This window comes from Lepus europaeus, chromosome 2 (assembly GCF_033115175.1).
Source record: "Lepus europaeus isolate LE1 chromosome 2, mLepTim1.pri, whole genome shotgun sequence".
Lineage (NCBI taxonomy): Eukaryota > Metazoa > Chordata > Mammalia > Lagomorpha > Leporidae > Lepus > Lepus europaeus.
In genome coordinates this window covers 29,883,100-29,955,188 of record NC_084828.1, presented here as the reverse complement: position 1 = coordinate 29,955,188, position 72,089 = coordinate 29,883,100, and the positions used below count along the sequence as shown (strand labels likewise).

General features: G+C 38.8%; 1 protein-coding gene across 1 annotated transcript; it reads right to left on the bottom strand.

Annotated features, from left to right (window-relative positions):
• Positions 1–46,998: 46,998 nt before the first annotated feature.
• On the bottom strand, positions 46,999–47,490 carry LOC133747532 (S-phase kinase-associated protein 1-like). The gene has a single exon (XM_062175847.1). The coding sequence runs from the start codon at positions 47,488–47,490 to the stop codon at positions 46,999–47,001; it is 492 nt and encodes a 163-aa protein (XP_062031831.1).
• Between the last annotated feature and the right edge of the window lie 24,599 nt (positions 47,491–72,089).

The window sequence follows — 72,089 nt, the reverse complement described above, 5'->3', positions numbered from 1 at the left end:
CAAAAATATTATTAAAACAATATTACACTGCAGAACAGAGAAGCATATCACTAAATAGAATACAGAAATCAGAAATAAAACCATGCATATGTAGTAAATTGATATGTGGTGAAAGGAAACCACAGAACAAAGGAATAAGACAAGTTTAATGTAGATGAATTTAGGAAAACTGGCATACTTGAATGAGAAAATAAAACTTAACCCATGCTTTGTGTCACATACAAAGAAAAACTGACAATTTCTCTTTTTTTTTTTTTTTTTTTTTACAGGCACAGTGGACAGTGAGAGAGAGACAGAGAGAAAGGTCTTCCTTTGCCGTTGGTTCACCCTCCAATGGCCGCCGCGGTAGCGTGCTGCGGCCGGCGCACCGCGCTGATCCGATGGCAGGAGCCAGGTGCTTCTCCTGGTCTCCCATGGGGTGCAGGACCCAAGCACTTGGGCCATCCTCCACTGCACTCCCTGGCCACAGCAGAGAGCTGGCCTGGAAGAGGGGCAACCGGGACAGGATCGGTGCCCCGACCGGGACTAGAACCCGGTGTGCTGGCGCCGCAAGGCGGAGGATTAGCCTAGTGAGCCGCAGCGCCGGCCGAAAAACTGACAATTTCTGAGTCCAGTGTTAAAGATAAGATTATAGGCCCTATTAAAAAATGTATAACATCTTTGTGATCTATGGCTGAAGAGAGACTTATAGAAGCACAAATAACAAAAATATGCTTTGCCTGCACTGAAATTTAAATATTTTATTTGAAAAAAGGGCACTTTAGATCATGATAAACACAAGACTGGGAAAGATATTTGAAATATCAATAACTAATAGCTAAAACACACCAAAAGCTCCAGAAAAACCAATAAAAATGATAGAAAAACAAATAAAAATCATAGATAGGCCAGTACACAAACAACTCACAGAAAGAGACACTCATATATTGAGATGTTCAAAATCATAATAATCAGAAAAATAAACATCAAAGAGACAATGATGTACCACTTCACAAAAATCAAAATAGCAAAAGTGAGAAACCACATGTATCCTCAAGAAGGCAAGGAGGTAGGAACCCTCATGGTCACCTCACAGGAATTTCTAGTCTAGCGGATTCATATCACCTTTAGAGTAGAGCCAGACAATTCCACTCATATCCCAGTACATCTTTTCACTAAAAGAGTGCTCTGAGTCAACTGATCATTTCTTCTTTGTTAATGCTCCACTTTCTATAATACTCATAATGATCAGCTTCTTTTTATTAATGAATTATTACTTCACCTCTTATAAAACAGTCATTGAATTTTTATAATCTTATTCTACAAATTATTTGAACTGCCTCTTCAACATAGCTTGGCATACCATCGTCCCAGTTCTCAAAAGAATAAGTAATCCCATACCCTCTTTCTACATTCTTGACAAGGCATACTTTTATTACTTATATTATAATATACAGTCTCATATTTAGAATAACTTCTATATGAGTTATTCTGCAATCTCTCACCAGGATGTTCTTAAGTATAAATTTAGATTTTATGTTTCTTCAAGTTTTAGATTCTATTATAACCTGTTGCTTCAATGACCACACTCATGTCAGTGATTTCCTGTTATTTGTAGTAGCATAGCATATGCATGACTTCTCACATTGCTGTAGTATTAAAACTCTCTTTGTTTTGAAGGCTGAAGGTGGTATCAAAATCTAGGCATGTATGCTGAACACAGGTAACGTTAAGGTGTTCAACACAAGAAGAATATAACTATTATGTTTTCTAAAACTTTCATCATGTGCATTTGTGTTTTACAATTAAATTGACAATTATGGAAGATAAGAAGACATTGCCTAGAAATCTGATAATCCAATGATATCAATATACATATATATTTTGCCTTACTGACTTTTATGGTATAGAACAATAAAATAGTAAAATATTTATAAAAAGATATTTTGCTTGTTTGTAATTGTCCATGATATATTTTAATGGTACATATTGTAATCTCTCTACCAAAATTAAATATTTAAATTATTGCTTTCTTTGATTAATGTACTTTATTTAAAAAGAAAACTTAATTTTTCAACTTCACTCTCCATTGACTCTATTTCTATCTTGACATCTGTAGAATCTTCAAGGGCATGCTCTCATTAATGTCTGCCACACATTTACCTCTTCCTCATTTTTAGAAATTAAGAAATATATACGTGAATAATGTCAGGCATGCTTTTGGCACCTCCACAGTTTGAAGCTTACAAATGGAGTTCAAGATAACGAACTGCCAGAGACTGCAGGGAAAACAGATAGCAAACAGTGCATGTGCCAAACCAAGTTGTTTGCCATCAGTCATATTGACATAATGTGCATACACTGAGAGAGACGTAGCAGCATCTTGCTAAATAATTCCAGGAAAGGGGGGCAAACAGTTAATGGAACAATTAGTGGGGTATTTATTCACCTATTTAAGAATGATTACAAAATGACTTCTTTGAAGGTCTTACTGGCGTTGGCTTATTTGCCCTCGAGTTTTTAGGACACCTGGAGAATTAAGTATAGACATTTTAACTATTGAGTGTTGATAACCAGACCAGGGTTATGTTTTTCTTCAGTGACTTCTGCGGTAACCTTGAAACAATACCAAGATAACAAACTGATAACTGGCATATATTCATATAATAAAAATAATTTTTACCCACAAGACATTTTATAATAAAAATATTTTACCTTTAATTTAAAGAAATCTATCCACATTCTCTTTTGCTTTTTTGTCAATAAATCTAAACATATTAGCTAACTTAAAAGACTCTTACAATTAAGAAAAAGTTGAGGATTAGCCTGTTAAGGGCAGGCCTATAAATGGCTGATCTGTACAGTGATCTGCCCTCAAGGAGACCCAACAGGCCAGTCCACTGCAGTGGCTTTCAATGTGGTAAGCCTGGGCTTCAGCAGAAGTCAGCTTGTGAAGAGCCCTGGCAGCTCTGCCAAGAGTTGGATCACTGGAAATGGACCTGCCCTGGAGTCGAAGGATGCCCAGGTCAGAGCCACAGATCTTATTGGCTCTAAGCTGAAAAGCCCTTCACTCAGCCCAACTTCCAAAGTGACCACTGCAGCTGAGGGGACAGCCAAGTAGGGTCAGCAACATTGAAGGCAGAACTGTAAATTTCCTGTTAGAGATGCCACCTGCCTTTACCTGGCCAGCTCTCCTCCCAGGCCAGCCAAGTAATGAAAGTCAACAGAGTGCCTTCCCCTAGGAGGTTCACACCTCCCTTAGGATATACCCCAAGTGAAGAGATAGATAGGTCTGGGCCTCTTAACTTACAAGGCCTAAAGCCCAACAGATTATTATCAAGCCACTTCTATCAGGTTCTACTTGCCTCTAAATCAGAAAACTTAATTGTAGCTTAGACAGCACCTTTCTTAGTTCCTCTAATAATGACTCTGTCCTTTGTTCTAGGCCCTGTCTAGTGCACTTGGGCCTCATTCCTCTGTAATCATAACCTCTACTCTACCACCAATGGCTCTACTCCCAACCTGTGTGTACTGATGGTCCTCTTCTCCACTTAATGCTATATAATTGTTCAGACCTGGTTAATGCCTCTCTTAGGATCATTGGTTACTATCCTCACCCTTTCTTTTATGACCTTGTCTAAATATGATCAGAGTTGGCAAACTTGGAAGGCTTCTATAGCCTTGGCAACTCATGACATGAGCCTAGGATGGTTACTGGCGCCATAAACTAGAGTGTCAATTTGTTGGGTTAACAACAGGAGTCACTGTGCACTTGCTCCTCATGTGGGATCTCCCTCCTTAATGTGCTGTACATTTTGATTTAATGCTATAACTAGTTCTCAAACAGTATGTTTCACTTTGTGTTTCTATGTGGGTGCAAACTGTTGAAATCTTTATACTAAATTGATCTTCTGTATATAAAGAGAATTGCAAATGAATCTTGATGTGAATGGAAGGAGAGAGGGAGCGGGAGAGGGGAGGGTTGTGGGTGGGAGGGAAGTTATGGGAGGGGGAAGCCATTGTAATCCATAAACTGTACACTGGAAATTTATATTCATTAAATAAAAGTTAAAAAAAAGAAAAAAAGAAAAGAAAAAGTTGAAAGCAATATTCTCCTGTATCTTAATTTGAGGAAAAAATGTTCATGTCAAAGGCCTAGCTTGGTTATGAGAAACAGTTCTGATAGAATTTTGGGACTTGCCTGTTGTTGCAGAACAGTGTCTACATCATAAGACCAATTAAACTTCTATTATTTGATGCAATTGGCCCTACATGGTATGGAATGCAAGCTTAGAGTCAACAAAAACACACAGGAAAAGTTATGTCATCACGTGATAAAATGAAATTTCATCAGAAAATAATGTCTATCATGGCTTGAATTTCCTCCATTGAATTTCCAAGCTGATTGCTAAAACACTCAAATGAGAGTAGTAGTCATTTCACAAAGGAGTTAAGATGCCTTAACTCCACATCAGGGTGCCTGGATTCAATTCGGAGCTCCTGCTCTTTATTCCAGTTTCCCACCAACACAGGCCCCAGGAGGCAGAAGGAACTACTCAAATAATTGGGTTGTTGCTTCCATTCTGGAGTATCTGGATTGCATTCCTTCCTCCTGGCTCTGTACCAGGCCCAGCCCTGGCTTTAATGGGCAGTATTTGAGAAGTGAACTGGAAGATAAGAGCTCTCTCTCTGCCAGTCAGTCAGTTTCTAGCTCCCTATCTCTGTGTCTCCTGTTCTCAAATAAATACTTAAAATTCTAACAAAATAAAATACCAGACTGACCTGTTTAAAATCAAACAGCTCAAAAATATATCTAGATGTTTTGTGCACTGCAAACATGTAGAAAACTGTAATAACCGTATATTCATTTTTAACTATTTTTAGAGCCTTCTGTGTTCACAGCAATGTGACATTTTCCCTGCCTATTCCTATTCTCTTTTCAAGAAAAAAAATCAGGGTCCAGCACTGTGGCATAGCGAATTACGCCTTCATTTGCAGCACCGGCATCCCATATGGGTGCCAGTTTGAGTCCTGGCTGCTCCACTTCTGATCTGGCTCCCTGCTAATGCACCTGAGAAAGCAGCAGAGAACAGCCCAAGTGCACCCACATGGGAGACCTAGAAGAAGCTCCTGGATCCTGGCTTCAGCTTGGAACAGCCTTGGTTGTTGCAGTCAACTGTGGAGTAACCAGAGGATGGAAGATCTGAGTGTGTGTGTGTGTATGTGTGTGTAACTCTGCCTTTCAAATAAATAAAATAAATCTTAAAGAAAAAGAAAAAAAGCATACAATAGATTAAAATCTAACTATTTCTTTTTTTTCAAATCTAAAAATGTCTGTTCTATTCTTATGCATTTTTTATATTCTATATTAACAACTACATAAAGATGTACCACTCAGAACAAAATCTTGTTTCTTGCAACAAAATGGATGCAACTGGCAACCATCATGCTTAGTGAAATAAGCCAGTCCCAGAAAGACAAATATCATATGCTTTCTCTGATATGTAGTAGTTAATGTGGAATGCAAGCATGGGTTTTAAAGGAACCATTGGAAATGCGAACAAAGTGTCAGTGACCTATTACATGATACCTAATGATTAAACATACATAAAATTGAAGTCTTAGAGTTGAGACAACAAAATATTTGAATAAATCACAGCCCTAAATCTTCTAGATATGAAAAATACCAAAAAAGATCATTTGGAAGTAGGGAGAAAAATTATATAACATAGGGTTAAGAAGTGTTATGCAGATAATCTTTTTTTAAAATTTTTTTAAGCAAGACTCTGTGACAAAAAACATCCCACATGAAGGACCACTGTGCAACCACATTGGAAAGAAGGGGCCATCGAAGAAGGATGCACTTTTCTCTGAAGGGAGGAGAAAATTTCCACTTTGCTTATGGCCTTGTTCAAATATTGACAGAGTCTGTGGTCACAAAAGGCTTTCATAGCCTTGGCAGCTCATGGCAAGAGCCTCAGGTAATCACTGACATTACAAATAAGTGTTAATTGTTAGATGAACAGCAGAAATCATTATGCACTTACTCCCCATGTAGGACCTCTGTCCTTAATGAGTTGTACCGTGAGAATTAACTGCAGAACTTATTCTCAAACTGTACTTTTTATGTTGTGTGTGTGCATGCAAATTATTGAAATCTGTACTTAGCATAGAGTTGGTCCTCTGTATATAAAGTTAAACTAAAAATGAACCATAATGAAGAAGGGGATGGAAGAGGGAATAGGAAGTGGGGAATTGGGGTGGGAGGGCGGGTATGGGAGAAAGAACCACTATATTCCTAAAGTTGTACCCAGGAAAATCTAACTATTTCTAATTATCATATAAAATCAGCTTTATCAAATACTTTCAATTCTTTATAATTATAAACATTACTTAGCAAGTAATTGGACACACTATCCTATTAACTTGGCCTGGTGCCTTTGGTTCTGTGTACACACTAGTGTTTCAAAAACTTCTTGTATCAGTATGATACATTGCTACGGGAATCTCTATACTGGGTCTCATTAGTGCCAGGGTTTTCATTGGCAATAGCACAACCAAAATCATATAACAATCATTCTTGTTAAGAGTCAACTTTTGCTTCCATCACAATGATCTTTTACTCAATTGATACACATAGAAATCACTGCTTTGAAATATATATTTCTAGAAATAATGAGGATTTTTTTGGTGTACAAATAATACAATTTTATTTTTCACAGGTTTAGAGGAAAGCCCAAGTTGAAGGTGCCCAGTTGATATGATATCCAGTGAGATTCCTCTTCCTGGGCCATAGCTGACTGACTTCACACTGTCCAGTGGATGGATGGGGCAAGGGAGCTCCTAGACCTCTTTTTTTAACCTTTATTTAATGCATATAAATTTCCAAAGTACAGTTTATGGATTACAATGGCTTCCCCCTCCCATAACTTCCCTCCCACCCACAACCCTCCCCTCTCCCGCTCCCTCTCCCCTTCCATTCACATCAAGATTCATTTGCAATTCTCTTTATATACAGAAGATCAGTTTAGTATATATTAAGTAAAGATTTCAACAGTTTGCACCCACACAGAAACACAAAGTGTAAAGTACTGTTTGAGTACTAGCTATAGCATTAAATAACAGTGTACAGCATATTAAGGACAAAGATCCTACATGAGGAGTAAGCGCACAGTGACTTAACAAACTGACACTCTTGTTTATGGCATCAGTAATCTCCCTAGGCTCTTGTCATGAGTTGCCAAAGCTATAGAAGCCTTTTGAGTTCACCAACTCTTATTATATTTAGACAAGGTCATAGTCAAAGTGGAAGTTCTCTCCTCCTTTCAGAGAAAGGTACCTCCTTCTTTGATGACCTGTTTTTTACACTGGGATGTCACTCACAGAGATCTTTCATTTAGGTCATTTTTTTTTTGCCAGAGTGTCTTGGCTTTCCATGCCTAAAATACTCTCATGGGCTTTTCAGCCAGATTTGAATGCCTTAAGGGCTGATTCTGAGGCCAGAGTGCTGTTTAGGACATCCACCATTCTATGAGTCTGCTGTGTATCCCGCTTCCCATGCTGGATTGTTCTCTCCCTTTTTTGTTCTATCGGTTAGTATTTGCAGACACTAGTCTTGTTTATGTGATCCCTTCGATTCTTAGTCTTATCAATATAATGAGGATTTTTTTAAAGATTAAATTATTTGGATGACAGAGCAACAGAGAGGGAGAGAGAGAGGGAGCGAAGGAGGGAGGAAGGAAAGAAGGAAGAGGAAAAGATTTACTCTCTCAAATTCCCAAAACAGCCAAGGTTGGCCAAGCTGAACTCAATTTCCCATGTGGATGGCAGGGACCCAATTACTTCACCCATGATCTTCTGCCTTCCCCAGCATATTAGCAGGAAGCTGGATCAGAAGTAGAGGGGCCAGGACTTAAACTGGCAAACCAATACTGAAAGCAGGTGTCCCAAGCCACTATGCAACAACCACCACTCCAAGAGAGTATTTTAAAACTTCGATTTATATCTAAAAGAAATAGCAAGAGAACAAAATTGTGTTATCTGAAGAATTTGGAAAATAACATTCTAATAGGATTCTTTGTTTCTTTGTTCTTTCCCTAAAACCACAATCCACTTATTATAATTTCCTGTCTGTGAACAGACATATGTGAACCTATGCATGTATATGTACACACTCAGATAGTTCAATTAATCACTTCTCACTGGGACCTGAGATGATTTGCTTCTACATAACATCTGTGGTACTTAACACAATTACATGACATGTTTTTATTTATTTGTTTGTTTGCTTTGCCTTGATTTTCTTCCACATCAACAAAAATTATGATAGCAACTATTTATAACATTCTAGGAATGCATTTCAAAAATGAACAAATAGATAGGGGCTGGCATTGTGGAGTAGTGGGTAAAGCCAACTTCTGCAATGTTGGCATCCCATATGTGTGCTGGTTAAAGTCCCAACTGCTCCACTTAAATTCAGCTCCCTGCTAACACGCCTGGGAAAGCAGCAGAGGATGGCCCAATAATTGGGCCTCTGCATACACATGGGAGACATGGATGAAGCTCTGGGCTCCTGGATTCAGCTTGACACAGCCCTGCCATTGTAGCCACTTGGGGAGCAATCCAGCAGATGCTTCAATCTCTCCCTCTCTCTCTCTGTAACTTTGCCTTTCAAATAAAATAAATCTTTAAAATAAATGAATAATCAAATAAACCCAAAAAAGTAACAAATTTGATCCTTCTCAAAATCAATTCCTTATTATTGAGAGATGAGGGAAAAATTCCTCTTTGATAGAGCCAAAATGATCACCACCTATTTTTTTTACATTTCTTTTTTTTAACCTTTTATTTAATGAATATAAATTTCCAAAGTACAGATTATGGATTACAATGGCTTCCCCCCCCCATAACTTCCCTCCCACCCGCAACCCTCCCCCTTCCCGATCCCTCTCCCCTTCCATTCACATCAAGATTCATTTTCAATTCTCTTTATATACAGAAGATCAGTTTAGTATATATAAAGATTTCAACAGTTTGTCCCCACATAGCAACACAAAGTGAAAAAATACTGTTGGAGTACTAGTTATAGCATTAAATAACAGTGTACAGCACATTAATGACAGAGATCCTACATGATATTTTTTTAAAAATTGATTAATTTTCTATTAATTTAAAATTTAACACCAATTTTTTTTATTTTCAATTATCTTTATATACAGAAGATCGATTCAGTATATACTATGTAAAGATTTCATCAGTTTGCACCCACACAGAAACACAAAGTGTAAAAATACTGTTTCAGTACTAGCTATATCATTACTTCACATTGGACAACCCATTAAGGACAGATCCCACATGGGACGTAAGTACACAGTGACTCTTGATGTTGATTTAACAATTTAACACTCTTGTTTATGGCGTCAGTAATCTCCCTAGGCTCTAGTTATGGGTTGCTAAGGCTATGGAAGCCTTTAGGGTTCGCCGACTTCGAACTTATTCTGACAGGGTCATAGTCAAAGTGGAAGTTCTCTCCTCCCTTCAGAGAAAGGTACCTCCTACCTTGATGGCCCCGTTCTTTCCACTGGGATCACACTCGCTGAGATCCTTCATTTAGGTCTTCTTCTTCTTCTTTTTTTTTCCAGGGTGTCTTGGCTTTCCATGCCTAAAATACTCTCATAGGCTCTTCAGCCAGATCTGCATGCATTAAGGGCTGATTCTGAGGCCAGAGTGCTATTTAGGACATCTACCATTCTATGAGTCTGCTGTGTATCCCGCTTCCCATGATGGATCCTTTTCTCCCTTTTTGATTCTATCAGTTAGTATTAGCAGACACTAGTCTTATTTGTGTGATGCCTTTGACTCTTAAATCTATCGGTGTGATCAATTGTGAACTGAAATTGATCACCTGGACTAGTGAGATGGCATTGGTACATGCCACCTTGATGGGATTGTATTGGAATCCCCTGCACGATTCTAACTCCATCATTCGGGGCAAGTCTGATTTTGCACGTCCCCAGTTGTACATCTCCTCCCTCTCTTTTTCTCATTCTTATATTTAACTGGGATCACTTTTCAGTTAAGTTTTAAACACCTAAGAATAATTGTGTGTTAATTACAGAGTTCAAGCATTAGTACTAGAAAAAAAATACTAAAATGGATAAAGTATTACATTGTACATCAACAGTCAGCACAAGATCTGATCAAGTCACTGTTTCTCATAGTGTCCATTTCACTTCAACAGGTTTCCCCTTTGGTGCTCAGTTAGTTGTCGCCGATCAGGGAAAACAAATGATATTTGTCTCTTTGGGACTGACTTAATTCACTCAGCATGATGTTTTCCAGATTCCTCCATCTTGTTGCAAATGACTGGGTTTCATTGTTTCTTACTGCTGTATAGTATTCCATAGAGTACATGTCCCATATTTTCTTTATCCAGTCTACTGTTGATGGGCATTTGGGTTGGTTCCAGGTCTTAGCTATTGTGAATTGAGCTGCAATAAACATTCATGTGCAGACGGCTTTTTTGTTTGCCAATTTAATTTCCTTTGGGTAAATTCCAAGGAGTGGGATGGCTGGGTTGTATGGTAGGGTTATATTCAGGTTTCTGAGGAATCTCCAGACTGACTTCCATAGTGGCTTAACCAGTTTGCATTCCCACCAACAGTGGGTTAGTGTCCCTTTTTCCCCACATCCTCTCCAGCATCTATTGTTGGTAGATTTCTGAATGTGAGCCATTCTCACCGGGGTGAGGTGAAACCTCATTGTGGTTTTGATTTGCATTTCCCTGATTGCTAGTGATCTTGAACTTTTTTTCATGTGTCTGTTGGCCATTTGGATTTCCTCTTTTGAAAAATGTCTGTTGAGGTCTTTGGCCCATCTCTTAAGTGGGTTGTTTGTTTTGATGTTGTGGAGTTTCTTGATTTCTTTGTAGATTCTGGTTATCAACCCTTTATCTGTTGCGTAGTTTGCAAATATTTTTCCCATTCTGTGGGTTTCCTATTCACTTTCCTGATTGTTTCTTCTGCAGTACAGAAACTTCTCAATTTGATGCAATTCCAATAGTTAATATTGGCTTTGACTGCCTGTGCTGCTGGGGTATTTTCCAAGTAGTCTTTGCCTGTACCTATATCTTGCAGTGTTTCTCTAATGCTCTCTAATAATTTGATGGTGTCGGGTTGTAGATTTAAGTCTTTAATCCATGTTGAGTGAATTTTTATGTATGGTGAAAGGTAGGGATCTTGCTTCATGATTCTGCGTGTGGAAATCCAGTTTTCCCAGCACCATTTATTGAATAGACTGTCCTTACACCAGGGATTGGTTTTGGATCCTTGATCAAATAAGAGTTGGCTGTAGATGTTTGGGTTGATTTCTGGTGTTTCTATTCTGTTCCATTGGTCTATCCATCTGTTTCTGTACCAGTACTATCCTGTTTTGATAACTACTGCCCAGTAATATGTCCTGAGATCTGGTATTGTGATGCCTCCTGCTTTGTTTTTGTTCTACAAGATTGCTTTAGCCATTCGAGGTCTCCTGTGTCTCTATATGAATTTCAGCATCATTTTTTCCAGATCTGAGAAGAATGCCTTTGGTATTTTGATTGGTATTGCATTGAAGCCTCCAGCTTTGTTTTTGGTGTACAAAATTGCTTTCGCTATTCGAGATCCCCTGCATCTCCATGTGAATTTCAGAATCATTTTTTTTCTAGATCTGAGAAGAATGTCTTTGGTATCTTGATTGGTATCTCATTGATCTTTATATTGCTTTTGGGAAAATGGACATTTTGATGATATTGATTCTTCCAATCCATGAGCATGGAAGATTTTTCCATTTTTTGGTATCCTCTTCTATTTCTTTCTTTCAGGTTTTGTAATTTTCATTGTACAGATCTTTAATGTCCTTGGTTAAGTTTATTCCAAGGTATTTGATTGTTTTTGTAGCTATTGTGAATGGGATTGTTCTTAGAAGTTCTTCCTCAGCTGTGGCATTGCCTGTGTATACAAAGGCTACTGATTTTTGTGCACTGATTTTATATCCTGCTACTTTGCCAAACTCTTCGATGAGTTCCAATAGTCTCTTAGTAGAGTTCTTTGGGTCCCCTAAATAAAGAATCATATCATCTGCAAAGAGGGATAGTTTGAGTTCTTCCTTCCCAATTTGTATCCCTTCAATTTCTTTTTCTTGCCTAATAGCTCTAGCTAAGACTTCCAGAACTATATTGAAGAGCAGTGGTGAGAGTGGGCATCCCTGTCTGGTACCAGATCTCAGTGGAAATGCTTCTAACTTTTCCCCGTTCAATAGGATACTGGCTGTGGGTTTTTCATAAATTGCTTTGATTGTATTGAGGAATGTTTTTCCATACCCAGTTTGCTTACGGTTTTCATCATGAAAGGGTGTTGTATTTTATCAAATGCTTTCTCTGCATCTATTGAGAGAATCATATGGTTTTTCTTCTGCAGTCTGTTAATGTGGTGTATCATGTTGATTGTTTTGCGAACATTGAACCATCCCTGCATACCAGGGATAAATCCCACTTGGTCTGGGTGGATGATCTTTCTGATGTGTTGTTGCATTCTATTGGCCAGAATTCTATTGAGGATTTTTGCATCTATGTTCATCAGGGATATTGATCTGTAATTCTCTTTCAATGCCGCATCTTTTTTCTGGCTTAGGAATTAAGGTGATGCTGGCTTCATAGAAAGAATTTGGGAGGATTCCCTCTTTTTCGATTGCTCTGATAGTTTGAGGAGAATTGGAGTTAATTCTTCTTTAAATATCTGGTAGAATTCTGCAGTGAATACATCTGGTCCTGGGCTTTTCTTTGTTGGGAGGGCCTTTATTACTGTTTCAATTTCTGTCTCAGTTATGGGTCTGTTATGGTTTTCTATGTCTTCCTGGTTCAATTTAGGTAGGTTGTATGTGTCCAGGAATCTGTTCATTTCTGATAGATTTCCCTGTTTGCTGGCATACAAGTCATTGTAGTAATTTCTGATGATTCTTTTTATTTCTGTGGTGTCTGTTGTTACGTTTCCTTTTTCATCTCTGATTATATTGATTTGGGTCTTTTCTCTTCTTTTTTTAGTTAGTTGGGCCAATGGGGTGTCAATTTTGTTTATTTTTTTCAAAAAACCAGCTCCTCATTTGGCTGATTTTTTGTAATTTTTTTTTATTTATTCCTGTTGATTTCTTCTCTGATTTTAATTATTTCTCTTCTCCTACTAGCTTTGGGTCTGGAGCTGCAGGGTCTTAGTCCACCCATAGAGGATGGACTGGGTCCGAGGATAGGTAAGTGCACCGCTCGCCCTTTCCCCAGCCTCCGGATTCCAGAGACAATCAGACGCAGCGGGGAGCCAAGTCTAGTAGCAAGGACTCTTTACTTTGTGCATAATAGCACCTTTTATAGCACAAAACTGCAGAGTCATTGGGGCAGGGCTAAGGACCAACCAATCACTTAAAAAATCACCTTACGGGGGGATTTCTATAGGACTAGCCCTATGTCTATACACTTGTTACTAGTTTTGTTACCTCCCCTGATGTTGCGCAGCCAATTAGTTTTAGTAGTAAACAACTTTGGATTCCGCCCATCTTACTTCATCTGGGCACCATCTTACTTGGCTCCGCACGACTACGTTCCGCGCAGCTCGGGCGGGGGCACCCAGGGGCAGCTGCGCATGCGGAGCCCCCCAGGCCTGGCCTGGCTGCGCCATGGCCACGCTCATGCCCACAGTTTGCTGCTGATTTTCTAGATCCTTGAGATGAATTGAAAGCTCATCTACTTGGTGCCTTTCCAATTTCTTGATTTAGGCACCTATTGATATAAACTTTCCTCTTAACACTGCTTTTGTTGTATCCCATAGGTTTTGGCATGATATGGTGTTATCCTCATTTACTTCCAGAAAATTTTTGATTTCTCTTTTAATTCTTCTATGACCCAGTGTTCATTCAGGAGCATGTTGTTCAATCTCCATGTGTTTGCACGTGCTCTAGGGATTCCCGAGTTGCTAATTTCCAATTTCATTCCTTTGTGGTCTGAGAAGCTGCATGGTATGATTCTAATTCTTTTGAATTTGCTGAGACTTGCTTTATGGCCTAGTATGTGGTCAATCCTAGAGAAGGTTGCATGTACTGCTGAGAAGAATGTAAATGCTTTCTGTGTAGGATGAAAAGTTCTGTAGATATATGTTAAGTCCATTTGATCTATAGTGTCATTTAAATCTACTGTCTCCTTGTTGATCATCTGTCCTGTTGATCTGTCTATCTCTGAGAGTGGAGTATTGAAGTCCCCCTGTACTATTGTATTGGGGGGTCTAAGTCTCCCTTTAATTCCCTTAACAAGTCTTTTAAATAAACCGGTGCCCTGTAATTAGGTGCATATACATTGATAATCATTATATCTTCCTGTTGAATGGATCCCTTAATCATTATATAGTGCCCCTCTTTGTCTCTCCTAATAGTTTTTGTGGTAAAATTTATGTTATCTGATATTAAGATAGCTACGCCCGCTCTTTTTTTATTTCTGTTGGCATGGTATATATTTTTCCAGCCTTTCACTTTCAGTCTGTGTGCATCTTTGTTAGAAAGATGTGTTTCTTGTAAGCAGCAAATAGATGGGTTTTGTTCCTTAACCCAATCAGCCAATTGCTGTCTTTTAACTGGATTATTCAGGCCTTTAACATTTAATGTGACTATCAATAAGTAGTAACTTTGCCCTACCATTTTTTAGTTTCCTGTGATCTTTTGCTGTGAGGTTTCCTTCCATTACCTTCTTTCATATTGATTACCATGTTTCTGTGTTTCTGTGTGTAACAGATCTTTAAGTATCTTTTGCAGGGCTGGAAGAGTGGCGACGAATTATTTCAATTTCTGTTTACTGTGAAAGATCTTTCTTTCACCTTCATACACAAATGAGAGCTTTGCAGGATATAATATTCTGGGCTGGCAGTTTTTCTCTCTTAGTACCTGGGCTATATCTCGCCATTCCCTCCTCGCTTGTAGGGTTTCTGATGAGAAGTCAGCTGTGAGTCTAATTAGGGATCCTCTGAGAGTCGTCTGACGTTTCTCTTGCACATTTTAAGATCTTTTCTTTATGTTTCACTGTGGTGAGTTTAATTACAATGTGTCGTGGTGAGGATCTCTTTTGGTCATGTTTATTAGGAGTTCTATGAGCTTCTTGTACTAAGATGTCTCTGTCCTTCTCCAAACCTGGGAAATTTTCTGCTAGTATCTCACTATAAAGGCCTTCTAATCCTTTCTCCCTCTCCATGCCTTCAGGAACTCCTAGAACCCGAATGTTAGGTTTTTAATAGTATCCTGTAGATTCCCGACAATATTTTTTAGATTTCTAATTTCTCTTCTTTTCTTTGGTTTGCCTGTTTCCTTTCCTGTTCTCTGTCTTCTAAGCCCGTTATTCTCTCTTCTGCTTCACCCATTCTGTTTTTAAGGCTCTCTAATATGTTTGTCATTTGATCTATTGAATTCTTCGTTTCATTATGGTTTCTTGTCACTATCACAGTTTCATGTTCTACTAGTTGTTTCATTTCATTTTGATTCCTCCTTAATATTTCATTTTCCTGAGAGAGATTTTCTATCTTGTCCGTCAAGGATTTCTGTAGTTCAAGAATTTGTTTTTGAGAGCTTCTTAATGATCTTACCAATTTTTTGAGATCCGCTTCTTGTATTTCTTCTATCTCATCATCTTCATAATCTTGAATTGGGGTGTCTTGTTCATTTGGGGGCATCATAGTGTCTTCCTTGCTCTTGTTACCTCGGTTTCTACGTTTGTTTGGCATCTTGGAGGTGTTCTTTGTTTCCTTCGCTGCGGTGTTTTATCTCATTATACTATACTCTATAGTATGTGACTGCCTGCTTTTGATGGATCCTTAGAGGCTTTGCTGGATGTGGCCAAAGAGCTCTGTTTGGTTCTTCAGGGTTAAGAGTGTGCCCAAAGTGACTCACCCAGATTGTTCTCTGGCTTGCTCTCTTGCTCTCTCTTTCTCTCTCTCTCTCTCTTTTTTTTTTTTTTTTTTTTAGACTCTGTTGGGAATAAATTCCACACAGCTCATTGGGTTGCCTACATTATGGAGTTTGTTTCACATATGTAAAATGGTGCCTGCTCTTTGTAAGGTCAGTGGCGAGAGAGGCTAGTGACCCTGCCGGTTCCCCCTATTTATTCACTTTTGTTTTTCTCTCCTCCAGTCAGCCTGGTACACTTTCCCCCCGTGTGACTTCAGACCACACTCTAACCTTCCCAGCCAATGTCTGGGGTTACCTCTCCTTCCAGCGCCGGGGCTCAAATTCTGCAGCTGGGCTTCTGTGGCTGGGCTCACTGGGTTCCCAGCTCCTGTGGCTCCTCTCTCGAGGCTCCGGTCCTGTGGCGCGGCGCGGCGCGGCAGGGGGCCACCTTGCTCTCCCCGTAGGTCTTCTGTGTCACATCCACTAGATCCAGAAGAGTTTCCTCTGCAGTTTTTTTTTTTTTCTGAGTCTTTTCCTGGGGGTAGAGTAACTCCACTTTTGTTAAACTATCTTTTCCTGAACTGCTGGTGCACGCTTTCACTCTTCTGCCATCTTGGCTCCCTAGCTTACATTTCCCACCACCTATTTTTTGTAGTTTGCAAATTGTTTTCCAGTGAAAGAAGAAATTTACAAACCTCAGAAATCTGTAAACACAGAACAAAATATTGGCAAAAACAATTCTTTGAAAATATTTTGTATATTGTTTTATAATTTGTATGCCATCTTTTGAAAATTACTTAAGCATTGGCTGGTACCACGGCTCACTTGACCTGCGGTGCCAGCACCCCGAGTTCTAGTCCCGGTTGGGGCACTGGATTCTGTCCTGGTTGCTCCTCTTCCAGTCCAGCTCTCTGCTGTGGTCCAGAAGGACAGTGGAGGATGGCCCAAGTGCTTGGGCCCTGCATCCACATGGGAGACCAAGAGGTGGCACCCAGCTCCTAGCTTCAGATCGGTGCAGCACGCCGGCCATAGTGGCCGTTTAGGGGGTGAACCAATGGAAAGGAAGACCTTTCTCTCTGTCTCTCTCTCTCTCACTGTCTAACTCTGCCTTAAAAAAAAAAAAAGAAAATCACTTAAGCACCATAGAAATTACAATTTTATATTTCAAACTTGTTTTCATTATCTCTAGTAGTACAGTTTCAAACTAGTAATTATTTATAGGACTGATGCCACCAGTAAAAGAGGAATGTGTCAAACAGAAGTTTGTTTCTTAGGTAAGTTAAGCTGAAGTAATAAATAGATTCTTAATTTTAACAGCTGAAGCCATCAAAGCTTATTTCTCAGTCACCGTGTGCTCTTGGTTGGTGCAGGTGCTTTCTCACACTGTGATTTAGGGAGCCGGATTCTTGTCACATTGAGACTCCACTGTCCTCTTTAAGGCTTCAACATCACTACCAGGCTCCAAGAGTACAAGAGAAGCACCACTTCTTCTTAAAAGCCTTACCTAGAAACTGGACAGTTTACTTCTGCCATGTTTCAGAACTGTTTATAATGACACATCTACCTTTAAGTAGGACTGAGAGACAAAGTTTTTTGCTGCAAACTGCCATCATTCTGTATGCATAAATTTGGGGGGGGGAGGAATAGTTAGCTGCCTTTGCCACAATTATATTCATGTAAGCACAAAAGTATTCAACCAAAGAACACAATTTTGGGATAATGAAGAGTAAAACACTACTAAAAGCCATAAAAGTCTCTGGAAAATATGTATCAGCAGATCCATATGGCACAGTTGTTTTACTTTGCTATTTCTTAACTTATTTAAAATTACTGATATGTTCACCAAGGCATCAATTTATTCACTTTGGTGTCTGACCAAACAAGACAATGGCAGGCATACATTTAACGATATGACAATGTGTCTCGGAATCATTCAGTTCCCTAATCATGTTTTCAAAAACATATCTACAAGCAGCAAATACAAATGTACATCTGTTCCCTGGCTCTTTGTATTTGCATAGGAAATGCCAAAGGATGCCTAGGATCCTGACAATGTGAACACTGACATTAAAAACTAAGATAGAACACCAATGAATTCTCACAAGTTTATCTATTTCTTATAGACAATAACTGTATCTCTGTCTGCAACAACTCACTCCAGAGGAATTTTCCAAAAGTTAAATTCTGTAACAGCACTTATGCAACAAGCTGTTCACTCAAAACCACTAAGTCCTATCTAAATACATCTTCTTCTCCTTGAAATAGGAAACTTGCTAGTCTTTAAGTATCTTATTAAATGATGCACTCACTTATTAATCAAATAGAATCATACCTGAAACTTCTAAGAGCAGCATCAGCTCCTTGTCACTTTACCCTCAAGGAAGGTAATTTTGAAAAACAAACCACACAATTGCAAAAAAAAAAAATTCCTATGCTAATTAAAGTAGTCTTCAAATACATATTATTAAATAGTCAAAAAAGGATGATCAAACCTTTTAGGAAATCCAATGTGTAGAAGGAGATAGAAGATGAATAAATTAAACTGATACTAAATTTAAAACATAATCGATCAAGAGAAGATTGCTGTATTTAATATAAGATTATTTCTGGGCCGGCGCCCTGGCTCAATAGGCTAATCCTCCACCTGCAGCACCAACACATCGGGTTCTAGTCCCAGTCGGGGTCCGGATTCTGTCCCGGTTGCCCCTCTTCCAGGCCAGCACTCTGCTGTGGCCCGGGAGTGCAGTGGAGGATGGCCCAAGTGCTTGGGCCCTGCACACCATGGGAGCCTAGGAGAAGCATCGGGCTCCTGCCTTTGGATCAGCACAGTGCGGCGGCCACAACGCGCCAGCCACAGCGGCCATTGGAGGATAAACCAACGGCAAAGGAAGACCTTTCTTTCTGTCTCTCTCTCTCACTGCCCACTCTGACTGTTAAAAAAAATAAGATTATTTCAAACAAATCAAGAAGACATCGTGTTCTTAAGAGAGGGCTAGAGATGCAAAAGAACATGAAAACAAAGAATTCAAAGAAATTGAAATTTTAATTTCCAGCAAATGACCAAAATGAATATTTATAAATCTACAAGACTGTGCTAATAGGAGCTCCAGAAGAACACTCAACTAGATTTGAGTTTCAAATTAACAATGAACAGATTTCTTAGTAAAAGTATGTCACAAATATTGTGTGGTAAACGGTTGTGAAAAAAGCCATTCCCATTTCTCTAAAGTTCAAATTTGCCTGAGAGTCCTACATTTATATTGCTTAATCTGCCACCATTATTTGCTAGGCAGTTTGGCATTGGGGAATAGACATTGCATACAAAGATTACAAATTATTGTTAAATACATATCATTTTCAGAATGAAAGTTAACTTACTAAATTCAAAAATGGTATGACCAAAGACTTAAGTAGCAGTCTAAAGGACAGAGTCAGAGAACACTCTTACAAGTTAGAGCAGGGAAGACAGAAAAAACATGGGGGAAAACTGCAAGCTATATGGAGATTAGATTTTAAAACTCAGCATCCATCTAATGAGTCCCATAGGAAGAAGCAATAACAACAAAAGGAGGAAAATACTGAGTATTTTTACATAATGAAGAATTAGCAGAAATTATTTAAATTTGTAATTTCCTAAGTAAATGTATAAATATATTTCAAGATCATATAGAAAATCAATTGATGAGCTTATTAGTAACAATGTAACTGTCAAATTGAAAGATAAAAAGAAAGGAGAAAAGAGAAAAATGCTAAAAATAATTTTCTTTGAAAAGAGGAAAATACCATGATTCAAGATAAATGTATATTTTATTTAGTCCTGAAATGATATAATTAGCCTGGGTTCCCCCCAAAACAGAGATTCAGGTTAAAGCTTGAGTGCAATAGTTTATTTGGAGCATGATTTAATGGATCATAAATACGTAAAATAGTGAATTGAAACAGAGAAGTAAATAAGCAAATATAGTAATGAGTTGTAGAGTTGGCTACCACAACGTATGAGTACAACTGAATTACAGTGTGTTTTCTGAGAAGGAATAAGAAAATTATTTCACATTAATCCCAGGAAATGAAACAGGAAAGCATTTATCCATCTACTTCATGCCATGTTGGTTAAAGTCAACAATGTGTTCTAGCTAATGCTAATATAATCAAGACTGAGATTAGAGGCAAAATATTAACACAGAAAAGTGAATTAACAACTAAATGTGTACTATTGTCCTTTCCATTTATGTGCAAGCAAGTTGCATTTAATCCTCTATATTGGTTGGCATTTGGAAGTTTACAAGAATGGGCATTTTATCTAATGGTTAAGAGCCCAATTAAGACAACTTATCACCTAGAGGATTGCCTAGGTTCCAATCCTAGCTCTGGCTCCTGACTCCAACATTCCTCCAACATTCCTGATAACTTAAATAATTGACTTCCAGTCATCCACATGGGCGACCTGAATTGTGTTCCCAAACTGTGACTTTGGCCAAGGTCCAGTCCCAGCCACTATGAGCATTTTGGAATTGAGCCATTGGATAAGATCTCTCTCTCTCTCTCTCTCTCTCTCTCTCCCTCCCTCCATCCCACCCTCCCCCCCTCCTGCTGTTTTCTTAGTGGTTACAATGCCAACTAAGACACAAAGGTCCCACATCAGAATATCTCGGTTCTTCTGGCTTCTGGCTCCTGCCAAGAATTTCCTACTAATGCTGACTCTGGGAAGTAGCGGTGATGGTTCAAGTTATTGGGTTCCTGCCACCCACATAGTATTCACAGCTCCTTGTAATAGCCCAGTCTAACCCCCTATTCTATGTTCACCTAGATGTTTTTAGCTTCCATATATGAGATAAAGCATGCAGTATTCTCCTCCCTGTGTCTTGCTTATTTCATTTGCATAATGTCCTCCAATTCCACCCATTTTGCTGCAATGCTGACATTTTATTGTATTTTATGGCTGAATAATACTCCATTGTGTTTATGTACCATAGTCAGAATTCATTCTTTTATCAGTAAGCATCTAGGTTAAATTCATATGAAAGAACTTCAAAAAGTTCATAGAAAAGATGGAACTAAAAGTTTTATTTTGATGCAAAAAGGTTGAAACTCATGCACAATTGTTTCATAAACCACACTTTTCATGAATGTTTTGAAGACTCCTTGAAAGTAAGGATTGATGTACAACTTAATACTTTATCCCTTTTAATATTTTTTTGTTCTACTTAATACTGTTGGTTGAACTCTGTAATTAACACACAGTTATTCTTAGGTGTTTAAATTTAACTTAAAAGTGATCTCTGTTAAATATAAGAGTGGGAATAAGAGAGGGAGGAGATGTACAATTTGGGACATGCTCAAGCTGACTGGCCCCAAATGGTAGAGTTAAAAATGTGCCAGGGGATTCCAATTCAATCCCATCAAGCTGGCATGAACCAATGCCGTCTCACTAGTCAAAGTGATCAATTTCAGTTCACAATTGATCATACTGATAGGTCAAAGAGTCAAAGGGATCACATAAACAAGACTAGTGTCTGCTAATACTAACTGATAGAATTAAAAAGGGAGAGAAGGATCCAACATGGGAAGCAGGATACACAGCAGACTCATAGAAGGGCAGATCTCCTAACAGCACTCTGGCCTCAGAATCAGCCCTTAAGGCATTTGGATCTGGCTGAAGAGCCCATGAGAGTATTTTAGGCATGGAAAGACAAGACATTCTGGCAAAAAAAAAAAAAAAAAAAAAAGACATAAATGAAAGATCTCTCCGAGTGAGATCTCAGTAGAAAAAAACGGGCCATCAAAGAAGGAGGCACCTTTCTCTGAAGGGAAGAGAGAACTTCCACTTTGACTATGACCTTGTCTAAATAAGATCAGAGTCGGCGAACTCACAAGGCTTCCATAGCTTTGGCAACTCATGACAAGAGCCTAGGGAGATTACTGACGCCACAAACAAGGGTGTCAATTTGTTAAGTCAACAACAGGAGTCACTGTGTACTTACATCCCATGTGGGATCTCTGTCCTTGATGTGTTACACAGTGTGAATAAATGCTATAACTAGTATTCAAACAGTACTTAACACTTTGTGTTTCGGTGTGGGTGCAAACTGTTGAAATCTTTACTTAATATATACTAAACTGATCTGTATATAAAGATAATTGAAAATGAAAAAAAGAAAGGATTGAACAATATTTTTGACCAAAAATACTTTTAATATCTTTTCGTTCCATTTTTCATTAATTTGGAAGTATTCTTTTCTTGACTACTGTCAACAGTGCTGCAATGACCATGAGACTGTAGACATCTATTTCAAATGCTGGTTTCATTTCCATTGAATATATGCCCTGAAGTTGGATTAAAATTATGTCTTTGCAAAAATTAATGAAAAGAAAAGAAGGAAGGGAAGGAGAGGGATGGAGATAGGGAGAAGCAGAGGGAGGGAAGTATGCTTATCTTCTTAGAACTATATCCATGAAGGCAGGCACTATGGCACAGTGGTTAAAGCCACTGCCTATGTTTTCAGCATCCCATTTGGGCACTGGTTTGAGTCCTGAATTCTCCACTCCTTTTTTTTTTAAGATTTATTTATTTATTTGAAAGGCAGACTTACAGAGAGGCAGATACAGAGAGAAGTCTTCCATCCATTAGTTCACTCCCCAGATGGCGGCAATGGCTGTAGCTGCACCGATCCGAAGCCAGGAGCCAGGAGCTTCCTCCAAGTTTCCCACACATGTGCAGAGGTATAAGGACTTGATCCATCTTTGACATCTTTCCCAGGTAATAGCAAAGAGCTGGATCAAAAGTGGAGCAGGGTAGACGCCGTGACTTGGCTAATCTCCACATGCAGTGCCAGCACCCTGGGTTCTAGTCCCAGTTAGGCTGCCGGATACTAGTCCTGGTTGCTCCTCTTCCAGTCCAGCTCTCCGCTGTGGGCCAGGAAGGCAGTTGAGGATGGCCCAAGTGCTTGGGTCCCTGCACCCACATGGGAGACCAGGAGGAAGCACCCAGCTCCTGGCTTCGGATGGTTGCAGCACCGGCTGTAGCAGCCATTAGGGGAGTGAAACAATGGAAGAAAGACCTTTCTCTCTGTCTCTCTGTCTCTCTTACTGTCTATAACTCTACCTCTCAAATAAAAAAAAAAGTGGAGCAGCCAGGTCTCGAACCGATGCTCATATAGGTTGCTGACACTGCAGGTGGCGGCTTTACCACCTCTGACATAGCACTGGCACCTGCTCCACTTTCTGATCCAGCTTCCTGCTAATGGTCTGGGAAAAGCAGTGGAGGATTGCCCAAGTCCTTGAGTCCCTGTATCCATGTGGGAGATCTAGATGAAGCTTCTGGCTCCTGGCTTTGGGTGTTGTCACCATCTGGGCAGTGAACCAGCAGATAGAAGATCTGTCTCTCCCTCTCTCCTTGTAGCTCTCACTTTCAAATAAATAAATCTTAAAGAATAGAAAAAGAAAAAGAAAAAAAGCCAGGTGAGGGACAATTTTTACATATAATTCTTGTGTATTTTTCCAGATACATTCTAGGAAAGGCATTTCTAAATCTTTCTCGTGGCCAAACTCATCTAGATTATACACTTTCTGAGGCTTCATAGGCTCATCTGCATATGTGTCTCAGAAAAATACATTTTTTTTTCATTTATTAAACTTTTATTTAATGAATATAAATTTCCAAAGTACAGCTTATAGGTTACAATGGCTTCCCCCCTCCCATAACTTCCCTCCCACCCACAACCCTCCCCTTTCCCGCTCCCTCTCCCCTTCCATTCACATCAAGATTCATTTTCAATTCTCTTTATATACAGAAGATCAGTTTAGTATATATTAGGTAAAGATTTCAACCGTTTGTCCCCATATAGCAACACAAAATGAAAAAAATACTGTTGGAGTACTAGTTATAGCATTAAATAAGAGTGTACAGCACATTAAAGACAGAGATCCTACATAATTTTTTTTAAATTAATTAATTTTCTATGCCATTTCCAATTTAACACCAGGTTTTTTTTTCATTTCCAATTATCTTTATATACAGAAGATCGATTCAGTATATAATTAGTAAAGATCTCATCAGTTTGTACCCACACAGAAACACAAAGTGTAAAAATACTGTTTCAGTACTAGTTATAGCATCACTTCACATTAGACAACACATTAAGGACAGATCCCACATGGGATGTAAGTACACAGTGACTCCTGTTGCTGACTTAACAATTTGACACTCCTGTTCATGGCGTCAGTAATCTCCCTAGGCTCTAGTCATGAGTTGCCAGGGCTATGGAAGCCTTTAGAGTTAGCCAACTTCCATCTTATTCCAATAGGGTCATAGTCAAAGTGGAAAATACATTTATATACATTTATACATTTATATACATTTATACATTTATATACATTTATAACACCTTATGGTAGCTATGTTCTTGTCTCCTCTCATTAGGTTGCAAATGTTTATCTTCATGTTGTAGATTGGTATCTTGATGTGTTTAGCACACAGCACAATGTTAACATCTAATGTCAATATCTAAAGGCTAACATCCCAAGTCTAATACTTTATCAAGATCAGTTTCTAATTGTAATGACTAGTTTAAAGGTTTTTGTAGTTAGAGTATTTTATTTTTAGTGTAGTTACAATTTAAGTTATTTTATTTTTCCTCTTATTTTTTTTTTTGCTGATATATACCTTCACTCAGGAACTATATAATTACATTTCCTTAATGTTTATGTAAACTTATTTTGATCAGTATTTTTACCTCACTTCTTTAATGTGTGCTGTTTGTAGAAGTCTTTGCCATCCCTATTGGTTTCAGAATTACCTTCTACAGCATTCCTCATGATGCTTGGTAGCAATACAACTATATTGGAACTTTGATCCTATCCACATGAAATATATGGAATCCATTTACTTTAAAATCTTGAGAATCTTATTTTACATGTATTTTTCAATACTCAATAAACAGCATTGAAATCTCAACAAGGATTCCTCTATCCCAGTAGGAATAAATCTCTACTTGACAAGCTATAGCTACGTGAGTCAAAGTAATTTTCTCTATTATGTCCCTTTATAAGCAATTACATTATTTTTACACAGTTCTGCCAATATTAGAGAGAATATTTGAACTCTGCTGCCTTCACATTACTCTAGGCATGAAACGAGAGAAAATAAAATCAGAATATCGGCAGCTCTGTGTAAACCCACTTCAAAGAAGAAGTTTGGATCAGGTCTCGCATTTCTTGAAAGCAGATATTTATAAATTGCTTTGAGTTCTATGACACCTTTCTTCTCCCAAAGAGCTTATTCTGATAGTATTTACTCTGTAGCATTTCAAATAATTGATTTGTTTCAGTGTGCATGTCCAGAGGCCTCAAGGACATGGCCATGTTTTTCACAGACCTAATAAGTAAAATTAACTTGGGGCAAAAACCAATGAAGTTAAGCTAATGCAATCTAGTGTGAGGCACGAAGACACGGTGTGCTGTGCATTGTTCATCTAAGGGAATATTTTTCTGTGTGCTGAAAAGATGTTGAAGATATATGTTATTGAATTTGCTATTTCTATTCCTGACCCTATGCTGATGCCATAACCTGTCATGGGCAAGGAGTCACCAAAGTGTTTGCAGCTACAACACATTTATTTAGCAGAAATTAGGTTATTAGCCAACTGTATTCTAACAGCATTACCTGCCAGGTATTAGAGTGACTGATGAGATCATATTGCAAATAAATTAAAATCTCTTAGATGATAAGGAGTAGCAAACTGTAACTCACAACTTTCTTAGTCAAAAAGAGACCTCCCACTGCAACTGCTCTCCAACCCACCCTAATGCGACTTGACCCATGAAAATTCCTGAGGTTTTCTCATAAACCTTTGCCTCAAGAGAATTTTGTAGTATTGTCTGAGCTGAAAAACCAGTGATCAAAGATCTTGCCTAATACAAGAGAAATTGAAATAGTAAGTGCAAAAGAAGGATACCAAAAAATCCAATATTCAGCAAAATACATTTTGTAAGATATTAACACTGTTCCTTGAATTTACAATATAGTTATTTTCTCTTCCTTGAATATAACTATAATGTACAGTTCTATTTAGTTAAATTGGGTTTCTATGAAACATTGTAACAAAAAAAATCAAGAAAATTTTGTAATCCTTTACATCGTTTTAATATTTCTTGAGCCTATTTCCACTTCAAACTACTATTTGTTACTTGTTTTAAATAGATGCCAAAAGTTCATACATTTCCTAAGAGTATATTATTTAGCATTATTGTATGCCTAAGCTGTCATTATGTCAGACTTAAAGAAGAAAAGAGTAAAGGAGTGTAGCATACATGCTCAAATTTATTTTTTAATAAGTTGACTCCATTTCTCTTGAAATGAAGTGCAGTTAATATAATAATAATAAATTCTATCTATCATTCCAGCTAAAGTCTTAGTATGAATTTTTAAAAATCAGAAATTAATAAAAACGTTTGTGCTTTTTAACATAACTTTCTGTATTTTTCCATTAGTTAACAGCTCTGCAGGGCTTTGGCCTGGGCTAATAACCAAGCTTTGATCTCACATTTCTAACAAATTTCTTCCAGTAGAAGCAATAGATCTATTACTGCCTGCCAGTTCAATTCAGTTCACTCTTTACCTCTTTTTCTTATTGGACTGATGTCCTCCAGATCTTGTGTGCTAAAATGAGTTCTGTTTCACAGCCCTATGTGCCTGAGCTAGTTTCCATAAGCAAGAAAACAACTCATGCAATAAGACATTTTTGCAAATACAGATGTTTATAGTAAGCTATATATTGGATCGACTTCCATAAAGTTTGTTATATCCGGTTATAAAGAGTAAACATTATGGAATACTGTACAAATTGTTCTGTTAACTTTTTAAATTCTCATTTTATTTGAAAGGCAGACTGACAGAAACACAGACTGGAAGATTTAGATATTTCTATCCACTGATTTGTTCCCCAAATGCCCATAACAGTGGGTTAGAGCCATGCTGAAGCCAGGAGCCTAGAAGTCAATCTGGGTTTCCAACATGGGTGGCATGTACTTGAGCCATCACTCACTTTCTCCCAGGATTCACATTAGCAGGAAGCTGAAACAGGAAATGGAGGCAGGATTCAAGCCCAAGTACTCAAATATGGAATGAGAACACTACCAGTGATATCTTAACCACCACTCCAAATGCTTGCACCAAATTACTGTCATTAAGAATCTTGATGTTAGCCTTCTTCTTCTTCTTCTTCTTCTTCTTTTTTTTTTTTTTTTTTTTTTTTTTTTGACAAGCAGAGTTAGACAGTGAGAGAGAGGGACAGAGAGAAAGGTCTTTCTTCCGTTGGTTCACCCCTCAAATGGCTTCTGGGACAGAATCCGGCGCCGATCCAAAGCCAGGGCCAAGTGCTTCCTCCTGGTCTCCCATGTGGATGCAGGGCCCAAGCACTTAGGCCATCCTCCACTACCTTCCCGGGCCACAGTAGGGAGCTAGACTGGAAGAGGAGCAACCGGGACAGAATCTGGCACCCCAACCAGGACTACAACCAGGAGTGCTGGTGGTGCAGGCGGAGGATTAGCCTAATGAGCCACGGCGCTGGCTAGTCTTCTATCTTAACAGATGTGATACTAATAATTATAGTTTTAAGCAGAAAGTGCCTTATTTGCATGATTTTTTTCTCCAGTGATATTTAACTCCAAAGATATAGATAATAAGTCTGTCGAGAGTTGGGTTAAATTTGGGTTATTGTCTCCAAAATCATGTACAGAACAACTCCTTCAATACCGAAGGTATATGTAGTAGCACTAAAAATGGTTGAGTATGTGGCATTTTCTATATCTGAACCATGAGAAGCAGTGCTTTCACCTTTTAAAACTACCTTTTGGGGCCGGCGCCGGGCCTCACTAGGCTAATCCTCCACCTTGCAGTGCCAGCACACTGGGTTCTAGTCCCTGATGGGGCACCGGATTCTGTCCCAGTTGCCCCTCTTCCAGGCCAGTTCTCTGCTGTGGCCAGGGAGTGCAGTGGAGGATGGCCCAAGTGCTTGGGCCCTGCACCCCATGGAAGACCAGGAGAAGCACCTGGTTCCTGCCATCAGATCAGCGTGGTGTGCCAGCCGCAGTGCGCCAGCCGCGGCGGCCATTGGAGGGTGAACCAATGGCAAAGGAAGACCTTTCTCTCTGTCTCTCTCTCTCTCACTGTCCACTCTGCCTGTCAAAAAAAAAAAAAAAAAAGGTGAAAGCAAGGGGCAGGCATTGGCATAGCAAGTAAAGCCACTGCCTGCAGTGCCAGCATCCCATATGGGTAATGGTTTGAGTTCTGGCTGATCCACTTCCATCCAGCTCTCTGCTATGGCCTGGAAAAGCAGTAAAAGATGGCCCAAGTGCTTGAGCCCCTCCACTTGCATGGGAGACCTGGAAGAAGTTCGTGGCTCCTAGCTTCAGATCAGCCCAGCTCCAGCTGTTACAGCCATTTCAGCAGTGAACCAGCAGATGAAAGACTTTATCCTGCTCGCTCTCGCTTTCTCTCTCTCTCTCTCTCTCTCTCCCTCTCTCTCTCTCTCTCTCTGCCTCTGCCTTTCTATATCTCTGCCTTTCAAATAAATAAATATCTTTTTAAAAAGTGAATGCAAGATATAATTAATTTGTACTGTGCATGAAGTTTTGAAGTCTCCTTTTGTTCAGGTATGTAGAAGAAAGAAAATAATACAGAAAACAGAGCATAAATCAAAGTTTAATGTATAGAAACTTAAGAGGCCGGCGCCATGGCTCACTTGGCTAATCCTCCGCCTGCAGCACCAGCACCCGGGTTCTAGTCCCGGTTGGGGCGCTGGGTACTCGTCCTGGTTGCTCCTCTTCCAGGCCAGCTCTCTTCTATGGCCTGGGAGGGCAGTTGAGGATGGCCCAAGTGCTTGAGTCCCTGCAACCGCATGGGAGACCAGGAGGAAGTACCCGGCTTCTGACTTCAGAGCGGCACAGCGCACCAGCTGTATAGGCCATTTAGGGGGTGAACCAATGGAAGGAAGACCTTTCTCTCTGTCTCTCTCTCAGTCTACAACTCTCTCTCTGTCCCTCTCTCTGTGTGTCTAACTCTGCATGGCAAGAAAACAAAAAAAAAGAAACTTAAGAGATCGGGGCCAGCGCTGTGGTGCAGCGGGTTAACGCCCTGGCTTGAAGCGCCAGCATCCCATATGGGCGCCAGTTCGAGTCCCGGCTGCTCCACTTCCAATCCAGCTCTCTGCTATGGCCTAGGAAAGCAGAAGATGGCCCAAGTCCTTGGGCCCCTGAACCCAAGTGGGAGACCCGGAGGAAGCTCCTGGCTCCTGGCTTCGGATTGATGTATCTCTGGCCTTGCGGCCAACTGGGGAGTGAACCATCAGATAGAAGACCTCTGTCTCTCTACCTCTCCTCTCTCTGAATTTCAAATAAATAAATAAATCTTTAAAAAAAAGAAACATAAGCAGTTGAGAGAGAAAAATGGAGAGGCACAGGCAAATAAACATAAACTGAATTAAACAAAGTGAATTCTTCGAGAAGATTAACAAAATGTATAAACTTCCAGAATTAAAAAAAGAAATTATATAATATCCATATTATAAATGAGGAGAAACTAACTACAAATGCTACAGACATTTAGAAATAATAGGATGTCATCTTCTTAAAGAGAAATGAGAGGAGACTGCAGCAGCCCATGTCACTTACAATAGTGCTGAGGGAGAACCTTGCAGACCACATGGACTTTGAGTCCGGCCTAGAGCATTAATTGGGGACAAGTTGCACCCTTAACGTTGTGAACTGAGAGCATATTGCTTGCTTCCCACCCTCCCTGCAAGGGCTCCCAGCAAACAGCAGGAAGGAAGCAGGATGTTAACAATGTGTGTACAGCCTGCTGTTGATCATGCGCGTGTGACTAAAGGAATTTATCAGAGGGATAAATCCTCGATCCTCAGGGTGAAGGGTATACATGTAAGCCTGTGAGGTGCTCCCTTCCCCCTCTGTATCACTAGCCACTGTACTCAAACTTCCAAGGAAGAACCAAGATGGGCAGCCCTCTCCATGAACTGAGCAGACAGACAGGACCGAGAGTGGATCCCCTGCTCCCTATGACTGCTCATTGTATTATGACTGTAGGAATTCTGCGACTGTAAAATAGGGTGTGGAGTATAGCTGGGTCTCCGGGCAATCATTGTGTCTGGCTTGAGAAGCTCAGAATTTTCTGAGTGCTTGGATTGGGTCATTGCAGAGGATTCTTTCTTACACCGAGGACTACACATATCCTTTGTGCAGTTCATGCAAATGCATGGGTTGGGTTGGTAGCCATTGTGGGCTCCACCTAGGAATTCATCTCCTTGGCAGAGAGGAGGTGAGGCAGTGATCATACCCTCTCCCCTGCTGATAATAGAGGAGATCCACTTTGTCCACCCCTGCACCACCCACAAAACACAGACCAGAGTTCCCTGTCATCACAAAGCCAGTTGAATGTAAGTGGCTCAAATTCTCCAATTAAAAGATACAGAGTGGCTTAATGGATTAATTAAAAAATAAATAAATAAAAAATAAAACTAGACCCATCAATTTGCTTCCTGCAAGAAATACACCTCACCAACAAAGATAAACACAGACTGAAAATAAAAAGCCATAAAAAGGTATTCCAGGCTAAGTGGAAGAAAAAAGGAGCAGGAATAGCCATCCTAAAATTTGATGAAACAGACTTTAATACAAAAACCATTAAAACAAAGAAGGGCACTATGTACTGATTAAGGGATCAATTCAATGCAATGATGTGATTTTAGCAAATGTTTATGTACACAATGCCAAGGCACTGGGATATTTAAAATAAATGTTAATGGATCTAAAGGGAAACATACATTCCAATATAATAATAATAGGGTACTTCAAAACTCCACTTTGATCAATGGATATATTAACTAGAAAAATATCAACAAAGAATCAATGAAGCTAATTGACACTAGGACCAAATACCTAATTGATATCTCCAGAGCATGTCATCCCACGGATGCAAAATACAAATTCTTTTCATCAGTGCATAGAACTGTCTCTAGGATAGATCATATGCTAGGCCATAAAGCAATTATCAACAATTTTTTTCTTTTTTTAATTTTTTAAAATTTATTTGACAGAATTATAGACAGTGAGAGAGAGAGACAGAAAGAAAGGTCTTCCTTCCGTTGGTTCACTCCCCAAATGTCCACTATGGCCAGTGCTGCACGGATCCGATACCAGGAACCAGGTGCTTCCTCCTGGTCTCCCATGCAGGTGCAGGGGCCCAAGCACCTGGGCCATCCTCCACTGCCCTCCCGGGCCACAGAAGAGAGCTGGACTGGAAGAGAAGCAACCAGGACTAGAACCCAGCACCCATATGGAATGACAGTGCCACAGGTAGAGGATAACCAAGTGAGCCATGGCGCCAGCCCCCCAACAAATTTTTTTAAATAAATTAAATCATACCATGTATCTTTTCTAACCACAATGGAATGAAGCTGGAAAATAACAAATTAAAAACTCTAGAAAATATGCAAATACATGGCAACTGAACAATACTCCCTAAATGAACAGTGGATCAAGAAATAGGAAAATAAAAAAAAATTCCCAGAACCCCACGTGAGATACAGGAAGCCCTGTAGGACCACAAGCATGATCTCTGGGTTCTGGGACTGAGCATGCCCACCTGCCATACCTGTAGCATCCACCTCCTAAACCTGCCCAAAAACTTGTGTGACTGCCAGCATGAACTGCTACATCTTGGGCTGGGGCATCACCCAAGGACCAGCTCCAGTCCATCAACCTTTCCACGATGTCTGATGCTGCCTGCCAGACCGCATTCCCCAGGAGAAACATGGACAACATGGTTTGTGTCTGGGGCTGCCAGGGTGACCCTGGGGACCCCCTGGTGTGTGTGGAAATCCTCCAGGGTCAGTGTTAAAGGATATTTGAAGCCTTATTGTCAAAGAGGCATCCCAGGTATATACACCAAAATCTACAGGTATGAGGACTGGATCCAGATGGTCATGAGAAACAATTCATGCCTGTACTCAGCATGGAGGACACTCTGACCTCAGAGGAGCACCCCAACTCTCATTCTTGAGATGGGGAATTTCTTTTGGAATTCTAAGTCCAGTCAGATCCCCTAAGACTTATATGACTGTGGTTGACAGAGTGTATAACTATGTGAAATAAACACAACTGAGGAAGGGAAAAAAGATGGCAATACAACATATCAAAACTTATGGGATACAGCAAAAGCAATTATAAGAGGAAAGTTTATAGCAATTTGTGCCTGCATCAAGAAATTGGAAAGGCATCAAATAAATAATCTAGCAATGTACTTCAAAGGCCTAGTAAAACAACATCAAAACAAACCCAAAATTAATAGGAAGAAATAATTAAAATTAGAAAAGAAATAAATGAAATTGAGACCAAAACCACAAAAGATCAATGAAATTAAGAGCTGCTTTTAAAAAATGATAGACCATTTGCCCAACGAAGCAAAAAAAAAAAAAGGTAGGGGGATGCAAATTGTTATAATCACAGATGAAAAAGGAAACGTAACAACAGATACCACAGAAATAAAAAGAATCATCAGGTATTACTACAAATAGCTATATGCCAACAATTCAGGAATATAGAAGAAATGAATGGATTTCAGGATATACAATCTACCAAAATTGAATCATGAAGCCATAAAAAACCTAAATAGATTGGAAAAAAAGAAGACAGAAATTGAATTAGTAATGAAGACTCTCACAACAAGAAAAAAAAAACAGAACTGGACGGTTTCAGTGCTACATTCTTCCAGACTTTTAAAGAATAGCTAATTTCAATTATACTTAAACTATTCAAAACAAATGAAGAGGAGGGAATCCTCCCAAACTCCTTCTATGAAACCTATATCACCTTAATTCCTAACCAGAAAAAGATATAACAGAGAAAGAGAACTATAGACAAATATCCCTAATGAACATAGAAGCCAAATTCCACAACAAAATATTAGCTAATGAAATCTACCAAGGCCGGCGCCATGGCTCAATAGGCTAATCCTCCACTTTGCGGCACCGGCACACCAGGTTCTAGTCCCGGTCGGGGCACCGGATTCTGTCCCGGTTGTTCCTCTTCCAGTCAAGCTCTCTGCTATGGCCCGGGAGTGCAGTGGAGGATGGCCCAAGTGCTTGGGCCCTGCACCCACATGGGAGACCAGGAGAAGCACCTGGCTCCTGCCTTCGGATCAGCGCAGTGCACCGGCCACAGCATGCCGGCCACGGAGGCCATTGGAGGGTGAACCAACGGCAAAGGAAGACCTTTCTCTCTCTCTCTCTCACTGTCCACTCTGCCTGTCAAAAAAAAAAAGAAATCTACCAACACATCAGAAAGATCATTCACAGAGACAAAGTGAGATTTATCCCTGGTATTCAGGGATGATCCAACATTCACAAATCAATAAATGTGACACACCACACTAACAAATAAAGAATAAAAACCAAAAGCATTTGATAAAACCCAACAACCTTTAGTGATAAAACAAAAACATTTCTGCAAATCGGGTATAGAAGGAACATTCTTATAAACTATCAAGGCAATATATGACAACTCCACAGCCAGCATTCAACATAGTTCTGCAAGTTTTAGCCAGAGCCATTAGGCAAGAAAAAGAAATCAAAGGGATACAAATTTGAAATAAGTAAGTCATATTATCCCTGTTTGCAGATGGCGTGGTCTTATTTATAGGAAAGCCAAAAAACCACTAAAGACTATTGGAAGTCTTAAGAGAGTTTAGTAAAGTTGCAAGATATAAAAATCAACACACAAAAATTAGCCTTGTATACACACACAATGTCATGGCTGAGAAAGAACTTAGGAGATCAGTCCCATTCATAATAGTTACAAAAAAAAAAAAAAAAAACTTAAATACCTCAGAATAAAGGTAACCAAGGAGGTAAAAGATATCTATAACGAAAATTACAAAACATTAAAGAAATAGAAGACAAAGAAAAATGAAAGAATCTTCTATGTTCATGTATAAGAAGTATTAGCATCAAAATGTCCACACTACTCAAAACAATTTACAGATTCAATGTGATCCCAACCAAAATACCAAAGACATTCTTCTTAGATCTAGAAAAAAATGTGCTAACATCATATAGAAACACAAGAGACATTGAATAGCTAAAACAATTTTAAATGGCAAAAACAAATCCAGAGTCATCACAATGCGAGATATCAAGAAATACTAAAGGGCAGTCAGACTCAAAACAGCCTGGTACTGGCAAAAAATAGACATATAGATAATTGGAACAAAATAGAAACCCCAGAAATCAATCAATACATCTACAACCAACTAATCTTTGACTAGCATGCTAAAATCAATCCCTGGAGTAAGGACAGTCTCTTCAACAAATGGTGTCAGGAAAATTAGATCTACATATACAGAAGTTAGAAACAAGATGCCTACCTTACACTTTATATAAAAAATTAACTCAAAAATGGATCAAGAATCTAAATCTATAACCTGATTCCATCAAATTACCAGAGGAAAACATCAGGGAAACTCTGCAAGACATTGGCATAGGCAAGGACTTCTTGGAAAAAACCCAAGAAACACAGACAATCAAAGCCAAAATTGACAAATTATGTTACATCAAGCTGAGAAGCTTCTGCAGTGCAAAAATAAACAAAAAAAAATACTCATCAAAATGAAGAGACAGCCAACAGAATTGGAGAAAATATTTGCAAACTATGAAACTGATAAAGGATTCATACCCAGAATCTATAAAGAGCTCAAGAAACTCAAAACAACAGAATAAACAATCCAATTAAGAAATGGGTGAAGGACATGAACAGGCAATTTTCCAAAGATGAAATTTAAATGGCTAACAGTCACATGAAAAAGTGATCAGGATCACTAGCCATCAGGGAAATGCAAATAAAAACAGCAGTGAGGTTTCACTTCACCCCAATTAGAATGGTCATCGTCCAAAATTCAAAAAGCAATAAGTGCTGGTGAGGATGTAGGAAAAAAGGTACTCTAATTCCACTATTGGTAGGAATTAAACTAGTACATTAGAAGACAGTATGGAGACTCCTCAGAAATCTGATAATCAATCTACCATATGACCCAGCCATCCCACTCCTGGAGGATTTACCTAAAAAAATGAAATCAGCATGTGAAAGAGATACCTGTACCCCTATGTTTATTACAGCTTAATTCACAATAGCTGGGATAAGGAACCAATTCACATGCTCATCAACTGATAACTGAATAAGGCAATGTGGTATGTATACACTATGGTAAACTAGTCATGTGTAAAAAAAGAATGAACTATTTATTTTGCAACAAAATGGTTGGAAAATAGAAATACCTGAAATTTGTTCAGTTTAAATAAATTTAAAAATTTTTAAATTTTTTATAAAAATGAATCTCAACACTTCAAAAATAAAGAATATGATGAATAATTGCACAGCAATAATTTCAGCAACTTACATGTAATAAACTTTAATAAAATAGACTACCAAAGCTCATTCAGGAATAACTATATAACCTAAACAACTCTACTCAACATTGAAAACTGAATTTGTAAATAACAACATTACAAAAGGTAAACTACAGATATACAAAGGCATAACACTTTCCTGTGAATTTTATTGAACATTTAATAATTATTAAGATTGATTTGAGTGTATTTGGAGACCAGTGTTACCCTAATACCAAAACTAAAAAAATTATAAAATAGGCAACTACACAAAATGCTCCTCAGTAAAGTAAGCCCAAAATTATTAAGCTAATTTTAGGAAAAGGAACTTATCTCTATTAAAAGGGTAATGCTTCATGGCTATATATCAAAGTTTTTGAAAGTTTTGAAAATCAAGCAGCATAATTTACCATAATACAGGCCCAAACAAAAAAGTATGTGATATCTTCAATAAATGAAAAAATATTATTAAATTCAAAATCAATTTCTGATTTTATAATTCAATAAGCTAAAAATGGAAGTCATGATAAGTTGACTATTTGTCTACTAATTATTGGGAAGCTGTGGCTGTTACCTTGTACAGCAAGAGGGACTCTGCTGACATGATTAATTCAGTGAAATAGAAAGGTCCTAAAATAGCTGAAAGCTAAAAAAAAAAAAAACAAAAAAAAAAAAAAAAAAAACTGTTTTTCAACCCTCAATAATCAAGTCAGTGTTAGACTGATACAAATAAAGTTAAATATACAAATCAATGGAACTGGAGAAGAAGTTCTGAAAGAAATCATGCATAAATGGTAAATCAATTTTGACAAAGATGCCAAGGCAATTCTGTGGGGAAAAAATAATCTTTCTTTTTTTTTTAACTTTTATTTAATGAATATAAATTTCAGTGTACACCTTATGGATTACAATGGCTTCCCCCTCCCATAACTTCCCTCCCACCCGCAACCCTCCCCTCTCCCGCTCCCTCCCCCTTCCATTTGCATCAAGATTCATTTTCAATTATCTTTATATACAGAAGATCAATTTAGTATAAAGATTTCAACAGTTTGCACCCACATAGAAACACAAAGTGAAACATACTGTTAGAGTACTAATTATAGCATTAAATCAAAATGTACAGCACATTAAGGACAGAGATCCCACATGAGGAGCAAGTGCACAGTGGCTCCTGTTGTTGACCCAACAAATTGAAACTCTAGTTTATGGTGCCAGTAACCACCCTAGGCTGTCGTCATGAGTTGCCAAGGCTATGGAAGCCTTCCAAGTTTGCCGACTCTGATCATATTTAGACAAGGTCATAAAAGACAGAGTGAGGATAGTAACCAATGATCCTAAGAGTGGCATTTACCAGGTTTGAACAATTATACAGCATGAAGTGGGGAAGAGGACCATCAGTACACACAGGTTGGGAGTAGAGCCATTGGTGGTAGAGTAGAGGTTATGATTACAGAGGAATGAGGCCCAAGTGCACTAGACAGGGCCTAGAACAAAGGACAGAGTCATTATTAGAGGGGCTAAGAAAGGTGCTGTCTAAGCTACAATTAAGTTTTCTGATTGAGAGGCAAATAGAAACTGATAGAAGGGGCTTGATAATAATCTGGTGGGCTTTGGGCCTTGTAAATTAAGAAGTCCGCCGTGGCTTAACAGGCTAATCCTCCGCCTTGCGGCGCCAGCACACTGGGTTCTAGTCCCGGTTGGGGCGCCGGATTCTGTCCCGGTTGCCCCTCTTCCAGGCCAGCTCTCTGCTATGGCCAGGGAAGGCAGTGGAGGATGGCCCAAGTCCTTGGGCCCTGCACCTGCATGGGAGACCAGGAGAAGCACCTGGCTCCTGGCTTTGGATCAGCGAGATGTGCCGGCCGCGGCGGCCATTGGAGGGTGAACCAATGGCAAAAAGGAAGACCTTTCTCTCTGTCTCTCTCTCACTATCCACTCTGCCTGTCAAAAAAAAAAAAAAAAAAAGGAAAAAATAATCTTTCAACAAATGCAATGAGAGAAACTAGATGTCAATTTAAGGATGGAGGAGAGAATATCAGCCATTTCTTAAGTACAAAATCTTTGGAATAAATCTTTAATGAGGCAGATTCCTAAGTAGAATACAAAGATTATGAACTATTATTGAAAACATCAATAAAGTAAGGTTTAATCAAAATGTAAAAGTTGCTCTTTTGGTAAGACATTATTAAGAAAATGTTAGAACAAGCCATAAACAGGGAAATACATTTGCAAAACACACCTGGCAAAGAGCTTCCACTTGGCGCCGGCACTGTGGCTTACGTGGATAATCCTCTGCCTTGCAGTGCCAGCATCCCATATGGGCGCCGGGTTCTTGTCTCGGTTGCTCCTCTTCCAGTCCAGCTCTCTGCTGTGGCCCAGGAGGGCAGTGGAGGATGGTCCAAGTGCTTGGGTCCCTGCACGCACATGGGAGACCAGGAGAAGCACCTGGCTCCTCGCTTCGGATCGGCGCAGCGCACCAGCCGTAGCAGCCATTAGGGGAGTGAACCAACGGAAGGAAGATCTTTCTCTCTGTCTCTCTCTCTCACTGTCTATAACTCTACCTGTCAAATAAATAAATAAATAAAGAGCTTCCACTTATAAGTACAATAGGAATCAGCAATAAAAAGGTCCACCGACCCAACCAGGCCTATAATCTGTCTTTGTAAATAAAGTTATATTTAGCCATTAGGCTTCGTACGTGGCTGTTGTCATTGTAAGACGCCAGAATTACGTAGTTGCAACAGCAATCGCATAGTTCAAAAACCTAAAATTACATAATATGTCTGGGACTTTATGGAAAAAGCCTGTCAATCCCTGATCTAAAATATATAAAGACTTTTGTGGCTGAACAATAAATAACACAATTTTCTAAACTAGTGAAAGATTTGAACAGACATTTCAAAAAGAAAGGTATATGAATGACCAACAAAGGTATGAACAGGTGCTCAATGTCAGTAGAAAATTACAAATTAAAATCCACAATGAGAATAAGCATTGTGTGAAGCAGGTTAAATCATCACTTGCCACACCTGCATTCCAAATTGGAGTAATATTTTGAGTCTTGGCTACCCTACTTCTTATCCAGCCTTCCTGCTAATGGACCTAGCTAGGAAGCAGAAAATTATGGCCCAAATACTTGAGTTCCTGCCACCCATGTTGGAGATACAGATGGAGTTCCTTGTTCCTGGCTTCAGCCTGTCCCAACTCCAGCTGTTATAGCCATTTGGGAGTGAACCAGCAGATGGAATATTTCTCTCTCTCTCTCTCTTTCTCTCTCTCCCTTTTTCTGTCACTCTGCATTTTCAAATAGATAAGTCTTTCAAAGATAAAAATGATAGCACAATATACCCACTACAGTGCCCAAAGTAAAGGCTTCATACCAACTGAGGAAGCAACTGAAATTCCTAAGCATTGCTAACAAAAATATAAAGTCACACAAGTATTTCTAGAAAATTTTCATAATTGGATAAGTTTTTTTAAAAGCAAATCATGTATCTCCTATATAACTTAGTAATTCTGTAAAACATTATATCTGTTCAACAGTATGTTTGTGATTACAAAAGTTTTCTATTTTATAGCCAAAAACTAAAAATTCTACAAATGTCTACCAGCAGCTGAATGAGTAAATGCATTGGGATATGTCCATTCAATGTTATACTAGTAGGCAATGGAAAGAGTGATTACAAGAAACTCAATAATACAAATGACTCAATTCTCCTCTCCAAAAAATGAGCAAACGGATGGATCTCCAAGTTTTTACACTGAGTGAAGGAAAGTAAAGGACAGAGTACAAATTGCATTATTCTATGTGTTTAAAATTACATAAAATGACAAATAATCTAAAATGACAGAAAGCACATTAGTAGATGAATTAGTAGATGGGACAAGGAAGAGTGTTGACTATATCATTAATGGTCATGAAAAACATATTTGAGATTGATAGAAATGTTCATCATCTTTATTGTCATAATAGTTTCAAAATTATATTCATGTGTCAAAAATAATCAAATTACACTATAGAATGTCATTTATTGTACATCAGTTTCAATTTAATAAAGCTGCACAAAAATGAGACCTTTCAATAGATAAAATTTACATAGCCACATTTGTTTTTTCAAAACAGGCATGATGTTATTTGTGAAGGGCTCAGGTAATTGGGTTCCTGCTTACCCTTGTGAGATACCTGAACTGAGTTGGAGATTTCTTGCTCTATACTTGGCACAGTCCTGGCTATTGCAGGAATTTGGGGAGTGAATAAGTTGGGAGTGAACCAGTTCTGTATGTGTGTGTATGTGTATGTATATGTGTGTGTATGTGTGTGTGTCTACTTCTCCAATAAATAAATGAACAAATAACAAAGGGGTACATAACAAAGAAAATATTATCTTACTTTGTACAATAATTTTTAGCTTTTACTATATTCTCACATTCACTGTGTTAGTCTTTTCTATGAATTTATGAGATAAGAAATAAAACCTTATTTTTTATTTTCCATACAATTAAGTAATCTATCCAACATCATTCAACTGATTCAAATTCAGTTGTTTCAGAGTCCAACCTAGTGTTCCTGGTACCAGCCCACATTGCATGTATGAAATGCTCTCACAAAAAATACTCTGAAGATTTCTTTCAAGTTTTACATATATGTGGTTCAGTTAAAGACAAACAAACACCAAGTTATTTACTCTCATGGTGAGCCAGAAACTAAAAGTTTGGTGTTAAAGTCTAAATTGCCTTTGAGATATAAAAGCATATAAATTCAATTTTATAAATTCAATTTTCCAAACTTGTCTTATCACCCAAAGTGACATAGCAGGCAGGGTTAAATTATTTCATTTGGTTAAAAAAAAAAAACAAAAAAAACAGAACTTCTGGATAGGAGTTAAAAAAAAATCTGGATAGACATTTGTTTCATCAAGCAGTTACTCGTAGTGAGTTCCAGATGTCATATTTTTAAAGGCATTGTTCTTAGATGTGTCTTGCCTAAGGGAGGAAATCTTTCCCTTCTTTAGGTAAATTTACTATATTTGTCCTACCTTTTGTCCTGGTCAGTCATAATTTGTATCCCTCTTTTCTTTTCTTAAATGACTGTTTTCCTTGATTTCTTATTAAAGGGCTTGACAGAAATAGGTTAAACTGACATCTAGAAAAAACATTTCTGCTCCTGGGAGTCATAAGACTTCAAATTTAGACTTGGAAAAGTATCTGAAGCAAGTCAAAATAAAGGCAGAGAAAGAACAAAGACAAATCTCTCTCTCTCTCTCTCTCTCTCTCTCTCTCTCTCTCTCTCTTTCAGAAAATTGTTTTGTTTTGTTTTACATTGGGTCAGCTGGCACACTCCATTGTAACTTGAGATTTTTTCCCCTTTCTCATTTCATTTGCTTGTAAATGTGTTCTAAATGAGTTTTTAAGTCTTGAAGGGAGTTGGCTTCCATCCCCCAAATGGAACAATAGTTCTTCTTGGGTGAGAGTGCCAGCTACATATATTATCTGTCCTATTCCCAGTGAGAACATTCCAGTGTCTACTTAGAAAAATTAGTCACATAGGTTTTTAGATCAGGGAGGAGGTGCTAGCTTTAGTTGGCATCTTTAATTTGCGAGAGAATTAAACTGGTCTTCTCTTTTCACATCTAACTCTTACTCATTTTAGACTTTTGTAGACACTTCACCTTCTCTCCATGGCAGTCAAGAATGAGCCTATCTTTTAGAATGCGCCAAGAACTGAGGGCACATTTAGCCTGTTAAAGCAGCTTAGTTGGCGCATTTCCACTTGGGCTAATTACATTCTGTTTCTCAAAAATATCTCTTTGCATTTTCATTTGGTGGGGAAAAAGATTGCTTTTCAGCCTCTCTGAACTAAAGCTCAACCTTTAAAAGCCCAGCATGGATCCCTCCAAAGTTGCCTAAGGAGAAATTCTCAGAATGTGGAAGAATCCAAAAGAACACAGCCATTTCTAAAATCAGTATTCAAAGAAAAATATATTATAATCCAGCTGTAGAAGTTTGCCATGAACTTTAACAGAGATATTTCTTTAGCATGGGGGAGTGATGACATACTTGAAGATTCATATCAAATACCATGCAAGACAGGCAGGAATTCCCTGGAAACACATTGTCTGTTTCTTTTTTGGAAAATGAAAAGCATTGCAAAGTAAACCAAAAAGTCAAATTCCTGCAGTTTCTAACCCCTCCTTTGGTGCTACATGTTGCAGGCTCCACACGTGGATAGCATGCTTAAGGCATTCCATGAAATAAATTCACCCACATAGTATCTCTTTTTTTTTTTTTGCTACAATCTTTATAACAAGAAGTTTTCATTCTTATTTCAATTACAGGAAACAAGGTGACATATGCCCTTCCTATTTTAGCTTTATTGCAAAGTTTCCAAAACACTTGTCTCTGCAAGATTGTCTTGATGTGAAGGCACAGGAAATTTGCTTTGGGCTCTGCTGACTCAACATTGACACAGTTTTCTTCTGATGAAGTCTTCTGTTTGCTTTAAAACCAAATGATGTCATGCAACTAAACAGTATAGAATTACACTAATTATAATATATAGTGACAGATTCAGATGGAATCATACTTTTTGTTTGTTCTTGTAGTATATATACTCATTATCTATCAAGTATTTACATGTAGACTGGGAATTTTTACACCAAATGCCAAACTCCAAACCAAACACTTGGGGCAGTGAACCTGCAGATGGAAGATCTCTCTCTTTCTCTCTCTCTCTCTACCTCAGCTCTCTTTGTGTAACTGACTTTTGAGTAAATGAATAAATCTTTTTTTAAAAAAAGTTTAATTTTAAAAGCATTACAGGTTTAATTTGGAAAATACTTCCAGGAAGTGACCCTGGAACAAATTCATTTTCCTAGTCATTGTGACAGTTTCCCATGGTAAGCTTTCTTTTTTTGGGGGGTGGGGGAGAGGAGGTAGGGAAAAGTACAGCCTAACTTTGTGATTCATGGACTATCAACTCATGAGAATTGTACTATGGTGTCATACTTTTACATTTTCTATTGTTTCATATTGAGGAAAATTATATGAGTATTGGTCTCATAAATATCCTGAAAGGGATGAATTCTAATAGAAGTAGATTAACAGAAGAAGATTTTGTCCCCTAAATATCAGTAATAATAAGGTCTCAAGAAATACAGTTTTAGGTAATAAAGAAGAGGGAAGACACTATGAAATCTTCCAATTTTCAGTTAAAATTAAGCTTTCTCTTACAGAAAAATGACTATTGGCAAAAGAAATCTTATCAAATTTAGTGAGACAATATGAGAGTGTTAAACGAGTTCTACTTGGCAAAAATAGAAGACAATCAGTTTGTGCTATAATCACTAATTATGCATGAATTATAGAGACCGCTTCTAAAAGATAGTGGCATAGTAAAGAAAGGTATTAAAACAACAACAACATCATGGTTTTATTTTTGTATGCAAACGTATGTCCTTATCTTAACAGCTCCAGAATCTACACCTTAGGAAACAAAGAAACCCCTGGTAGGTGTATTCTTAGCAAGGCATACACAATAAATAAAGAATTTACTTATTTCAATTTCAGTGTGAAAAGTTTAGTTATCTTTATCTGAAAATGTGAATAGTTTCAGAGAATGTGGCTAACAAAACATATTTGAGAAATGTAGAGAGCATACATCCAAGTCTTGAAATATTGATCTTAGAATACACTGATACTTGAATGGAGTACAGTTAGTAAAAGGAAGAAAAAGCTTTCAAAGTATGTTGTAAGTGTGTGAAAATCAATATTCCAAGAAGTGAAACATTCAGGATGCGTATGCATTCTGGCATTGAATACAAGATTATATTACAGGGGCCCGGCGCTGTGGCATAGTGGGTAAAGCCACTACCTGCAGTGCCAGCATCCCATACAGGTGCCAGTTCAAGTCCCAGCTGCTCCATTTCAGATCCAGCTCTCTGCTATGACCTAGGTAAGCAGTAGAAGATAGCCCAAGTCCTTCCTTGGGCTTTTGCACCCACATGTGAGATGTGGAAGAAGCTCCTGGCTCCTGGTTTCAGATCAGCACAGCTCCGGCCTTTGTGGCCAATTGGGGAGTGAACTAATAGTTGGAAGACCACTCTCTCTCTCTCTCTCTCTGGAAGACCTCTCTCTCTCTCTCTCTCTCTCTCTCTCTCTCTCTCTCTGCCTCTCCTTCTCTTTCTTTGTAACTCTGACTTTCAAGTAAAATAAATAAACCTTTAAAAAAAGATTATATTACAAATGATAGAGGTAAGGTAGTAATATTTTTAAAAGCCTAATCTTTTCACGCCACATTATAAAAATCAGGTACTGGGGCCAACACTGTGGTGCAGTGGGTTAAAGCCCAGCCTGCAGAGCCCACATCCCTTATGGGCACTGATTCGAGTCCTGGTTGCTCTGCTTCCAATCCAGATCCCTGCTAATGTGCCTGGGAAAGCAGCAGAGAATGCAAGTCCTTGGGCCCCTGCACCCACATGGGAGACCCAGAAGAAGACCCAACATTCTAGCTTCAGATCAGATCAGCTCCAGCCATTGCATCCATTTGGGGAGTGAATCAATAGACTTCTCTTTCTCACTCTGTCTCTACCTCTCTGTAGCTCTTTCAAATACATAAAATAAATATTTTTTAAAAAATCAGTTACCGTGTTCTGTGAAAATATACATGTGTTTGTCTTACTTTCAAAGAAAAATTGTAGGAATGAAAGATCAGTTTGACCTGAGTTAGCATAATTTTATAGTTCCTTATGAACATCTAGTCTTTTTTAAATAGCAATAGTGCTGACTTTTCATTAAAACAAAGAGAATAGATTCTATGCTTTCCATAGGTTCAGTTCCAAAAAGAAACCACACTTCCCTCACTGCTCTGTTCTCTCCCAATTCTCCTCCCTCCCTCCTCCATAATTTTAATTTACTCTCTTCTCAGGATTAATTTGCCACTAATCGTAATATTCACCAAGTAAAAAGTAGGAAGAACACAGTTCCACAGGAGTGTAAACAAGGCTAGATCTAGTCCTTTAACTGTAGGCCAAAGTTCTGATGACAGATGGAAACACTGAAGAACAATAAGCGATGAAATATAGAGAAAATAGATATGTCTAAGAACACAACCCCAAGGCCACTGAAGACTCTACTGAACATTTTATTGCTCTCCTTTTGCCACTAGTTCTTTGGGCATTTGGGGGCTTGACAGAGACACTTCATGGATTTCCTTTCTTTCATAATTTTGCTTCCTATTCAAATTATAAAATGTCAAGACTCTTACAGAGTCCCATCCTACATTTCACAGTTGCTAAGATTGCATAGTGTGATAGCCTTGCTCTGATCCTATTTTAAAGTTCAATGTCTCTCTGAGGAATTGGTCTATATAAACTGGCCCTTAACATTTTCACTTTCTTTTACTTCAGTTACTTTATTTTCACTGTCCTTTCCCTCTTTCTTTCCACTGTTTTTCACCTTTCCATGACTCTCAATATAACCAAATAAATGTCTTGTAAGGCTAAAGTTATATAGGATACTGAATTTAAATATAATTTTCAAAATCCAGGAAAAATACTTCTTCATTTTAACAACAAAAGCAATATATATATATATATATATATATATATATATATGTGTGTGTGTGTGTGTGTGTGTGTGTGGGTGTGTGTGTGGGTGTGTGTGTGTGTGTGTATGTATATATATATATATATATACACATTTTTTCTTCTCAAGCTGGAAAATAAATGACATCATTTTGACAATAGCAACAACTTAAAAGCCTAAAGGAAATATTATAATGCTAGAAACCTCTGCTGCTAGGTGAGCATGGAAATTTAGGATTTAAATACGTCAAGGCTGGCTCCACAGCTCAATAGACTAATCCTCCGCCTGTGGCACCGGCACACCAGGTTCTAGTCCCAGTCAGGGCACTGGATTCTGTCCTGGTTGCTCCTTTTCCAGTCCAGCTCTCTGCTGTGGCCCGGGAGTGCAGTGGAGGATGGCCCAAGTCCTTGGGCCCTGAACCCGCATGGGAGACCAGGAGGAAGCACCTGGCTCCTGGCTTCGGATCAGTGCGGTGCGCTGGCCACAGTGCGCTGGCTGCAGTGGCCATCGGGGGGTGAACCAACAGAAAAGGAAGACCTTTTTCTTTGTCTCTCTCACTGTCCACTCTACCTGTAAAAAAAAACAAAAAACAAAAAACAAAAAAAAAAACCACGTTAAAATGCTTTAATAATGTTAGGCAGTCATTTGATTATAAATTTCACTGATTCACTCCATTTTAACCATATCATCTAGGTGATATAACACAATAACAAATGCAAATTGAAACAACAGTACCACTGGGCCTTTAAACTATTTGTCATGAGTGAAGAAGTTATTCCAGATACTAACAAGCCAGCAAAGGATATACATGTATAAATATTTGGCTTCAGTATTTTGGCTTCAGTTTCAACTTTTGGAATAGCTGCAGCAAAATTTTCCTATCTGATAAAGTATTATTACAATAGAAAAACAAGTTGAGAATCTGGATACCCCCTGGAAGCAGAACCCAGACAAGTGTTCAAATGCAAACTTTTCATTTATATGTAGTAATGTAGTATATATATGTATATGTGTATATATATATATATATATATATATATATATATATATATCAAGTTTCTTAACTAAAGGTGTGTCCTTTATAGGGATTTCTCAGTCTACCTGTTTGTCATCATCTCCTGGAGTCAATTGTGGGGAACTCTGTGATGGTGCATTGATAAAGCATCTCATGTATACTCAGGTAGGTTGATTTCATTCACTTGTTTCTAACTTAAGAAACTCCAGTTGGACTTTAATGAGGATAGAGGATAGAAAGTTGTGGAGAGCTTTGACATAGGTATGTTCAGAGACTACAGATTGGCAATGCACAAAATTGATGATTTTTTTTATTTCAGAAAACTTTTTGGAAGTTGTTTTACTTACAATGCCAACTTTTAAAGGATCACTCAATTTAACTGGACAGTAAACCAGGCAGCAATCACTCTGTGAGAAGAGCCCCAAATGCCACTTTCTATTGAGAACCCACAGTTCAGTTTTATTCAGAGCAAAGTAAACAGGAACTTTCAATCATACTAGCAGAAACTCGGGTTTGGAATCTGTACTCAAACTACACATGCAGTGAGGACAATATTCTGCTAAAACAAATGATTTGCTGCTGCATTTGTCTATGTTTGCCTAATATTAACAATTATAGCCAGCGCTGTGGCTCAATAGGCTAATCCTCCACCTAGTGGCGCCAGCACACCGGGTTCTAGTCCCTGATGGGGCACCAGATTCTGTCCCTCTTCCAGGCCAGCTCTCTGCTGTGGCCCAGGAAGGCAGTGGAGGATGGCCCAAGTACTTGGGCCCTGCACCCCATGGGAGACCAGGAGAAGCACCTGGCTCCTGCCATCAGATCAGCGCAGTTCACCGGCTGCAGCGCGCCAGCCACAGTGGCCATTGGAGGGTGAACCATCGGCAAAGGAAGACCTTTCTCTCTGTCTCTCTCTCTCTCACTGTCCACTCTGCCTGTCAAAAAAAAAAAAAAAAACAATTATAAACAGAGCAGTGCAACTAGTATTTGGAACAATCCTTACAATGTTACAGTGTCAGGCACAACGTTTCACTTCTCTTCACACCACTGGTTCTCTTTGCATACCTGGGCTGCTTCTTCTTCAGTAAAGTCATTCTTAATGTTGAAGGTCTTGCGAATCTCCTCAGGAGTCTTCTCCTTGATCATATTAGCAACAGTCTTGCATGTAACGTCCAGCAAACCTTTGATGTCTAAGTAGTTTGCAGCCAGAATAAGCTCAAAAAGTATTCCTTGGTCAACTTTCAGGAATTCCTGGTCCCAAACAGGGATATCATCTATTCGCTTTTCTTTGTTCTCATCATCTTCAGGAGGAGGAGGGTCATCCTTGTGGTGGGTGCACCACTGAATGACCTTTTTTAATATTGCTGCATTAATATTTGGTAGAGGAACCAGGTCATCATCTCCTTCATCATCCATCCCCAAATCTTCCAACATGGTCTTGATAGTCACAGACTGTTTGGCAATTTCTACATCAACTTCAAAAATCTCTCCATCAGAACTCTGTAACTTTATTGAAGGCATGGTGTTCGGGTTTGAGGAGCTGGCAGGCTGGAGGCTGACGAGAGAGGGGCAGCGTCAATGCAAGAAGAGAAAGGCAGACGCAAGGCCACTACAACAAAATTGACATTTTAAGCAAAGTGACATTTTGGAAGAATATATGAAGAATATATAAACAAGAAAATAGAAATTATATTCAAATGATAAGCTGGAACTCTGACCTCAGAATCACCCCTTAAGGCAATCTGATCTGGCTGAAAAGACCGTGAGAGCATTTCAGACATGGAAAGCCAACACATTGTGACAAAAAAAAAAGTCCTACAAGAAGTATCTCTGTGAGTGAGACCCCAATGGGAAGAAGTTGCCATCAAAGAAGGATGTACTTTTCTCTGAAGCGAGGAGATAACTTTCAGTTTTGCTTATGGCCTTGTCTAAATACTGACAGATATTGTGGATTCCAAAGGCTTCCATAGTCTTGGCATCTCATGTCAAGAGCCTCAGGTGGTCACTGACATCATACATAAGAGTGTTAATTGTTAAATTAACAACAGGAGTCACTGTGCACTTATGTCCCATGCAGGACCCCTTCTTTATTGAGTTATATTATGAGAATTAACTGTAAAATTTGTTCTCAGTTTTTTTCATGTGTGTGTGTCTGTGTGTGTTTGAAAATTGTTGAACTCTTTACTTATAATAGAGTTGGTCTTCTGTTCATAAAGTTAAATGAAAATGAATCTTAATGGAGAATGGCACTGGGAATGGGAGATGGAGGAGGAGATGGAGTGGAAATGGGGGAGAGAGGGTGGGTACAGTGGGAAGAATCATTATATTCCTAAAGTTGTACTTATGAAATTTGTACTCATTAAATAAAAGTTTTCTCTGGACAATAAATAAATAAAGACATAAATAAATAAAAGGTTTCTTTGGGGAAAAATGATAAGCTGGAGCAGAAAAGGTACAAAATGGCAAAAAAGGAAGGAAGGAAGGAAGGAAGGAAGGAAGGAAGGAAGGAAGGAAGGAAGGAAGAGAAAAACAGCAACAAATCAAACAATCCAGTTAACAAATCAACTAAGGATATCAACAGAAATTTTTCAAAAGATGAAATTCAAATGTCCAATAGATATATGAAAAGATGCCCAGGGGCCGGCGCCGTGGCTCAACAGGCTAATCCTCTGCCTAGCGGCGCCAGCACACCAGGTTCTAGTCCCAGTCAGGGTGCCAGATTCTGTCCCAGTTACCCCTCTTCCAGGCCAGCTCTCTGCTGTGACCTGGGAGTGCAGTGGAGGATGGCCCAAGTGTTTGGGCCCTGCACACCATAAGAGACCAGGAGAAGCACCTGGCTCCTGCCTTCGGATCAGTGCGGTGCGCCAGCCGCAGCACGCCGGCTGAGGTGGCCATTGGAGGGTGAACCAACAGCAAAGGAAGACCTTTCTCTATGTCTCTCTCTCTCTCTCTCACTATCTACTCTGCCTGCCAAAAAAAGAAAAAAGAAAAGATGCCCAGGGTCACTATCCTTCAGGTAAATGCAATAAAAATAACAATGAGTTTTCACCTCACCTCAGTTAGAATGGCTATCATTCAAAATTCAAAAAACAATAAACGTTAGAGAAAATGTGGGGGAAAAAAAGATACCAAAATACACTGTTGGTTGGAATGTAAACAAGTATAGCCATTGTGGTAGACAGTATGGAGATTCCTCAGAAAGCTGGAAAGAGATATAATGACCCAGCAATCCCACTCCTGGGAATTAACCCAAGGGAAATGAAGTGATCATATGAAGGAGTTATCTGGACACTTATGTTTATTACACACAATAGCTAAGATAAGATAGGGAATCAATCTAGTTTGTCCATCAACTGATGACTGTAAAAAATTTATGGAAAAAAAATATATGCACTATGGAATACTACTCAGAGTAAAAAAAAATGAATGAAATCCTGCCTTTTGCAAGAAAATAGATGCAACTGGAAACCACTCACTGGTTAGTGAAATAAGTCAGTCCTAAAATGACAAATATCACATTTTCTCTGATGTGGTAATTGATATAGGCAGTAAAAAAATATGTAATGTGGCCTGCACCGTGGCTCAACAGGCTAATCCTCCGCCTTGCGGCACCGGCACACCAGGTTCTAGTCCCAGTCGGGGCACCGGATTCTGTCCTGGTTGCCCCTCTTCCAGGCCAGCTCTCTGCTGTGGCCAGGGAGTGCAGTGGAGGATGGCCCAAGTGCTTGGGTCCTGCACCCCATGGGAGACCAGGAGAAGCACCTGGCTCCTGCCTTCAGATCAGTGCGGTGCGCCGGCCGCAGCGTGCCAGCCGTGGCGGCCATTGGAGGGTGAACCAACAGCAAAAGGAAGACCTTTCTCTCTGTCTCTCTCTCACTGTCCACTCTGCCTGTCATATATATATATATATATATATATATATATAATGTATATGAGTTAAATTGGTATCTTGAGATTTGATTATTGTGTATTCTGGCACTCCTGAGGAACAGTGGCTTTTTGTATTACTACTTGTTGAGTTTTTTATTTAGTGGAGGATTCAGCTTGTTATTATAAAGTAAATTATAAGTATGTCATTGCAAAAATTCAAAGAAAAATGAGAGAAAAAGCCTGGAGAGTGGGGTGGAAAGTATTGTTCTTAAAACTGTACATGCCGGTTGCTCCTCTTCCAGGCCAGCTCTCTGCTGTGGCCCAGGAGTGCAGTGGAGGATGGCCCAAGTGCTTGGGCCCTGCACCCCATGGGAGACCAGGAGAAGCACCTGGCTCCTGCCATTGGATCAGCGTGGTGCGCCGGTCGCAGCGCGCCGGCCGCAGCAGCCATTGGAGGGTGAACCAACGGCAAAAGGAAGACCTTTCTCCTGTCTCTCTCTCTCTCACTGTCCACTCTGCCTGTCAAAAAAAAAAAAAAAAAAAAACTGTACATGAAAGCAGGCGACCCAGCTCGCTTGGCTAATCCTCTGCCTGTGGCGCTGGCACCCCGGGTTCTAGTCCTTGTTGGGGCGCCACGTACTAGTCCCGATTGCTCCTCCTCCAGTCCAGCTCTCTGCTGTGGCCCGGGAGGGCATCAAAGGATGGCCCAAGTGCTTGGGCCCTGCACCTGTATGGGAGATCGAGAGGAAGCACGCAGCTCCTGGCTTCAGATCAGCGCAGCACGCCATTCGGGAGTGAACCAACAGAAGGAAGACCTTTCTCTCTCTCTCTCTCTCTCTCACTGTCTATAACTCTACCTGTCAAATAAAAAAAAAAAAAAACTGTACATGAAATGTGTTCCCTTTAGAACAGGCCATCAAGGAGAGAGGCGCCTTTCTCTGAAGGGAGGAAGGAACCTCCACTGTGACACGGCTTTAACTAAACAAGTTCAGAGTCGGTGAACTCAAGGGACTTCCATAGCCTAGACAGCTCATAGCAAGAGTCTCGGGTGATTGCTGACGTCACAAATAAGAGTGCCAATTGTTAAATCAACAAGGGGAGTCACTGGGTACATGCTCCCCATGTAGGATCTCTGTCCTTAATGTGTTTTACTATGAAACTTAAAAACGCTACTAATCGAACAATACCCTATACCTTGTGTGGTAGTGTGAATGCAGCCTGTTGAAATCCTTGCTTAGTATATACTAAGTTGATCTTCAGTATATGAAGGTAATTGAAAATGAAACTCAATAAAGGGCGGGATGGGAGAGGGAGAGGGGAGGGCCAAAGGAGGGAGGGAGGTTTGGGGGGAAGCCACAACAATACAAAAGTTGCACTTTGTAAATTCACATTTATGAAATAAAAAGTTTAAAAAAAAAAGAAATGTGTTCCCTTTATATAAATAAGTGAAAAAGAAATGCTTGGTTAAAAATTATTTAAATGATGAAAAAAAAAAACAATAAAAAAGTCCAAACATGAAGTGGGTGTTGTGGTTAATCCATATCTCGGGACACCTGCAATCTGTATAGGATTGCCTGCGATGAAGTTTTTCTTCCACTTCCCAGCCAGCTTCCTGCTAATGCATATCCCAGGAGGCAGCAGATGATGGTTCACGTTCTCGGGCCCCTATCACCCATGAAGAAGACCTGGACTGAATTCCAGGCTCCTGACTTCAGTCTGATGCCATCCTGGCTGTTGCAGGCATTTGGGAAGTGTACCAACAGATGAAAGATCTCTCTCTCTCTCTCTCTTTCTCTCTCTCTCTCTCTCTCTCTCTCTCTCTCTCTCTTTCCCCACCCCTGTCACTCTGCCTTTCAAATAAATAGACTTTTTCAAAGTACAAATAAAGGAAAGATTGGAGGACTGATTTTCCTAGGAATCGAGTAGTCTGCCCAAATCATAGCAGTTAGAAAAAGGGTAAAAGGACCTGAATTAAATGTGGATATCAATTAGTTTGAGGAGTTAGACATTGTCATGGTTTTAATGTTTCCTCCAAAATTCTTGTTGAACTATATTTGCCGCTTGCTCATTATTAAGAGCTGGCACCTTTAAGAGGTTTAGGTCTTCGGTGCTCTGCCCTTCTGAGTGTATTAATTCCATTATCACGGTAGTGGCTTAGCTATCATGGGAATAAGTTCCTGGTAATATGACGAGGTGCAGTCTGATTTTCATCTTTCTCACATGCTCGCTTGTACTTCTACTTTCCACCCTGGATAGTACAGCATGAAGTCCCTTACCAGCTCTTGGCACCATGTTCTTGGACTTTGCAACCTCCTGAACTATAAGAAATAATTTTTTCTTTATAAATTACTGAGTCTCAGCAGCTAAACATGGACAGAAAATTTCATTTACATAAGATCTCTTTTTATTGTCTAAGCTCTCCTGTCTTTTTTGGAAAAATTATTTGAAGGATAAAGGAGAAATTAACCTTTCCTAGTGGTGTACTATGAGCCAGGCAAAGTGCTATATGGTCAGTTTGCTGTGTTCTTCAATTCTTAGTCTGGATGGAAGGGCTCTGGGGTGGCCTGGTGAGGTGGCAGCCCACTTAACAGAGATTCTCAAGAATGCCAAGTCCCCATTAACAACAAGAAATGATCAAAAATTCACATGAGTCCTTCCAGTAAATGGGTTAGAAGAAAGTCCATTTCATTCCTGGGATAGAATTAAAGAAAGAAGAGGTGCAATTGGATGCACTCAGCCTTTCAAAATGAAAACTGATAGCAGAAGTCCAATATCAACATCCATATATAAATAAAGATAATATTGGGATCTCTAGATGAGAAACACCTATAAAAACTATATTTTTTTCTTCAATATTCAAGGTTTAACAATGCAGACTTCCTAATGATGTATTTTGCTTGTGATTTCCCTCATGCTTCCATGTAGTAATTGACTTTAAAGCACAGAAAGACCTTATATTTTGAGTCATAAAGTAGACTGGTAGTTGGAGAATATGAATATAACTCAATGCAGTTTGGGGAAACACAGCCTGAAAGGGTAATTTAAGTTTTGTTTGCTGTCAGATGAGGGAGAAAGAATATGAATGAATGAGAATGAATGAGGCTCCAGATTCAAAAGCAAAAAAAGCCTTTAGGTCTAAACAGAACATTCAGTGACCCTATTAGTGAAGTAGGCAAACATTATGCCATATTTCTGTTCAGGAATTTTAGGCTGATAGAACTTTTGTGTTCTGCCCAAGTCATACCCATTGCAAATGGTGCAGTTGAAATTCAAGCACAGTTGGAATTCCATTCAAAAACCCATAATCATACTCTTATCACAATCACCAACATCTTTGGATTTTAAGCAATGGAAAAAGAGAACCATAAGAAATAGAGAACACAGGTACATGTAGCAAAAGAAAAAAAAGACTTATCTTACCTTAGTACAGCTTAAGTGAAAAGAAAATAGCATGTTATATAATATTATAGCGAAAATCCTCATCACTCCAATGAGGTGATTTTCAAAATTAGTTTTGTCAAAACAATTTAGTGTGAAGGATAATGAGATTCCTGAAATAAATAAGAAAATATTTTAGTATAAATGTTTGGAAATAGCTAAGTTCTGTTTTCACTAAGTGGTGCCTTATACTCCCTTTTTACGATATCTGAGCTTCATTGTATATATTCACCAGAGTCTGGAGACTATAAAAGAGTATGGGGTTGGGGTTCTGATCTCTAGCTTGTTATAAAATTGAAAATAAATCACTTCAAGGAAAGTCTGGACCTGATTATAAAAATGAAGCAGTTGTTCAACATCAGCGGTATTATCTATTGCTTTGTTACAGAATTTTTATAAAAATTAAATTATTTAGTTGATTAAAAAAAAGGTAATTCTTATAAAATTGCACCAGGATAGATTCCAAAAATAAAAATTACTTTTTCCTTGGGCACTCAAATTTAGTTTTAGAGTAGGCAAATCCTCAAAACTAATTGAAAAATGATGCCAAAATGAAATATATTTCAGAATTTGAATTTTGTGTCCCAAAAACTCCTACTTGTTGGAAGTAGAAGTTTAGAAAGAATTCTTCAGCCAATAATACAGTTGAATGATGCATACTTTATCTTCTTTTTGGAAAGTTACAACACATGGATTATGTCAAGAAATCAGTAAAATTCTATAAAAAGGAAACCAGTTCAACTTTGTTGATCTATGTGTGTAAAAATTGACCTTGAGTCACTTTTTTGTTTTTACTTGAAGCGGCTTTTCCAAGAACCATGCTTTTTAATATGGGGTATAAGTTCAAGAACTCTAAGGACCTTAGTTTAACAGCTCAGCCTTTTTTCAGATTCTGAAACAGTGCCTACTGTAACAGTCACCCAATAAGTATTTTGAACATGAATTTAAAGGTGAATTCCATGAGGCCAAATTGAAATTTGTACCTGAGTGCAAACCATGCCATATGTGAAATGCTTTTGAAAAAAAAGAGGGGGAAAAAAAATAAAACAAAACATACTCAAAGCTCTTTAAGGAATGCATCAAATAAAGAGGAAAAGACCTTGAAAATTCTTCCACTTTCACTTCACCGCCTAAATTTAAGCTAACTAAAACTTCCTGATACTCCTCTTCACATCTTCAGTACCCAGCTTGTACCTATTTAAAGACAGAAGAAAGGAAGATGAGGAGAGAGGAAAAGATGCAATCTTAGTAGCTTTCCTCCTGCACCCACCAGGTACCTCATCCATTCCTGGTCATGCACCTGGACTGCCCGCACCAACTCCTCTCCTGAATTCCATAAAAAGAACTCTTCATCCTAGAGGTAGCACTTTGTTAAAGCTCCTATAATAAGACAGTGCAACCTGAGGCAGGTTTCTTATGGAAATACGCACTGATATTCTTTGAGCCTTTTTGTACTGAGATTATCTTCACTGTCAACATGCAATTCTAAAACCACTAAGAAAAAAGGGAAATATCACATGGAAAAGAGTGATTTTTGCCTCATCTTTACATATAGAAATAATTAGATAGGTACTGTTTTGTTGGTTTTAGAAATGAATAATGCATTTTTTCCTCTGATAGATAAAAATTACTTCTAAAACTAGAAGGTAACTATGAAAGAAAGAAGTAGACAAACCAAAAGCAGGAGGGAAAAGGAAAAAAGAAATTATGAATAAAATATGGCATGAGGCCGGTGCCGCAGCTCACTTGGCTAATCCTCCGCCTGCGGCACCGGCACACTGGATTCTAGTCCTGGTCGGGGTGCCGGATTCTGTCCCGGTTGCTCCTCTTCCAGTCCAGCTCTCTGCTGTGGCCCGGGAGTGCAGTGGAGGATGGCCCAGGTGTTTGGGCCCTGCACCCACGTGGGAGACCAGGAGAAGCACCTGGCTCCTGGCTTCAGATCGGTGCAGCGCGCTGGCCGTAGCAGCCACTTGGGGGGTGAACCAAAGGAAGGAAGACCTTTCTCTCTCTCTCTATCTGTCTCTCTCTCTGATTGTCTAACTCTGCCTGTCAAAAAAAAATCTGGCATGAAAAATTGAGATCCTTATCCCTAGCTCCTCAGGTTCTAGAAATTCCAAAATCATTAGAAGAGACTTCTGTTGTTCCACCACAGTAAAAGAAGTTTCAATTCTGACATCCCAAATTGACAGTGCATGACTGATTTTTAATAGACACATTTAAATATGTGGTATTATTGACACAGTAGCCTAAAATGTGACTAGCGAGCTGCCTTTGGGATGGAAATACCATTTATAACATGATATTGACCCTTTTGGAACTCAACCTGATCATGAAGTGGAGATTGTCCACTCTTATTTTCAGGAAAGAAAAATACTGAGGTTCTTTTTTAACCCAGAATAGTTTAAAGGTAGAAAATAATCCAGCAGACAGCACTCAAAATTGTAAACAACTTAAAGTGTTTTATTTATGTGAAAATTAAATGAAGCATAAATTACACAAGAAAGACTTGTGAAAAAATAATTCGTAAAATTGTGTGATGGTCTACAGAGAGTAAAATGCACAGACATCAAGGCTAGACAAGTCATTGAGTCAAGGGTCAGAGGAAAATATAATGGGAATGGTCATGCAATAAAACAGAAGCTGCCACCTCTATTGAAAAAGTAACAAAGAAAATACCAGACTTCAACATGGCCCAGGGATCCAAAGCAAATGAATCCGTAGGAATAGACTCTAATGGTACCTACTGTTCACGTTAAAGGAAGTCAAACTACTTAACCAGTGGGTCAACAACAATTCCTCTACACTTTCCAGATAAATCTTCTGACTCATCAGGGTCATATTCTTGCATGAACAATAGATTCAGTTTGTTAAAAACTTCTCTCACTATTTGGAAATTTGTGTTGGCTTTTGAAGGGGAAGGTGCTCATACTTTTCTCTGGGAATCTAAAAAACTAGAAGGTGCATAGTGTGGGGAACCACAGGCTGGCCACTCGTGACAACCATTCCCTGCGGCTGGAGGTCACGTAGCCTGGCTCACTTAAACTGAAACAACAGACTGAAGTACATCCTGTTTTTCATGCAGGACTCAAACTGAAACAATAGTTTGAGGAAACACATCCTGTTTTTCATGCCCATTTTTAGTAATTGGGTTGTGGACTATATAAGAGCGACGCCTGGGGAGAATGAGGGAGAAAGAAGAGAGGAGAGGAAGGAGAGAAGCAATAAAGAAAAGCTGAAAAGTGCATGAAACGTGGTGGATTCTGCTTACTATACGGATCTCGGTCTTGTCGGGAACCTGTAGATTTCCGACATCTGGTGCTGTGACTCGGATGCGAATCACCAACGGGAGAAGGTAAGAAAATTCAAATTTGAAACATCTATAGACGGGAGTCTAGGGGTAAACCTAGGAGATATCTGCGGAAACTCAAAAATGGGAAACGCACCATCGGTGGTAAAAATGAGGGTGCTAATAAACCGCCTGCTGAAATCCACAGGGACGCCTGTGAAAGCAGCAGCAATTGTACACTTTACTAAAACAGTGGAAAAACACTGTAAGTGGTTTATCGAAGTGGGAGAATTGTCAGGAAGAGCGTGGAGACAAGTAGGACAAGAGTTACGAGCGGCTAAGTGTGAGGAAGGCATTCTCTGTTTGTGGTTCCTGATAGACACAGCCCTACGCGCGGAGGATCAGCGTGTGGCAGAGCTGCTAGATGGAGTAGAGCTAATGGAAGACATCAGCAAACAGTCACACAAGGATAGCGAGGGAGAAGAGGAGGAGGAAAAGGCAAGGGACCTGGATGGAAGGGAGTCCGGGAAACAATTGTTTTATCCCGTGTTGCCGTCAGCTCCTCCATGTGAGCCTCCGGACGAGAGTCCGGGTGGCAAGGCCCGAGGCTGCTATTTGGCGACAGGATCAGCCTCGGATTTTAAACCAGTAACTTTAGGTCGAGGAAAGGGGAGGCCACCCCGATTCCAACTGGTAGAGGAAGGGGATGATTTATCAGACGTTGAGACAACAACTCAGTCAGAGAGGGCATTTCCGGCCATTGCAAGAATAAATGGACCCGTGCAGACAATCAGATCCAAGCCCGTCTGGGGAGCCTATTATAATCTGCTCCAGAGTGGACAGTGAGAGAGAGAGAAAGGTCTTCCTTTTGCCGTTGGTTCACCCTCCAATGGCCGCCGTGGCTGGCACGCTGAGACCGGCGCACCATGCTGATCCGATGGCAGGAGCCAGGTGCTTCTCCTGGTCTCCCATGGGGTGCAGGGCCCAAGCACTTGGGCCATCCTCCACTGCACTCCCTGGCCACAGCAGAGAGCTGGCCTGGAAGAGGGGCAACTGGGACAGAATCGGTGCCCCGACCGGGATTAGAACCCAGTGTGCCGGCGCCGCAAGGGGATGTTCTTTTAAAATGAAAATAATGATCAGCTTGGGTTCTCACCAAGAGACTCCACTGAGAAGGGGAAGAAGGATTCTCACACCATGAGAACATCATCAAAATCAGAAAGAACCCCTTTCTGTGATTTGGAAATATGTTTATTTTAGACTAAAATGAGTTTCCTCAGATCCCCTGTAAGTTATTAATCAAAAATATGTCGAAACAAATTTTTTTTAAATAGTCATGACTGGTTATTGTAAAGATATTAAAATGCTGTCACAAGAAAAGAAAACATAATGAAAATTATTAGTAAAATGGCCAAGAACAGCACTTAAAAAAGACTTCTTGGACAGCTAAGGAGGTTCAGATTCAGATAAGAGTTACAGATCTTCATTCAGAAATGTGCCAGCAATTTATATTTTGACTGAATAATAAAATGTCACTAGTATTTACTACATATCCGTTTGACTAGCCCCTAGGTATATAGTAGAAGCAAGACAAGTAAAATTCATGCTCCCTAGGAGAAAATCTTCTTGGATGCATACATAAATTTTGTTAGATGGTCTTTAAATAACTTTCTTCTTTCTTCACTGACTACCATATCTAACCTGCTCTTTTAAAGGAACATACTCAGTCTGATTGCCAGCATCAAGAAATGTGGAACTTCTCTCACCTCTCCCTTCCTCTACCTTACTACATACTGCATTTACGTAAACATCACTTAATGATGGTACTGAGTTCAATCAAATTGAATTCACAATCTCACAGAAGTTGAGAGTAGAATGGTAGTGACCAGAGGCTGTGGATAGTAGCAGGATAGAGGGAAGAAAGGGGACAGGCTGAATAATGGGACTAAGTTATAGTTAGTTAGGAGAAAGAATTTCCAGTAATCTATTGTGCAGATAGTCTGATTATGAGCAACAATACTATACTGTATATATATTTTTAAAAGCTAGAAGTAAGTATATTTTGATGTTGTCATCAAAAACAACTGCTTGAGATAAGTATATGTACACCAATTTGAATATTACACCACATACACATATACTAAAACCCTAATTATGCAAAATTTTAATATATTGCTTGAAAATTTAAAAAATAAAAGAAATATTTGGCAGCACTAAAAAATCAAGATTATGGAAAAAATTAGTCATTTGTCTCATTAATATTGAAAGTGTCTTTTCTGTGGAAGACATTGTTCATAGAATGGAAAGATATTCCACATATTTAAGAAAATATTTGCAAACAATTTGTCTGATACAGGACTGTTACATAAAATATACGGGGAACCCTTAAAGTTCAACAAGAAAACAATCAAATCAAATATAGTCAACTGGCCTGAACATATACTTTATTAAGAAAGATCTGTCAAATATGCACATAAAAAGATGACCAATATCCATTTTTGTTAGGGAATTGCAAATTGCAACAAAGAAATACTATTATTACCTATTAGAATCCCTGAAATCCAAAAAACTGACAATAACAAATACTGGCAATGAAGCATAGAAATAGGAAGTCTCAATCATTGCTGCTTGGAATGCAAGTCACTTTGGAAGACAGTTTGGCACCTTTTTAAGAAGTAAACAAGTCATATCATGATTCATAATCACAGTCCTCATTATTTACCACATTGGTTGAAAACTTATACACACAAAATTACTTGCACTCAAATATTTATATTAGCGTTATGTTTAAATTTCCAAGGTGAAAGTATCCAATGTTCTTCATTTACTGATAAATAAATTATGGTACTTCCAAACAATGGAATATTATTTAGTAGTAAAAATACATTGTCCATCAAGCTACAAAAAGATATGATATGATTAAATACATATTCCATTGAAATGCATGATACCTTTAACTGCATTTGTTTAAATGAATAGTGAAAGTGAAAGAAGCTAGCCTGAAAAGGCTGCATAGTGCATGATTCTAATTATGTCATATTCTGGAAAAGGCAAAACTGTAGAGACAAAAAAAAAAAAAAAAAAAAAAACACAGCAGTTACCAGAGCTCAGGACAAGGGTAGCTCATGAAGCAGTGATGTACATTGCTCACAAAAGGAACAATGATGAGGATATGTCAACGTGAAACAAGAGTCCGCTAAAGGAGCTCCCCATGGACAAAAATGGAACAGTTAGAGAAACAAAATAAAGTAGTACTGGGTCAAAAATCAAAGAACTAAATAACTACTCATGATTCCACATTAATGAAAACAATTTAATTAGTGGATGGGAAAGATGAGACAAATATCACATACAGAATTATAAATAAATTATTTAGACATCTGTCATAAGAAAGGGAATCATAATCCCTTATAATTTTTTAATTTTTATTTTTTTTAATTTTTTTTGTTTTAAAAGTAGAGAGACAGAAAGACATAAAGATCGGCCGGCGGCCGGCGCCGCGGCTCACTAGGCTAATCCTCCGCCTTGTGGCGCCGGCACACCGGGTTCTAGTCCCGGTCGGGGCACCGATCCTGTCCCGGTTGCCCCTCTTCCAGGCCAGCTCTCTGCTATGGCCCGGGAGTGCAATGGAGGATGGCCCAAGTGCTTGGGCCCTGCACCCGCATGGGAGACCAGGATTAGCACTTGGCTCCTGCCATCGGATCAGCGCGGTGCGCCGGCCGCAGCGCGCCTACCACGGTGGCCATTGGAGGGTGAACCAACGGCAAAAGGAAGACCTTTCTGTCTGTCTCTCTCTCACTGTCCACTCTGCCTGTCAAAAATAAAAAATAAATAAAAAAATAAAAAAAAAAAAAAAGATCGCCCGGCGCCATGGCTCAACAGGCTAATCCTCCGCCTTGCGGCGCCAGCACACCGGGTTCTAGTCCTGGCTGGGGTGCCAGATTCTGTCCCCGTTGCCCCTCTTCCAGGCCAGCTCTCTGTTATGGCCCGGCAGTGCAGTGGAGGATGGCCCAAGTGCTTGGGCCCTGCACCCCATGGGAGACCAGGATAAGCACCTGGCTCCTTCCTTCGGATCAGTGCAGTGCGCTGGCCGCAGCACGCCAGCAGTGGCGGCCATTGGACGGTGAACCAACGGCAAAAGGAAGACCTTTCTCTCTGTCTCTCTTTCTCTCACTGTCCACTCTGCCTGTCAAAAATTAAAAAAAAAAAAAGACGTAAATATCTTCCATCTACTTGTTCATCCCCCGATTGCCCACAGGAACCAGGATTGGACCAGCCTGAAGTCACGAAGATGCTGCTTATGATGCCCACGTTCCGTATTACAAACAGTGCCTAGATTTGCATCCTAGCTCTGTTCCCAATTCCAGCTTCCTGCTAATGTGTACCCTGGGAGGCAACAGGTAATGGTTCAGGTACTTGAATCCCTGCCAAACACGTGGGACTCCTAGATAAGATTCCAGACTCCTGACTTCAACTTTGCCCACCCTCAGCTCTTGTAGGCATTTGGGGGAGTGAACAAGTGGATGAAAGATCTCTTTCTCACTCAAAAGGCTTCCATAGCCTTGGCAACTCATGACAAGAGCCTAGGGTGATTACTGACACCATAAACAAGAGTATCAATTTGTTAAGTCAACAACAGGAGTCACTGTGCACTTACTCCTCATGTAGGATCTCTGTCTTTAATGTGTTGTTGAATGTGAATTAATGCTATAACTTGTACTCAAACAGTATTTTACACTTTATGTTCTGTGTGGGTGCAAACTGTTGATATCTTTACTTAATAAATACTAACGATCTTCTGTATATAAAGATAATTGAATATGAATCTTGATGTCAATGGAATGGGAGAGGGAGTGGGAGTTGGGAGGGTTGCAGGCAGGAGGGAAGTTATGGGGGGGAAAAAAGCTATTGTAATCCATAAGCTGTACTTTGGAAATTTATATTTGCTAAATAAAAGTTAAAAAAAAGAAAGATCTCTTTCTCTTTCTCATCCTCTTTCTCCCTTTCAAATAAATGAATGAAATTCAAATTAGAGTGAATTAAAAATAAAAATATATAATACTTAAGTTTCCTCCATAGTACTACCATTTAATCCACCAACTATACTCTTTGTTCCCATTCACGGCTAATCTTGAAAGATTTCTGTATGTTCACTGTAACCATCTCCTTATTTTCCACCCATTCCTCAATCCATAATAACCTAGCTTCTGTCCCAGTTACTTTTACAATAAAGATCTACCTGTTGCCAAAGGCAATGGACATTCACCCATTATCTTTACTTTTGAAAGGCCTTGACACATTTAGCCATCACTTCCTTTCTAAGACACTCTCTTTCTTTGCATTCGTCACATTTCATTCACCAGGTTCTCTTTCTTTTCACACTTCCTCTTGGCCCTGGGTTCAGTGTGTGTGATTTCATGTGTGTGAGACTTCAATTCTATTCTTAAACATTACTGTCTGTAAAGATGAGTTTAGGAAATTATTTTCACTCTACATTACTCCCCATGTGTTTTTACCTTAGCTCTCATCACTCTAGTAACTATGAGGTGCTGATGTACCCACATCTCCACCTCCTGTACAGAGCCCTCTGCAGAGCTTAGGAAAATATCCGATTTACACTGGTATTTCCACTTGGTAGCCCCACTCAAAGTCAGTATGTCCAAGAATATCCTAAAATCTCCAATCTCCCAGACTCCTTATGCTCTTTTATTCTCTGTGTCAGTATATGGCACCACCGTTGTCTGCTTAACAAAACAATTTAATCATTATAATCAGCTTCATCCGGACTTCAAATATTAAATCACTGCTTCATTCTTTTCAATATGTCTTCCAAAAGTTTCTGAAATTGAGCATTTTTAAACTTCCATCCTAGTCCAAGCCATCCTCACCTCCTACTGACTTTACAACAGCCTCACACTGGTCACTGTATCTCTACACTTATTTCTTTCAAGCTTTTCATCACTCTGTGTCTTCATTCCTTAAGTCAAGGAATTTAAATGACTTCCTTTTTGTGTATGGCCTTGGGTTAAATTATCTATTTTGGCTATAGGGCCTTTCATAATTAAGAAATTGTATAAGATTGCAGTCTGTTTTCTTACTTCTTTCCCTGCTTCTGCCTTTTACTATGTTAAACTACTTTCAGTTCCTTTAAAACCTATGCTCTCCATCTTAAATATGTTATTTCTCTACTTTACTCTTATTGGCACTTAATCTAACTTCAGTATTCAACCTAAATAGCCATTCTTTCAGGAAGTCATCTCTAAACTCACAAACCTCAGATAGTTGTCTTTCAATTCACTCAAAACCATACTCTGATTTTCTATTTATCTGCACTGCTAATGAAACTTGAAACTCAGTGAAGGTAATGCAGACTTCTATATTATTATCCTTCCTCTCAAAATATCCATATCAATAATCAATAATTAGAAATAGTTGATATATAGATTGATCTTTGGAAAAATAGATGGATGGCCGAAGTAGCTCAGGAAAACATCCTGAAAATCTATTTAAATTCAGATATTTAAAAATAACTTCTCTGGACTATATAACTACTTGCTTAGTGCTTTTGATTGTAATAGATTATTTCAGAAAGAGCTTTGGTGTCTGGAAGTATGAAAAATTTATAAAGAGTACCCACAGTATGCCAGGTTTAAAGTGAAGCTGTTGGCAGAGAGTATTACTGCCTTAGGTTACAGTAGCCATGTTAATCACCTAATACCATGTTTGAAGTACACATGAATGGACAGGACCAAAATTCCAAGACATCAAAGGACTTGAGTTTGATAATAACAGCTTAAAAGTAATCGGTGAATGGTTAAGGAAGGAATTGTCAGCAACTGAGGGATAACAGTGGGAATTAACTGGGCCATATCGTGAGGCTATGACTGCCAATTCAATATGGGATGTATACATAGTTGCATCAGCCAGAATCAAACCCATGGTTAAGGCAACCTTTAGTCTTTTTTTTTTTTCAGTGCAGTTATGTGTATTTGTTAAACGGATATGTTAAATATAATTTAATAGGAAGGAAATTTTTCCTTCCTTCAACATAAGTAAAAATATTTTTAAAAACTGTATACTGATAACATTCTTTAATTTTAATTGCATATTTTAAAAGGCTGTATGTTTAACAAATCAATGTGAACATACAGTCTTCAGATTAGAAACTTAAACCTGTCACACTCAGTCATCTTTACAGTTATAAAAAGAAAATACGCAAAATATGCAAAAGTTAATGAAATCCATGGTAACTCCAAAATACATCAACTATCAGTGATCAGTATTTCTAGCAACACGTTAGAATAGCCTTTAGTCTTGACAATTGTAAAACCCAGGAAGATTTCAAAGTTTTAGTAGAACAGATCTAAAACATATTAGGAAAGTTTAAGTACTAATAGTAGCAAAATATATAAAATAGGGTGAAATCAAAGATATTTTTCCATTCTTGTATGTTGGAAAGGTTTTAAAAATGAAACTATCCAGTGAAAAAATTTAGGGTGAAAGATACATACAGAATTCTCTAAACTTTTTCATTCCAAAGAACCCATAATCATTTTCAGAATGTTTTATCTTTACTTTTTATTTTTTACACCTTAAAATTAAATGAAAACTGTGCTAAATAGTTTTCTTTAAAATATACAATCATAATGCTTTATATTACAAAGAAATAGGTATCAAAATGGCATTCATGATAAACTCAGTGTTAATGCAATTGAAAGCAATAAAGTAACAACTAGGCTATTTCTTTTGATTTCTCTAAGCCTACTGTATCTTATTTACTTATAATTGGTATCTTGGTTTTATTTTATAAATTAAGACACTATAAAAAAAGCAATATTGTTAATCTTTCAGCATTTTTGATATGGTTCCTTTACATCTTCTTTTAACAACGTCATCTCTACTTAGATTGTCCATAAAACAATTGGGCTGGGAGACAACTGTTTATTTTCATCACAAATATTTTAACTAAGCTCGTTCTAAAGATCCAAGTCATCAGATTGCTGCAAATCCCCCACTTGATCTTTTCTGAGTAGATTTGACCTACCACATGTTTGAGAACGCCTAGAGTCCGCAAGTGTTGTTCAGCTTTTCTTTGTCATTCCCCATGTGTCCCTCAGCAATAAGCAAAGGAAATTCTTCTAAGTGCTCAGAAAGCACTTGTGTGGGAAATGAGTGAACCAAGAGCAAGAAATGTAAGTCTCTTAATCCTTTGCTCACCTTCTGCCAGGTATTGTGCCTCAAAGAAAAGAAAAGATTAAAACATATTTGACACCTACCTTCTACCCATAAGATCAAGTTACCAAACTGCTAATTTCTGAAGTATGAGATACTTTTACACAATTTTTCCTACATTCTTTTGTTGACTTCTTTCTAGTGATTCCACATTTTTAATTAGCTCTCATTTCCTACAGCTATTTGTGCATATAGTTGCTTTTAAACTATAAAGTTGCTGTTCCAAATAGTGCTCTCTCTCATGAAGAAGACTGTACTTGACAGATTAATATGAAGTTATTTAGTAACCTCAAATTATAAATAAAAGATAAGTTGCAATTCATCTGTTTATTTTTAGTCCTCACACTTTATGTAGGCAGTTAACACATAGGAAGGAATTAGAGCGAGCTCCTTTCTGCCTAGGGAACTAGAGTTGAGCTCTGCTCTCTTCCCAGAACTGAGTATTTATTTGAGTTTCCATGCAGAATCAAGTGCCAATTACATTAAAATAATCTAGACACTTTTAAAATCTAAAGGCTTATTCACTGGATAAATTAAAGTGTAAAATGTATGGAAATAGTGATTTCATAGCTGTCTGTAGTAACTTGCTCTCTTGGCCAATGTGCCCATTGAACTAAATAACACAGATGCAGAATTTTATGGAAAAGGTTATATTAGGTAGACATAGGTGGAAACAACACCTAACTTCTCAGAAGGTTTCTCTTAAACACAGAAGTAAAATCCACAATTAGGTTTGTGTCCCCAAAGACTAACCATTCCACATTTAGAAGCAGACTTACTTGTTTAGATTTATAAAGGAGAATTTTCTTAAGTGTTTTGTTTATATCTCCAAATCCTATATTCAATTTTTATTTTTTGAATTTTATTTTGAGTTCTGAGTATGTTTCTGTAGTCCTTTGACTCTGAGATGAATTTTTTATGTGTATTTACTTCTTTGCTGTTGTTTTTACTTAATATAACCACACTGCATATAATTTCCTTTCCCATTTCCATTTGCTTTGTAAAATTAATTTAAAGCACATATATAGACTCGAGTGGAACTCAGAGTTGAAATATATAACTTTTTAGTGAGAAACAGTGGTTTCTATGAAATATATTTTTATTGATGGAAAAGCTTAGAAATTATTTATTCTTGGTTTATGGACATACTACCTAATTTTCCAAATAGGTTAATTTATTTAAAAATGATCTGCTTATATCTGTTATGATATTCACCACCACTTCAAAACATTTTTTTTTTAATTTCAGCAAATAAGAAATTTCCACCTTAGGAATATTTATTTAAGTTTGGGTGCTATGAAATGGGTATTAAAATTCACTTTTCCCATACAAAAGAACCTTAATTCAGACTCTTGTTTTTCACAGGGTTCTAGATCCAGTGGCTGGTTCCTCATTTGAGTATGAATGTTCAAATTTATAAATGTTACTAGTCCAATAAAATTTTAAAACCATTATTTTAAAAGATGTGTTTTCCGAGGGGTGGGTGTTTGGGGTATCCACTAATTCTCTGCTTAGAACACCCACATAGCACATCAGAATGCCTGGTTGGTGTCCCACTCCACTGCCTCCCATTCAGCTTTTCACTAATTTCCAACCTAGGAGGCAACGGGTGATGACTCAAGTACTTAAGTTCCAGTCACCCACATGGGAAACTTGGATTGAGTTCTGGGCTCCCGGACTCTGCCTGGCCCAGCCCTGGCTATTCTGGGCATTTGGAACCAGCAGATTCCTCTCTCCCTCCCACTCTGTCTTCCCTTCCCCCTCCTTTTGTCTCTATTCTGTCTCCACCTTTCAAATAAAAAGAAAACAAATTTCCAAAATATTTTTAAGAATGTGTTTTGTGAGCAACCTTGCAGAAAAGAATGTCTTGCATAAATTTTATTATGTTTCATAATATTCATTTATTAACACATTTTACACTGCTAGCCAATGTTTCACCTTCAACACAACCGTTATCCCAGGCCTGAAGTCAAAATTCTCATGGCTGCTTATCTCAGAGTGGGCAGTGACTTTCTGTCTTATCGGGGACATTATATGACCATATGTAGATTGTTTGAAATAAATAGAGGGAAAAGAGGTTATTTTTCAAACGCCCATATTTCAGCATAGTGAGTTCAATGCCTGTTATTAAATGTAGCAGGAAAAAATTAAAAGCTCTTATAACATAACTCTGCTTTAAGTATCAAAGAATTAATATGCCTTGTCCCATTAGCTTTCCCTAGGCAGGCTTGATTGCCTTCCATGCGAGCTAATTAAGCAGATTATGAACGTGTCTGTACCCCTCTCTCTCCATGGCTCTATTTCTACCCCTTTCTCCTTCTACCATTTCCTTCCTCCAGCATTCTCTACTTAACTGCAGCATTCTGTCACCGATGCCATGCACCCACGCTCTGTCCTGGCTTCTGCTGGTTTACTGACAGAATTTACAACTATCCTCCAAGAGTTTTCCATTTCTTTTCTTGCCAACCCAGGTATGGAACTTTTTTTTAAACTTGAATTTCTCTAAACCAATGATAATAAACAAACTTTTAAGACTACACATAAACAGTACGTAATGGATTTTACTGTAGGGTTTGGAGTCAGACAGTATTCCATGTCAAAATAATGCAAACAACCTAAACTTAAATACTAAATATTCCTGGTATAAAGTTCATCAGCCATTTGCCCTGCCATCTCTACACTATAATTTGAGCCCATTATCCCTAGACACATTGACTGCTTTTCGTAATTCCAAGCAAATTTCTCACATAGAGTGGTTGAGTAATATTTTTAAATTCTTGTCTCTTAATTATCCATGCTCTGAAAAATCTCACCATCAGGCCCCACGTGACTTATGTGCTTTCCTTAAAAAGATACTCCCTTTACTACAAAAGAGGACAACTGTCGTCTTTATCCAAGTCTAACATCTAGAGCTTCAATCTATCATGGGTCAAAAATACAGTACAGTTCACTTGTTTAAGATCATAAGTTTTATTATTATAGGTTACATTTTAACACTTTAATTCTTCAAAATAATGATTGAGACTATTAGGATTCATTTCCATAGGACCACATAGTACAGAAGCGAATGCAGTTGAAAAGCATTGATAAACAAACTAGAATGTTTACTTTTCTCCTTGAAAGGAATTGAAAGCTGGGCTATGGCATGTTTGAGGGTCAGGAATCTAGGCTCTGTCTTTTTTCCACTCACGTGTCTTTAACATATGCTTATCACCTCCTAGTCACAAGATTGGAGCCTCGTCCAGAGCACTATCTCAATACTCCAGGCAGGAAGATGGGGAGGTGCAAAGCAAAAGTTTGTGCCAACTCCATCTGTCTTTTTTTTTTTTTTTTTTTTTTTTTTGGTTATTGGGAAGGCAGAGCAACAAAGAGAAGAAAGAGAAGGGAGGAGAGAGAAAGGGGGGGGGGGGGAGAGAGAGAGAGAGAGAGAGAGAAATCTTCCATCAATTTGGGTTACTTTCCAAATGCCCACAACACCAGGTCCTGGCCAGGCCAGCGCCAAAATCCAGGACTCCAGCTAGGTCTCTCACCTGGGTGGCAGGAACCCAAGTGCCTGCTCAAGCTCAAGCCACTACTGCTGCTTCTCTGGGTATACACTAGCTGGAAACTGAACCTTAAGCAGAGGCAGGACTGGTTCACAGGCATTCCTATATTGGATGTGGGCATCGCAAACTGCAGCTTAACCAGTGCCACAACACCCATCCCAATTTGTCTGTCTTTTAAAGAGCTCTCACAGATGTACCACTGGGATGTATTACTTATGTCTCATTTGTCTAATCTGTTTTTCATGGCTATCTCTAGATTCAAGGGAGTACACTGCTACCCTCATTTAAGTTCATTTAAGTTGAGATTTCACTGTTAGTTAGAAAAGATTGACTGTGACATCATACAAAGTTACTCCAAAAATTCATGGAAAGTACGATTAAAGCATGTCTATTTTGGTGCAAAAAAAATTGAAATCCATGTATGTTTCATAATATGTATCTCTCGTGAATTTTCCAAACATATCTCATCGTGTTAAGTTTTAGCTCTTACAATTTCAGAGAAACCCCATCTATAATTCATAACAAGGAACAGACAATATGGTTTTGGCATGTTGTGTTGTCATTTTGTATACCCTGTGCTATTAAAATCATCAGCATATTACTTGCAACCATCAGTAATTAGTTCTCAGGTGCAGGTTGCAATCAGCATTCTCCTCGGAGTTGATGATATTTGGGGTTAGAAAATTCTTTGTTGTAAGGGCTGCCTTACCCACTGCAAAATGTTTAGTGACACCTCTGGACTTCTATACATTGGAAGCCAGCAACGCTGCCCATCTCTACTTGAGATAAAAAAATATGTCGATACTGCCTGTGTCTTCTTGGGTGCAAAGTCATTGTCAGTTAAGAACAAGTATTTTGTACCAATGTTTTATTTGAAATTTTTTAATCTATTGTTAGGATAATCTGGGGGATCTTTTTTAAAAGATTGTTCTTCTAAGTTTCTGATTCAGTAAACAGTATTTGTAACAGAGTCAGACTCTAAAACACAAGAACTTATTATAAGATTTGCTTAATTTTGAACATAATTAGGTAAGAAAAAATATTATCAATCTAAAACTTTGAAAGGAGGAAGTAAAATTACTATTATTTTCAGATTTTTTTTTTTTTTGACAGGCAGAGTGGACAGTGAGAGAGAGACAGAGAGAAAGGTCTTCCTTTTGCCGTTGGTTCACCCTCCAGTGGCAGCCACGGTTGGTGCGCTGCAGCCGGCGCACCGCGCTGATCCGATGGCAGGAGCCAGGTGCTTCTCCTGGTCTCCCATGCAGGTGCAGGGCCCAAGGACCTGGGCCATCTTCCACTGCCTTCCTGGGCCATAGCAGAGAGCTGGCCTGGAAGAGGGGCAACTGGGACAGGATCGGTGCCCCAACCGGACTAGAACCTGGTGTGCCGGTGCCGCAAGGCGGAGGATTAGCCTAGTGAGCCGCGGCGCCGGCCATATTTTCAGATTTTATAATTTTATACTTAATAAACTCAATGGAAAGACATATTTCACCAGATGGAAGAAAATAAAATTGATATAGAAAAACAAATACACACATACATAAAATACACACATATGCGCATACATACATATAAGCACATACATAAATATAATATTATTCTCACACATAGTAACCTGGTAGAACGAGGATGGAAGTACACATTTGTAATGACAACAAAAAGATAAAATAAGCAAAAATAAATTGAAGAATAAATGTGAAATCCATATTTCACATTAAATGTTGTTAGACTAAATGTTAGACTTAAAAAGTTGAACATATAGAAATACATGTCTTGTACTTAGGGAGACTCACTATCATAATAATGAATATTACATCTGAGCTAATTTATTAATACCCCAGCAAATTCACTCACTGGAATTTTTAATTAGCAATGTGACTCTAAAGATTAAAGACAAAAACAGAAACAAAGGAAGAACAATATGCCAATACTCCAGGTATTTTTTTTTAAAGATTCATTTATTTATGTGGAGGCAGAGTTACAGACACAAAGAGGGAGAGACAGAGATCACCCATCCGCTAGTTCACTCCCCAAATGGCCACAATGCTGGAGATGGGCGGCTCCGAAGCCAGGAGCCAGGAGCTTCCTCCATATCTCCCACATGGGGCAAGGCCCCAGGCATTTGGGCCATCTTCCTCTCTGCTTTACCAGGCACATTACCAGAGAGCTAGATTGGAACAGGAGCAGCCAGGTAATGAACCGGTGCGCATTTGGATGCCAGTGCTGCAGGTGGAGGCTCAACCTACTATACCACAATGCCAGCTCAAACACTCCAGGTATTAAAACATATAGTAATGTAAGCCGGCGCCGTGGCTTAACAGGCTAATCCTCCACCTTGTGGCGCCGGCACACCGGGTTCTAGTCCCAGTTAGGGCGCCAGATTCTATCCCGGTTGCCCCTCTTCCAGGCCAGCTCTCTGCTATGGCCCCGGGAAGGCAGTGGAGGATGGCCCAAGTCCTTGGGCCCTGCACCTGCATGGGAGACCAGGAAAAGCACCTGGCTCCTGGCTTCAGATCAGCGAGATGCTCCAGCCACAGCGGCCATTGGAAGGTGAACCAATGGCAAAAAGGAAGACCTTTCTCTCTGTCTCTCTCTCACTATCCACTCTGCCTATATATATATATATATATATATATATATATATATTTATGCTGCGATAATTTAAAGTGTTCATTAAGGAATGAGTACACAGAATCATGAATAGAACAGAGTGGTTTAGAAATACACAAAATTACAAATAGGACTTTAACACACAATTATGATGGCATTTTAAATCAGTGGAGAGCAACAGATTACTCGATATATGGGAATATCAAAGATTAAAATACCAAAAATATAACTAAAATGTAATAAAACATTAATGAATTTTCTGTTCAAGGAATGATCCTTGGAAGGATCTTTCTAAACATACCAAGAAATCAGGAGATCATTAAATATAATACAAATTCATTTGAGCCTTTAAAAGTAAAATTAAAATATGCATTAATAAACTACATTGAACAATAAAAAACAGCAAATAGCAAGTTAAGTAAGCAAATGCAGCTCATAAACAAAGGATGTATTTCCATAAAATTAAACAGTATGAGTCAACAAGATACACTGGCAAATCCTTTTGAAAAATGAGCAAAAGATATGAACTGAAAGTTCACAGGTATAGAAATAAAAGTTCTTAAAATATGAAAAATGCAAAATTGCCTTATAGTAAGATAGATGCAAGTTAAAATAAAACTGTTATCATTTTCTGCCTAACAAATATCCAAAAGTTCAATGACAATGGGAAAACTTGACCTTCCATTTTTCATGGGAGGGTAACTTTTGCTAACCATTTTGTGGGAAATTTTGAAAAACCTATCATTATGCATATAATCTTTGATCCAATAATTCTACTTGAGAAATTTATCTTACAGAAACACATGAAAAGTGACAGGATTTGTTTTCTTTATTAAAAATATTGATTTATTATTTATTTGAAAGTCAGAGTTACCAGAGCTGCACCGATCTGAAGCCAGGAGCCCAGAGCTTTTTCCAGGTCTTCCACACGGGTTCAGGGGCCCAAGGACTTGGGCCATCTACTACTGCTTTCCTAGGCCATAGCAGAAAGCTGGATCAGATGTGGAGCAGTGGGATTTGAACCAGCACCCATAGGGGATGCCAGCACTGCAGGCGGCGGCTTTATCTGCTATGCCGCAGCACTGGCCCGGACAGGATTAGATTTCAAACAGGCTATAAAAAATTGCAGCAAACTTTAA

Bases quoted from the DNA above. Each gene is read 5' to 3' on its own strand.
- LOC133747532 (XM_062175847.1), bottom strand. From the start codon at position 47,490: ATGCCTTCAATAAAGTTACAGAGTTCTGATGGAGAGATTTTTGAAGTT.